Raw genomic sequence first — 72089 nt, forward strand, 5'->3', positions numbered from 1 at the left:
AAAGAGATGTGATTTATGTAAGAAAACTTTAGCCACTTTGCAAAGATTGTAGATTCATTTAAATCTAAATATCTTCAGAAAATTCACATAAGTGTTAGCTACTGTTTACAGGGCTCTGAGGTGCAGCTCCAAATAAATCAATCTACTTAAGGCATGGAGTGTTGTATTTAATTTTTTCTTTAAAAAAAAACAGGAAAAAATGTGAAATTAATAAACTGTTAAAATTTTTCATCTATGACCCCCAAATGCCCACAAAGCAAGTGACTATTTGCCATCTTCCTTCAAATTCCTATCCATATAAATTTGCAAATTTAACATGTGTAATCATACTATAGAAACAGCATTTTAACATAAAGTACATCTTTCATTTTTGGTGATATATTGTTTTCAATCTGTCATGTTGAATAGGTGCATAATATTTAAGTAGCTGGATGTACTTAATAACTCAACCCCATGGTGTGTGGGGGGGAGCAGATTCTTTATAATATTTGCTATTTAATGTGATATTGCACTAAACATCTTTGAAGAGCATAACTTGCCCACTTTCTGCCATGGAAGTAGAATTACTGGGTGAAGCAGCATGTTCATTTCTCCCTTTTTGGTAATGATATTTCAGTGTATTTTGGTCCTAACCAGGTATAGGAGATTGGCTCGATGACTTTGCCTTTGATACATACTATTTAAATTTCTGAAGTTGTGCTAGATGGATATGAGCAAAACACATACATTTTCTTGATAACTTAAAGTAGATGCTCCCAAATCCAGAATTATTGTTTCAAATCATGTTATTCAAAAGTTTGATTCTTTTTATTTAGCACATTGAGCAAAACCAAATCCTTTTCATCTTTAAGGTACTTCCAATACCTCAAGATTACTGTTAAGTCACTAACTGCCAATGATCTAAGACACCAGGTAGAAATGTAAAAGATATAGAAGATGTTTCTGAAGGTATACTGATTTATATTTTGACTTGTGCTTAATATGAACTTATGGTATGATTATTTTCCCCTTTCTGAGAGGAAACGAGGGGGTGCAAGCTCCTTGAGGGCTCTAGTGAATCAATGTTTTACTCTAGAAATTTTTTTCCTTTCCCAATTGGCATCTCAAAGATATTTCAAGTACTCACATTATCAGATATTAAGTACTTCAGCAAGAAATTATCTAAATTTCCCAATTTGCTCCTTAACGACTTCTTGCAGGCTCTTTTCAAATACCCCTGTAAGTGTAAATTGTCTTGTGCACATGACTAAATTTACTCAGGTAGTAGAAACACCTATGTGTGATTCCAGTGCTCCCAACACATGACAGATACGAATGTCAATTCATTACAGCACCCTGGTACATTTTTTGGAGGAAGTAACTGTTAGAAAAAAGAAAGACCAAAGATCTAATTAGAGATTAGAAATTATTTCTATAAATAATGATTAGGAGTAAAAAATAGGTGAATGATTTTGCATATTAATAACACTGCAACAAACATGCTTAAAAATTTCTCTATACTATAAGAACATTTTTTAAGGTGGACAAATAGAAGTGACATTGCTAGGTGGTGAGAAATGGTTATCTTCAATGTCTCATCATTGCCAAATTTCTTTCAAAATGGTTTTAATCATTTTCTTACATTGTCTAGATCCTTAGTGTTATTGGACTTCAGCTTTTGCCTAAGAGTTTTTCTCACTGCCTTACTGTTTTAATTTGCATCAACTAATCACTACTGGAATCAAGCATGTTTCCCCTCAATCTATTCAGTGGTGAATAGGGCTTCCGTTTCATGCCAGCCTTATAACTTTCAGAGAAATGAAACTACCTTGCCTCAGTCTCCATGGCCCTTCTCAAGAATCCTAGGAAAATCTTGGGCCTGTCTTTTCAGAATGAGGTCCAACCCAAACAATTCAGAGTCAACCTTCATAGTACAATAAGCCAAATCCACCAACCTGTCAATCCACAAACCTGTTATTCCACCATCACGGCCCTACTCCTCTAGGTTTAAGGTGCTATTTCTATTTTTCAGCAATGAAGACAACCCTAGAAAATAACATAATTATTTATTATCATGGTATATCTTAGTTATTATTTAGTACTTTATCCAACACTAGTTGAGATTATGAATAGGATGAGATGGGATTTTTAACTAGAAGAAAGTAAAAGACATTGTTTTTAACTAGTTTTTTTTTTTTTTTTTTTTTTGTGGGATTTGTTTCTGTTGCGCCGACACAGAAACTCCCTCTCCTGCCCATTTTTGGATTGGGTTGTGTGTGATTTTTTTGTTTTGTTTTGTTTTGATATGGAGCTGCAGGAGTTTTTATATTTTGGAGATTAATGCATTGTTGGATGCTTTGTTTGTAAATATATTCTCCCATTCTGTGGATTGTCTTTCCCCCTTTTTTTTTTAATAATTTTTTTTTATTTTCCCACTGTACAGCAAGGGAGGTCAGGTTATCCTTACATGTATACATTGCAATTACAGTTTTTCCCCCACCCTTTCTTCTGTTGCAACATGAGTATCTAGACAAAGTTCTCAATGCTACTCAGCAGGATCTCCTTGTAAATCTATTCTAAGTTGTGTCTGATAAGCCCAAGCTCCCGATCCCTCCCATTCCCTCCCCCTCCCATCAGGCAGCCACAAGTCTCTTCTCCAAGTCCATGATTTTCTTTTCTGAGGAGATGTTCATTTGTGCTGGATATTAGATTCCAGTTATAAGTGATATCATATGGTATTTGTCTTTGTCTTTCTGGCTTATTTCACTCAGTATGAGATTCTCTAGTTCCATCTATGTTGCTGCAAATGGCATGATGTCATTCTTTTTTTATGGCTGAGTAGTATTCCATTGTGTATATATACCACATCTTCTGAATCCAATCATCTGTCAATGGACATTTGGGTTGTTTCCATGTCCTGGCTATTGTGAATAGTGCTGCAATGAACATGCGGGTGCACATGTCTCTTTTAAGTAGAGTTTTGTCCGGATAGACGCCCAAGAGTGGGATTGCGGGGTCATATGGAAGTTCTATGTATAGATTTCTAAGTTATCTCCAAACTGTTCTCCATAGTGGCTGTACCAGGTTTTTAACTAGTTTTGATAAGAACTTTAGGATAGGAATTGTGTCTGATGATAATAGTAATATGATTAGCAGTTATTTATATAATGTCTACAATATATTAAGCACTATGCTAAACATTTTTATGTATTATATTCCATTTACTTTCACAAAAATACAGTGAGGTTGGAGTTCCCTTCATGGCGCAGTGGTTAACGAATCCGACTAGGAACCATGAGGTTGTGGGTTCGATCCCTGGCCTTGCTCAGTTGGTTAATGATCCGGCGCTGCCGTGAGCTGTGGTGTAGGTCACAGATGCGGCTCTGATCTGGCGTTGCTGTGGCTCTGGGGTAGGCTGGTTGCTACAGCTCCGATTAGACCCCAGCCTGGGAACCTCCATATGCCGTAGGAGTGGCCCTAGAAAAGGCAAAAAAAAAAAAAAAAAAAAAAATACAGTGAGGTAGACATGCTCTCCATTTAACAGTTGAGGAAACTGAATGTTTAAATTCACACAACAACTCCATAAGAAGAGGACAAAAACCAATTTTTAAAAATGGACAAAAGATTTAAATAAGGATTTTACTCAAGAGATAACTGGTGGCAAATAAACACATAAAGATGCTCAACATTATTAGTCATTAATGAAGTGCAAACACAAGCCATAATGAAATACCATTATAAGAGACAAGATTAAGATGGCAGAGTGGAAGGACTGGATCTCACCTTCTCTCATAAAAGCAACAAAATGACAACCAACTGCTGAATAACCTTCAACAAAATAGACTGGAAACTATCAAAAAAGATATACTACTTCAGAAAACAAAGAGGCCACACTGAGATGATAGGAGGGGTGATTATGCTATATAAGCAACCCTATACCTACCAGGTGGGTGGCCCACAGACTGGAAAGTAACTATATTGCAGAGGCTGATCCACAGGAGTGAGAGTTCCAGCTCCCTGTCAATTTCCCATGCTTGGGTATCTGGCATTGGGAGGAGGATTTGGCATTGAGGGCCAGCGAGGCAGGAGTTCCATGGGACGGGGGCAAAGGAAGACTCTACTCTTGAAAGGTACATACTGGCTTTCATGTGCACTGGGTCCCAGGGCAAAGCAGAGACTCCATAGGAATCTGAGTCAGACCTGCTTGCAGTTCTTAGACGATAACCTGGAAAAATAGGGGGTGACTCTATCTAGCTCATTGTGGAGGAAGAACATTGGAGGCAGAGGTCTCTGGAATAGTCATCAGCATGAACTCCTCTAGAGGTGGCAATTTTGGAAAAATCTGGCCCCACCCATCAGGGCTGAGAAGCTGCAGGCCAAACAACAAATCAGATGGGGACATAGCCCCAGTCATCAGCAAACAAGCTGCCTAAAGACCCCCTAGGCACACAGCCACCTGTAATCACACCCAGAGACAAAACCTCACCCAGCAGAGGGATAAGAATCAGTTCCACCTACCAGTGGGCAGGAATCAGTCCCTTGCATCAGGAAGCCTACAGCAAACCCCAGTACCAACTTCAGCCACAAGAGGGGAAGACAGCAGAAGCAAGAGAGGCTACAACCGTATTGCCTGCAAAAAAGAGACTACACCAAAAAATCTATACATAATGAAAAGGTAGAGAATTATGACTCAGATAAGGGAACAAGAAAAAAAATGACTCAGAAAAATAGGTAAGTGATCTGGAGATCACTAAACTCCATGAAAAAGACTTTAGATTAATGAAGGAAAGATGATTCAAGACCTTGGAAATAAACTGGAGGAAAAGATCGATAAATTACAAGAAACAATGAGCAAAGAAATGTAAGATTTAAAGATTAAGCAAGCAGAAATGCAAAATACAATAATTGAAATAAAAAATTCACTAGAAGGACCCCAAGCAGAATACAGGAGACAGAAGATAACAAATAAATGAGGTGGAAGACAGACTGTTGGAAATAACTTACATAGAAGAGAAAAGAGAAAAAAGATTGAAAAGAAATGAAGACAGTCTAAGAGAACTCTGCAACAATGTTAAACGTACCAACATCCATATTATAGGTATGCCAGAAGGAGAAGAGAAAGGGCCAGAGAAAATATCTGAAGAGATAATAGCCGAAAGCTTTCCTAACATGGAAAAGGAATCATTCGCTCAAACCTAGGAAGAACAGCAAGTATCATATAAAATAAACCAAGGAAGAACACCCCGAGACACATATTAATAAAACTGACCAAAATTAAAGACAAAAATATTGAAAGCAGCTAGGGAAAAGAAACAAATAACATACAAGGGAACTCCAATAAAGTTATTGTTGATTTTTTAACAGAAACTCTGCAGGCCAGAAGGGAGAGGCACAATATACTTAAAGTGATGAAAGGAAAAAAACCTCCAACCAAGATTACACTATTCAGAAAGGCTCTCGTTCAGATTTGAAGGACAAATCAAAAGCTTTACAGACAAGTTAAAGCTAAGAGAATTCATCACCACGAAACCAGCTTTATGACAAATACTAACAGAACTTCTCTAGGTGGAAAAGAAAAGACCTCAACTGGAAACAAAAATATTACAAATGACAAGGCTCACTGGTAAAGGCATGCATATAGTAAAGATAGGAAATCATCCATACATAAATATGCCACCAAAACCAGCAAAGTGAGAAGAGGAGGGTACAAAAACAGGATACTGGAGATGCATTTGCAATTAAGAGATGAACAACTTAAAACAATCTTGAATATATACTGACTCCTATATCAAAACTTTATGATAACTGCAAACCAAAAATCTACAATAGATACACATACAAATAAGAAAAATCAATCCAAACACAAATAGCAGATAGTCATCAAACCACAAGAGAAGAGAACATTAGAGGGATGAAAAAAAACCAACAAAAACAAATGCAAAACAACTAATAAAATGGCAATAATAATATACATAGCAATAATGACCTTAAATGTAAATGGACTAAATGCCCAAACCAAAAGACATAGACTACCTGAATGGATACAAAAACAAGACCCATATACATGCCACGTTCAAGAGAACCATTTCGGTTCTACCGACATATAACAAATTGAAAGTGAGAAGATAGAAGAAAATATTCCATGCAAAGTGAAATCAAAAGAAAGCTGGAATAGCAATACTCCCATTAGACAAAATAGACCTTAAAATAATGAATATTATAGGAGACAAAGATGGACATTACAGAATGATCAAAGGATCAATCCATGAAGAAGATATAACAATTGTAGCTATATATGCAAGCAACATAGGATCACTTCAATATATAAGGCAACTGATAAAACCTTAAAAGGAAAATTGACAATAACACAATAATAGGGGGTATTTAACACCCCCACTTACAGCAACAGACAGATCATCAAGACAGAAAATCAACAAGGGATGGACAACAAGCACATGAAAAAATGGTCAACATCACAGATTATTAGAGAAATGCAAATCAAAATTACCACAAGATACCATCTCACACCAGTCAGAATGGCCATCATTAATAAGTCCACAAATAACAAGTGCTGGAGGGGGAGTGGAGAAAAGTGAACCCTCCTGCACTGTTGGTGGGAAGGTAAGCTGGTACAACCACTATAGAGAACACTATGAAGGTACCTTAGAAATCTATATATACAACTACCATATGACCCAGCAATCCCACTCTTGTGCATATATCTGGACAAAACTTTCCTTGAAAAACACACATACACCTGCATGTTCATTACAGCACTATTCACAATAGCTAAGACATGGAAACACCCCAAGCATCCATCAACAGATGACTGAATTAGGAAGATGTGGTATATATACACAACGGAATACTATTCAGCCATATAAAAGAACAAAATAATGTCACTTGCAGCAACCTGGATGGAACTATAGACTCTCATACTGAGTAAACTAAGTCAGAAAGAGAAAGACAAAGACCATATGATATCACTTATAACTGGAAGCTAATATATGGCACAAATGAACCTTCCCACAGAAAAGAAAATCATGGACTTGGAGAATAGATTTGTGATTGCCAAGAGGGAGGGGGGTGGGAGTGGGGTGGATGGGGTGCTTGGGGTTAACAGATGAAGTCTACTGCCTTTGGAGTGCATTAACAATGAGATCCTGCTATGTAGCACTGGGAACTATGTCTGGTCACTTATGATGGAGCATGATAATGTGAGAAAAAAGAATGTATACATAAATGTATACATGTATACATTACACTGGGTCACCATGCTATACAGTAGAAAATTGACAGAACACTGTAAACCAGATATAATGGAAAAAATAAAAATCACTATACAAAAAAAAATCAACAAGGAAACACAGGACTTGAATGATGCATTAGACTAGATGGACTTAATAGATATTTATAGAACATTCCATCCAAAAGCAGCAGAATACACATTCTTCTCAAGCACACATGGAACATTCTCTAGGATAGATCCCATTCTGGGCCACAAATCAAGCCTCAGTAAATATAAGAAAATTGAAATCATATCAAGCATCTTCCGACCAGAATGCTATACAACTGGAAATCAACAAGAAAAAACCTGAAAAAAACCCCACAAACACATTGAGACTAAACAACATGCTACTAAACAACCAATGGATCACTGAAGTAATCTAAGAGGAAATTAAAAAACACCTACAAGCAAATGACACCAAAGACACAACAATCCAAAACATATGGGATGCAGCAAAAGCAGTTAGAGGGAAGTTTATAGCAAAACAAGTGTATCTCAGATAACAAGAAAAATCTTCACTAAACAACCTAACTTTATACCTAAAGCAACTAGAGAAAGACCATATAAAACCTAAGTTAGCAGAAGGAAAAAAAATATAAAGATCAGAGCAGAAATAAATGAAATAGAAATGAAGCAATTCATAGAAAAGATCAATGAAACTAAAAGCTGGTTCTTTGAAAAGATGAAAAAAAATTGACAAGCCCTTATCCAGACTCATCAAGAAAAAAAGAGAGGACTCTAATCAATAAAATTAGAAATGAAAAAAAAGTTACAAATGGACATCACAGAAATACAAAGGATCATAAGGGACTACTACAAGCAACTATATGCCAATAAAATGGACAACCTAGAACAAATGCACAAATTCTTAGAAAAGCATAATCTTCTAAGACTAAACCAAGATGAAATGGAAAAGATGAATGGACCAATCACAAGTACGAAAATTGAAACTGTGATTAAAAAACTTCCAACAAACAAAAGTCCAGGACAAGATGGCTTCACGGGCAATTTTTTTTCAAAAATTTGAAGAAGAGTTAACACCTATACTTCTGAAACTATTCCAAAAAGTTGCAGAGGAAGGAACACTCCCAAACTCATTCTATGAGTCCACCATCACCCTGACAACCAAAACCAGACCAAAAAAAAAAAAAAAAATTATACGCCAATATCACTGATGAAGACAGATGTAAAAATCCTCAACAAAACACTAGCAATACATTATAAGGAGTGTATACCATGATCAACTGGGATTTATCCCAGGGATGCAAGGACTTTTCAATAGCCACAATTCAACTGGTGTGATACATTACATTAACAAACTGAAGAATAAAAACCATATGATCCTCTTGACAGATGTAGGAAAAGCTTTTGACAAAATCTAATACCCACTTCTGATAAAAACCCTATAGAAAGTGGGCACAGAGGGAAGCTACCTCAACATAATAAAGGCAATATATGATGAACTCACAGCTAATATCATTTTCAATGGTGAAAAGCTGAAAGAATTCCTGCTAAGATCAGGAACAAGGCAAGGATGTCCACTCTCACCACTACTATTCCAAACATTAATTTTGGAAGTCCTAGCCATGTCAGTCAGAGAAGAAAAAAGAAATAAAAGGAATCCAAATTGGAAAGGAAGAAGTAAAACTATCTCTGTTTGCAGATGACATGATATTATACCTAGAAAATCCTAAAGATGCTACCAGAAAATTTTTAGAGCTATCAATGAATTTGATAAAATCGCAGGATACAAAATTAATACACAAAAATTAACTGCACTTTTATATACTAACAATGAAAGATCAGAAAGAGAAATCATGGAAACAATCCCATTTATCATTGCCTCAAAAAGAACCCTAGGAATAAACCTACCTAAAGACACTCAAGACCAGTACTCTGAAAACTATAAGACACTGATGAAAGAAATCAAAGGTGATACAAACAGATGGAAAGATATACCATGCTCTTGTACTGGAAGTCAATATTGTCAAAATAACTATACTACCAAAGGCAATCTACAAATTCAATGCAATCCTTATGAAATTACCAATGGTGTTTTTCACAGAAATATAACAGAATATTCTAAAGTTTGTTTGGAAGCACAAATGACCCAGAATAGACAAAGCCATATTTAGAAAGAAAAATGGAGCTGGAGGAATCAGAGTCCCTGGCTTCATACTATACTACAAAGCTACAGTATTCAAAACAGTATGGTACTGGCACAAAAACAGAAATATAGATCAATGGAACAGGATAGAAAGCCCATAATTAAACCCATGCACCTACAGTCAACTAATCTATGACACAAGAGGCAAGAATACACAATGGAGAAAGGATAGTCCCTTCAATAACCAGTGTTGGGAAAACTGGAGACCTACATGTAAAAAAATGAAATTAGGACACTCCTAATACCATGCACACACACACACACAATACTCAAAATGGATTAGGGACCTAAATATAAGACCAGATACGATAAAACTCTTAAAGGAAAACATCAACTGAACACTCTCTGACATAAACCACAGCAATATCTTCTCAGATATACCTCCTAGAGTAATGAAAATAAAAACAAAAATTTTTTAAATGGGACCTAATTAAACTTAAAAGTTTTTGCGCAGCAAAGAAAACCCTAAACAAAGCAAAAAGGCAACACACAGAATGGGAGAAAATATATGCAAATGAAGTGACTGACAAGTGATTAATCTCCAAATTTATAAACACCTCCTGTAGCTCAATACCAAAAAAACAAACCCCATCAAAAAATGGGCAGAAGATCTAAACAATTATCCACAGAAGACATACAGATGGCCAAAAAAATGCATGAAAAGATGTTCAACATCACTAATTATTAGAGAAATGTAAATCAAAACTACCATGAGGTACACCTTTCACCAGCCAGAATGGCCCTCATCAAAAAGTCTACAAACAATAAATGCTAGAGGGTATGGAGAAAAGGGAACCCTCTTACACTGCTGGCTGGAATGTAAATTGGTGCCGCCACTATGGAAAACAGTATTGGTTTCTGGAGACGCCTAAGAAAACTAAAATAGAATTAACTATTTGATTCAGCAATCCCACTCCTAGGCATCTATCTAGAGAAAACCATGACTCAAAAAGATACCCAATATAACCCAACGTTCACTGCAGCACTATATACAAGAGCCAAGACATGGAAACAACCTAAATGTCCATCAACAGAGGTGTGGAAAAAGATTTGGTATATATATGCCATGGAATATTACTCAGCCATAAAAAGGAATGAAATAATGGCATTTGCAGCAACGTGGATGGAACTAGAAATTATCATGCTAAGTGAAGTTAGTTGGACCGTGAGATACAAACATCATATGCTATCACTCACATATGGAATCTAAAACAAGGATACAATGAACTTATCTGCAGAACAGAAACTGACTCACATACTTTGAAAAACTTATGGTTACCAAAGGAAACAGGTTGTGAGGGGAGGGATGGGCTTGGGGTTTGGGATGGAAGTGTTGTAAAATTAGGTTGTGATGATGGTTGTACAACTATAGTATAAAATTCATTGAGTTTTTTTGTTTTGTTTTGTTTTTTTTGTTTTTTAAATTGAAACCTAGTCACCTAAAGGTAACATGACTTGCCTTAGTATTGTTTATGTGTTACTTACGGAGATGACACTGGGACTGTATTTATAATAATACCATCCATGTATCGTGAAACATAAGAAAGATAAATATCCTAGAGAAATAGAATAATGAATTTCCTGCTTCTTAAGTTGAAGGTTGTAATTTTCATTGCAATTTTGAAATGAAAAATTGGGTTTTTAAAATGTGTATCTTGTGACTAGTGCCATAGGTACTATGTGTCTTTGTCCAAGTTCCTTTGTAAATTTGAGAACCAAGTAAAAAACCTCAAATGTTTAAAAAAATAAAATAAAAAAGAAACACCATTACAAGTCTGCCAGAATGATTTAAATTAAAATGACTGATGATGCTCAAGGCTGACAAGAATATCTATCAACTAAATCTCATACATTGTGATAGGAAAATAATATGGTCCAACCATTGTGAAAACTCTTTGCAGTTTCTTTTGAAGTTAAACATACATGTACCATATGACCTAGCAATCCTACTCTTAGATATTTATCCAAGAGAAATGAAAATATACACCTGCTCAATGGACACAATATCTGTACACAAATATCTGTAGTGGCTTTATCCAAAATCATCAAAACTGGAAACAAATCAAAACCCCATCAACTGGTAAATAAATAAATAAATGAAATACTACTCAGCAATAAAAAGATACAAAGTACTCATACACGGAACAAGGATGAATCTGAAAAGTGTTACACTAAGTTAAAGAAGCCACACTCAAAGAGTTACAATTTGTATGATTTCATTTATGTGGCATTTTTAAAAAGGAAGAACTAGGACAAAATTTGGATTAATGGTTACCTGGGGATGGGAACCAGAATATGACATTGACTACAAAGAATCAACAAGGAACTTTCTAGGAAGACAGATATGTTCTTTACATTGTGATGGTGGTTACATGCCCATACTCTTGACAAAACTCATCAAACTGTACCCTTAAAAAGGGTAAATTTTATAATATATAATTTCTATTTTAATAAACTGACTTTTAAAAAAAGTTCTTGTGTGAGAACATTTTAATTCTTTTCTCAAATCTGGCTATTTCCAGTATCTTAGAACAGGGCCTGATACACAGGAGGCATTCATTAAATTACTATGGAGTTAATAAAGTAAAAGGTGATGCCTTGACCATGACAATAGCATATTTTGTCCATTCTCAAGTTTTCTTTAGAATTGTCCAGCCAGGATCACTCATGCCTGGCATCATTTCTGTAAGCTCACACTTACGCAAGCGATATTTCTGTGAAGCCGACCCATGAGTAATTTCTGAGTAGGTATTAAAACACCCTCAAGTCTACAAGTCTAATATATTAATAAATGTGCTGTTTTCAATAAGACATCTAAATTTGCATGCACGATCCTACTTGTTATGTTCAGTACTCGATTTTTTAATGTTTCTTGGACACTAGCCAGTACGTCTGAGTCCCTAGTTAGTTCATCTATTACTTTCTCACCACAATAGATTTGGTTCTCGGCCAAGAAATGGACTAATATTGCATACAAAACTCTATAATGCATTTCCTGATCTCTGATATTTCCTTTCTGAGTAAGAGGGGGGAACACACACACACACACACACACACACACACACACACACAAATCCTGTCTATACACAATCTAAGTTAGGTAAACATTTTTTATTGCCATTATTAAGATCAGATGCCGTCTATAATCCAAATGTTTGCCTGTCCATTTACATGATCCTCTCACCCTGAGGACTGGAAAGGACAATGAGTTGTAAAATCTGATAATGATCAAAGATGATGCCTCTGTGTGGAAAAAAAAAGTCAGATCGTAGGAGCCCTCATTTCCACAGGAAAAGCACATTTTCTGCATTTGATTTGGCACATTCTCAGTGTCTTAATTTCAATGATTCCAAAATGAGATGCTCTTGAAGATGGGAAAGGTTCTGTGAAGAGGAGACATTTTCCTCCCTCACCTTCGTTTCTCTTAAAACATAAGCACAGAACTAATAAATGCTATTAAAGATACATGTAGAAATGATTCTGATTTGTATCTGATGACTAACTAACCTATTATTGCACTTGTTGGGCAGAGATTAATGGGAAATTCTTAAAGAATAAAGACTCTAACAAGCCTTAGAAATATGTGTGGGCCCAGACTGTACCACGTGATCTCAGAAAGCTGAACCCTGGCTGTTAATATCCTTGACTAATGAACCAAGGCTACAGTCCGTGCTAGCAAAGTGTCAAGAAATAAGTAACCAGAGAGGTGACCTTTTAACATGCCTCTAAATGTAATTTTTAACAGAACAGTGTCAATAAGTTCAAAATCCCATATGCTTTTGATCTGATATGGAAGCGCAATACATCAATATCAGATGGCAAAAGGGAAGGAAGAAGAAAGCTGGAGAGAAAGGATAAAAAAGGATCTAAAAGAATAATCTACAAGTATGACACTAAATACCTTTCCTTTAAGAAGGGAAAAACATAAGAAATCTTGGTTCACTATTTTAATATTATCACCATCATGGATATATAAGTAATAGTAATAATAACAGTTGCAGAATATTACTATTAATATAATAATAGCTGTTATTATTGCTCAGATTTTGGATTGGATGACCTGGCAACCATTGCTCTCCCTCTTTCAGTTCCTAAATTTACCACGACTAGATTTTGTCAGAATGCAGACTAGTTTCCAGTAAATTTGAGATCTATTTCCAGCTCTGGCACTGTGTGACTGCTTACACTGCTTAAGTTCTATAGAACCTCAGTCTTTTCATCTATAAAATGGGGCCACTAATGGGTTCTTTGTTGGATCACTATGAAAATTAAATTGAAAAATTTGTATAAATCTTTTAGCATAAAGCCTGGTAAATGAGAACAGTTTTGAACATTAGCTATTATTGCAGTGACTGTTAATGTTAGCGTTGTTGTTGATATCCATTTAATGCTTATTTCCACCTTCTTCATTAAAGGGCCAAGTGATTAAATATAGTGTCATAATCTTCTTCGTGCTTTTCACAATGCCCAAAACAGCACCTTGGGTGGCTGAGGATGTGAAAAAAAAATGAGTGCGGTACATTTCATGTTTAGGCTTTGGTGATTATGTTTCTTTACAGCATCAAATACATAATTAATATGGTTAAAGATATAAAAAGAAAAAAGAATATGAAAACTATGTACTCTTGGGGAGATTTACTATGGTTTTTTCTTTCATTTTATCTCTTTAATCAGTGATCATGTCATTATTTAGGTGTATTCAAGTTTCAACAAACTTGAGTTTAAGATCATAAACATGATAAAAATGTGTTTAGGATATCTGTCTTAAAAATAGTCAGCCAAAGGAAGGTCATTCCTTTAGTAGCAAAATTTTGCTTTTCCAAATGGCTGATCCTAATTTTTGGAGTATTTTGGATTCCATAGTCTTTAACATTCACCCTACTAACAATTCACAACTCTTTTCTTTCAACTCTACCTGGACCAGGAAATATTGATGCGCGTCCTCCAGTGGAAGAGTTCTTAAGCTAGATCCTCATTCTCAAGGGGCTTATAGGTGGAGGGGCATTATAATACAGTACCGTAAGTACAAAGGCAGAGCAGCTAATTCTTCCTGAAAAGAAACAGAGTAGTGAACAGTGCTTTAGCAGTTTAGATTTGGAGCTGAGTATGAAAGCAGCCATTGATTAATTTATCCAGCATAGCATAAGTGGTCATACGGCACAGTAGTAAAGAGGAGGAACTCAAGAGACCAACTGCTAAGGTGCGTGGGTGAGGTCTGGCCTGTTCCAGCAACAGCAAGAAGGCCGGGCTATCTGGAGTCATGGAGCAAAGAAGGGAAAAGTAGGAGGCTTCTATCAATCACTGGATTTTACTCCGTGTGGATAAGGATCCATTACAGCACTTTTAGGAAAGGCTGTAGAGTAGTGACATGATCTGACATACATTTTAAAAGTTTGCTCTGGCTGGTGTATTGAAAACAGACTGCAGAAGACAAACCTGAAGTGGGAAGACTTGTTAGGCAAATTCTGTCATGATCCAGGACAGAAGTGATGGTGGCTAAGACCAGGATGCAGCAGTGAAGGTGCTGAGTAAAGTTTACATTCTGGACATATTTCGAAGGAAAGCTCACATCATTTCCTGAAGGACTGGATACGGAGTGTTAGATAAAGAGAGGATCCCAGAATGACTCCAAAATTGAATTTGTGAGCGCTGAAAGCAAGAGGCCAATGGAGTCCCACCGCCGGGACAAAGGAAGAAGCCTATGCCCAGACTCCGTGCTGTCAGGCCGGCAGCAGGGTTAGCTGTGCCGTCATTGAGCACAGACACAGGCTGCACGCGGTGGAAAAACTCCTCATGCTTGGGGCCAGGGCCCAGCTGCACATACAGCAGGCCTAGAGCGGCAGCGGCCAGGTCCTGTCCCTCGCCCTTCCTTTTCTCGAGGCACTTTTCCAAGGCATTGGCCAGTGTGAGGTGGCAACAAGTCAAGGAGCTGCCATGGTCAGGCATAGGCTCTCAAGCGCACCCTGCTGAGTCTCGGCACCCTGGTCTCTGAGGCAGTCCGCATACGAACTTCTCCCCTCAAGGTCTTCCGGCTAACGCTGCTCATCCACAGCATTCCCCCAAGGCTTTCCTCTGCTGCGGTGCTCTAAAGGCCAGTGCATTCACGGGCGGTGCTGCACTGCTGCTCTCTTTGGAACCAGAGTCAGCTCGGGAACCCCGCGGGTTCTGGGCTTCCGCACCGCTGGGCGCCTGAGTCTGGCGCGGGGCACGCTGGGAAGGGCGTGGGACGGAGCGCGGGGTCAGGGGGCGAGGGCTCCGGAACAACCAATCACCGGCCAGTTCCCTGAGCTGAGACTTGGGCAGACGCGAGCGACGCACCGCTCGGGGTCTTCGCGAGGTGTTTCGCCCTGCCGAGACCTGACCAAGAGTGGTGAACGATTAAGACTGGAGTGTGGCTGAAGCAAGATGATGTAAGGGAAAAACACTCTTTTGTCTCTCCTGTACCATCACACACCTTGACTGTAGTGCCTCACTTCTGATACCAGTTGTATGACCTCTCTCTCTCTCTCTCTCTCACACACACACACACACACACACACACACACACACATTTCGGAAGCCAATTGCAAATCCAGATTATCACCTATCCTTCTAAGTGGCTGTAGATTGCAGGTTCCCACACCTTTTTCCTGGAGTTCAATTAACCGGCTAGAGTGGCTGACAGAACTCAGGAAAACTATTTTTTAGTTTACTGGTTTGTCATAAAATGCTGTGATTCAGGAATAGGAAGATGGAAGAAGTGCATAAGGCAAGTGTGAGGAAAGGAGGGTGGAGCTTTCAGGCCCTCTCCAAGCAAGCCACTCTCCAAGCATCTCCAGGTTCACCAACCTGGAAGCTCTCTGAACCCCTACCTTCAGGGGTGGGGCTGAAAGTTCCAACCCTCAAACCATGTGGTCGGCCCCTCTGGCAGCTGACCTCCATTTAGGTTTTTTCAAACGTTAGTGTATTAACACAAACTCAGGTGTGGTTTAAAAGGTTTTGTTATGAATATCAAAAGATACCTTTATCAGTCATGTTACTTAAGGAATTACAAGGATCTTAGGAGCTCTGTGCCAGAAATGGAACAAAGACTAAATATATATCTATACATACATATAGTATCTTTTTATACATTATCTATATATCACAATATCACAGATGGAGAAAGAGCCGGATATGAGCCCAGAGAAGCAGAATTGAGCCGTATGCATATCATAATATACCCTCCATGCAGAGCTCAGCTACTTGGGCTTAATTCTACAGGCAGTGGGAAGTTGCTGAAGGTTTACACACAGGAGATAACCTGATTGTACTTACTGGTAGGCCAATGCCTTCTACCAGGATGGGATTTGAGGACAGCAGAGTGGTGGGAAGCTGCTGCAATGGAGGACTGAGTGCTCTTCATAGCTGAACTAAAGTAGGGGCAGCCAGGAAGCAAGACTATAGAGTATGAGAAAGGTTTTTCTAACATGACATTGATATACTCAGTAATATATTGGTTTGTAGGCTTGGAGAAAGGAAAACAAAATAAGGAACATGAGATAAAAAGGAGATTTAGGACATTAGAAAGCCCAACTATCTTAATTTTCCTGCTTTATTTTCCTTTTTTTGTTTTCCCCCATCTGATTCTTCTTCCTATTTTAGAAGTCTTGGAGTTTGAGGGATCACTCCTGATTCTTGGATTTTAGAGAAATCCTTCACCAAGCATGAAGAAGGTAAGATAACCTGTCTCCCAAAGAGGAATGAAAAAGGTCTTTCCATTTGGAATGTTTAACACATGGCCTAATTGTTAGGAGGTGAAGAAAGGGAGAATAGGAAAAAAAAAAAATAAGGAAACAAAACACTCTCCAGAGCTTCCTGAGAAGTGAGAGAAGAATTCTCAGTCTTCCACCAGAGGCCAAGACTTTTATCTCTTTTTGCTGAGTCCCCCTACTGCAGAATTTGCAGTCCAGAGTTTAACCTGTGACCATTCCAGATGGGTTTGTCTAGCCTGAGGCAGAAGGCAGTCCTGCTAGACACACTGAAACAAATTTTTAAAATCATAAGAGAGAAACTGGATTTGAGGGAGTCCGACAAGTCCTGGAGCTCCTGTGAATGAATGTTCTTAAATCTGGAAGCAGAGGAAGGGGGAGGAAAAAAAAGAGGGTTGGGGTAATTCCTTACTTTCCTTACCAAACCAGTAAATAGTTACAGAAAAGACTCAGCTACTTCTCATTCTTTTTAAAGTGTGAGTGATTAAGAGTTAATAAAATTAAGGACTACTTATCTTCAGTGCTACATTTTAATTTAAGTGAAGAAATTCTTAATAACAGGGGGTCTGTCAAGGCCCAAAGGAAACTCCCTTTTAGAGTAGAGTTTCAAGACTGTGAGCTATTTTATATGTATACTCTCAAAGAACATTTTGCAAGTAGACTAAGCAGTCTACATCATCTTTATCATCTTCCATTATCATAATCAATAATCACTGAGTTGTACGATTTTGAAGCTGTATGTTGCCTGTTTTGCAAGTAAGACTCACTATTATTGTGCCTATATTACTGATGAAGGAACTGAGTTTTAGAGTTTATGGTAAACAATGGGAGACCAGCATTTATTGAGAAGTACCAGCCACCAGGGAGTGAGCCAGAAATTTTCAAACCTCTAAGACTGATTTTATTTTGCCCATCTTACGCTAATGCTCAAGGGACTCAGTGACTTGCACAAAGTCATTCTGTTTGTAATGTAAATGCCCTAATTTTCCTTAATTTTAAGCAAATACAGTTTCTCCCAAGGTATATGGAGTGTGGAAGGCCCTTCCCAATAGATTTCATTGCTTTTCTTCCCTATGAGTTTAGAGAGGGAGTGAAAACTAGGTAAGTCTTTATCTATCCTTTTGACCTAAATTAATCATTGAAGTCTCATCACTTTTGTCAGCAAATGATCTAAAGATGGATATATGACTGATTCACTTCTGGCCTACAAGATATAGTTGGGAGCCTGCTGGGGAGGATGATACTCCTAGAATAAAAACACAAAGCTTCAAAGGGATGAGACCTTTGCCAGTCTTCTGTCTGGAAAGCAGAGGTAAGGCTTCGAGCTGCAGAAGCCATCTTATGGTTATAAAATAACAACCATAAGACACAAGTCCCAACACCAATAGACAGAAGATGACAGAGCATAAAGAGATACAATGCCTGTGCCCATTATGACAGTGTTGAGTCACTGCACTGAACTTGGACTACCTAAATCTGTTGCTAGGTTTTCTTTGCTTGCTTGCTTGTTTGCAGCGGAATACATTCCTAGCTGAGGCACAGGGCTCTTGGTCTTGCCTGTGGCTGTGGAACAGAGCAAAGGTTGTGTCCACCAAATGCAACTCATCACCTAGGATTTACTTGTACCAATCAATAATTTCCAGCCTTTTCTCTCAGAGTATTTCCTTGTTCTTGTTTAGAGTAATAGCTGAAAAGCAGTGGTGAAAAGCCACACCACTGGTGATACCTAATTGACAGTGCATTCAAGAGAAAAGGGAAACAAAAGTAAGCTGCCACCAGGAATTTCTGGCCAGATACTATGTACACAATGTTTAGATTAGATTGCTTCAACATTATGACAAAAACAATTAAACATGCTTTACCTTTAGCTGATTATGTACCCTGTACCTCATGCCATACTTAGCATTTTATATTCATTATCTGATTTGAATATCACTTAGGGTGATTATTATATCACTGTTTTAAAAGTAAAGAAATAAGGCTTAGAAAGAATAGCTGGTTCAGTCATAGATGTCCCATTTGAAGGTGACACAGTCATGATTTGAATACAGGTCTTTCTTACCATGAGGGTATCTGGTGTCTTTAAAACCAATCAGTTGAATGAAATGACTGTCAAACCAGTGGTTGGAAGTCTCATTTATTTACAGATTACCTGAATAAACTGTAAACACTGTTGAAAACCAAGTTCATCAATTTTTTTTTTATTGCAGTGGTTGATTCTCACTGGGTTGTCACACTTGAGGCTTTAGTAAGTGTTTCACTGCTGAAGCAAACTCTTACCCCCTCGATTTGGCTCAATTACTGCAAAAAAATTAGCTCGCTGAAAGAAAACATTTTCCTGTCCAAGAGCACAGTGCTTAGTTGTCTCACTGACATATCTTCCACATACACCTAAACATGTGGATAGCAACAGAAGTCTCAGTGCAATGTGTTGTCACTTGGTTGTCATTCCAAAAGCATCATAGGATTGTTAACCCTTGCTGTTAATGCTTTCAAGAAAAAATACACAACACACTTGAAAAATTACCTTGTGGGATGTTATATTTGTCAGATAATTGAGAATACCAGTAAAGGAATAAAAATATTTATGATATGTATTTGACTTTGAATTTGTATTTGAAAGTGTACAGATAAAAATATCACCAGTGAATGTTTTGGAAATAAAGGATTTCATCATTGCTATTTTTTTGCTACATGTGCTTAAGACTAAGCATTTTCTCCAGTGGAAATATTTTATAGTCTCTCTTTCCTTGTTACATTAATGTTTGATTATATATCCATCTGAGTGAGGTGGTAGAAGTTGGAAGCATGCTTATACACATAACTCAAAAGTGGTTTATTTATTGATTTTAGTACATAAGCATTTGCTAAATAACTCCCTCCTGCCCAAACAAGGCAATGCAATAGTTACTAAAAATCCTGGTCTCACATTCACAACTGCCTATTGAATATATTCCACACACTGTTCTTTTAACATGTTGCAAACTCAGCTATATTTCATTTCTAATTCCTAACTCCAAATCTCTTAGTTCCAGCCATGGTTAATCTTAACAGCTTTCACCATGTCACTCAATTAAAAAAATTCTCATAATTATCTTTCATACCTTGTTTGTTATCTATTATATCAAGACCCTAGTTTGTGGATATACATATGACCTTGTATAAATTTTTCAAAATTCCACCCTGCCACCCTTGACTATTACCTTTAGAGGTAATGTGACACTGAAGTTAAAAGTTTATAGTCTGAATATAAATGTGGCTTCAAAGTCTGCCTGACCCTGCACCTTAATATCTGTGTGATCGTCAGAAAATGATAACCTCACTGAGCTTATGTCCTCATCTGTAGAACAGGGATAACAATGTAATCTACTTTGTAGGGTTGTTGTGTTAGATGGTGCTTGGCACATGGTAATGTTCCCACACACATGATATTATTTGCAGCAGTAGCAGGAGGAGGGTAAGTGATGTATCAGTTTGGATAAATGAAAATTTGTTATCTCTTACAATAGGAAGAACAAGGATTAATTAACTCAGCAGTTCAACAGTGTCATAAAAAGCCCATATTCTTTCTTTTTGCTCTCCCACATGAACAGATTTTTTTCAACCTCACATCTGAGCATGAAAATATCCAGTAGAAGGAGCTGTCCAGCCCAGTACCTCTTTATAAAAGGAAAGGAACATCGAGTACCTAATGCTCTCAGCTCCACAAACACACCAGCAACTTCCATAATTCCAAGTCTTGTATTTGCTTCTCCCTTAACTTAGAATACTGCCCTCTCTATTCCTCTCCAGCTGGTTAAATCTTATTTGTTCTTCATCATACTTCTTACTATTATCTCTGTTCTGAAGCCACAGATTGAATTTTTCCCTCATTCCTTTGTAGAGCATCCAGGTGTCACAGTATCCCCAAAAAAGAGACTGAAGAATGCTCTCCTAGAGAAAATGAACTCAGAGAAAAGCAGCTATCATTGTAAGCTTTTATTATATGACTTCTTAAGATATGCTCATATGTTAAATATTATTATACATAGCTGATTATATTAATTTAATGTAAAATATTAAATATTTATTGAATGTAAATTCATATAAAGTGAGTATCAAATTAAATATTACATATGAGAATAAACCACCTACCTAATAAAGTTGTTATAAGGACTACATAAATTAACAGGTCCAAAGAATACAACTTAATGCTGAGAGAAAGAAAATTGGTAAATGTCATTTACCTTGACATCACTTTACAACCCCTACCTTCACTTGTGGATTATGAGACAAACATTTATTATTTACTATATGCCAGGCACTGCTAAGATCCCATGAACATGTAAAGCAGAACTGCAGTCCCGTGGAAGAGGTGGTGTAAGCTGGAATCAGTAGTCTGCTCCCCAAGGGTTGAGTCTATGCAACTATAGATGATTAAATTGCTGCATATATGTGACAGGAAAGAATAGCTTACATATACTTTTCTAGTTTTTACCATACTTAATTCGCTAACATGAGGTTAGTGCAGTGCTTGCTAGTGGATGTCGGTGATCTAAAGACACATGGGGCTCACTGTTGGATATAGTTTCCATTTTTATTAATGACTATAGATTTAAGGCTTTAGTGGTTACTAATTTCTTGAGGCCATATTAATTTATGAAGATAAATCTATCTATATATCTATATATATATATCGGTTACTAGACCACAGAAATATTTATCTTCAAATGTAAATCTGTTAAAATCTTGACACTCTCTAAATAAGTAAAGAGCCCCTGAATGGATAATTTGGTAACTTTAATAGAGTTTATTGAGCTTTTTAAAGACAGTTCTTATTTTTTAATACTATTTGATGATTAATGACACATTGATTAAGAATTAACAGCTATCTTGTTTATACAATTCATTCAAAGGGCTGTTAAGCCCCAAGCTATGACTTAAAAAATTATCTAGGCTCAGTTTAGCATTCATTACACTAAACATCTCAGCCAATGGCGGTCCAGAAAAGTAAATACCACTTCATCAACAAAACACAGAAATGCTAATTGACAGCTGGCAGGGTCCAATCAGATATCTCTACAGAAGAGTAACTGGCTACTTTTGTAGCATCTGTTACATTTTGCTAATAGACCCTGCTTCTTTTATTTGCTCCTCTGGAAAAGACAGCAGAAGAAGGTATAGTATATGAACCTGCAAAATAAAAGTAAATGCCCAGTGTGTGTGTATGTGGTCTTAGCTTGTGGGAAACAAAGGCCATGGTTATTTTTGATATTTATACTGAAAACTTTGAGGGAGAGGTATGAAATTTAATCAAGTATATAGGTCTAAATTTGGATGCCAGGTATTCAGATTTTAACAAATACAGCTAAAGTGGAGGACAGACGAATCAGAATAATTTGTCTGGAAGTAGTCACTACAAAATCCAGGCTATATTATTTTGCATTCATATATGAAGCTTTTTAGGAATTTAGTAATCTCACCCAAATATTCTTTTTTTTTTTTTTTTGGAAAGGCCAAAATATTCTTTATTTCTTTTCTATCCTTTAGTCTCTGATCAGTTCAGCTGATCATTAGAAATGCTTACATAGTGGAAAGCACAAGGGAGGAAAATATTTTTTTAGATTTGGGATTTCCTTTGTTCCACACCCATCCAGTTTCTATAGTTAGTCACAACCTTTCCATCCTCTCCCACCCCCTCCCCTACCCCCGCACACACAGAAAAAGTAGCAAAGGAGAGAGAACCGAATAAAGAACTAGACTGAGAGGGGAAAAGACCAGTCATTTAATATGTTTGCCTACATGGCATTCTACCTTTGAACCTTCCAAATGCAACTTCATACATTGTCTTTTGACATTATGCAGTTTGGAATCCTGAAAGCTCTCAGTTTAGACAACTAAATTATTGCTTGTCAATTTAGCTTGGGATGAAAGACAGGTGTTTTGTTTCACAGTAAAACTCCATTTAGAGCTTACACTGGCTCTAAATCCAATCCCAGCTGCTTGTTGTGGGCTGGCATTGAAGTGTATCACAGTAGGAATTATCAGTCGGGGCCCCAACAGTCAATCCACACAAGATCCTTCACCTTGGTTCCTCTGGATGGGCACGCCTAATGCTGTTTAAAAGCAATTGAGATAAAGACTCCTTTGAGCTCCAAGGGTTAGAGCTCTTGCTGATATTCCACTACCGCTTTGCCTCTCAACAAAAAACTAAGCTGAGCAAAGTTGAAAATCCCTATTGCTCTTCTTAGAAACCAATGGAATATTTTGTGGTTTTTTAGTAAATATTTGTTAGGACAGTGTTTTAATTTATTAAACAGTTTTCTATTTTCATATTTCCATTTCACTGAAATGATGTAGTGGATCTTAACATGGAATTTTCCATGTGTATATAGGCATTTGTTACTCTGATTTGAGGAGCGTAATATAAAACGCCCAGTAAAATGTCTAAAATTATCTCATTACAAGTTGAAAAATAAAGCCTTTCTGTGTTTCTAGTATCATCTATTCTAATCTACACAGTGATGAAAACCAGTTACTCATATCTATTACCAGGGTATAAGAGAACTCTCAGCAAGTCTAAGGAGACCAAGCCATAGTTCTAGAAAAGTTTCACATTGTTTGCCTTCTACTAGTGGAAAGTGACTAGTGGAGCTGTCATTTAACATGAGTGGGACTAGTGTCTACATAGATCTGATATTACTTACTGTTAATAAGTAATTTAGTGTATCTTTAAAGTAATGAATGTTTTAAGGTGGAAGAAGCCTTAGTTCAATATCTATCCCAACTCTACCACCACCATTTTAAAGATGATTGGTTAAGTAACTTGACTAAGAGCAAAGACTGAAGTAGGTCATGGCAAAGACAGGATTAGATCCAGATATTCTGATTAAAAAACAAGTTCTCATTCCACCATATTGTTTTGAATTGAATTTTTTGCAAATTATGCTTAGATCTTTTTATGATCAAGTCTTGGAATGTATTTATGGGAATGTATTTCAGGTAAGGTTTAATTTAGAGAATATTATAACTACATATTTATCATAGTTATTGTATAGACTCAGTTCAACTTTGAATGTAGTATTCTGTTTTTCCTGAAAATGCTTAGATTAGAATGGAAGTCAGTGAAAAAGTTCCACATGAGCTTCAATAAATTAATACATCTCTTTCATGGGTTTGTAAAATATCTCAAGGATAAAAGCACTATATGGGAGTTCTCTGGTGGCATAGTACGTTAAAGGTCTGATGTTGTCACTGCTATGGTACAGGTTCAATCCCTGGCCCAGGCACTTTGGTATGCTTCAGGTGAGGCCAAAAAAGGGAAAAGCCAAGCACTATCTTATCTATTATCAGTCTTTCAGGACCTAACATAATGCCTTGTCCATAAAAAGGCCCTATTGGATATCTGTTGAATTTCTAATTTAATGTGTTTGGTTCAGGTTCCTAATCTTGTATTATCTGTAATTGATTTGACTAGCTCTAAACTGTATTAATTTCTCTGGACTAAATTGGCTATTAACCAACTAAACTATTATTAGTCCCTCTTGGCCTTAATGTTCAGCTAGAAGTATGGTGATCAGAGAGGAGCATGACCTAACCAAATCTCTTTGAATTGGCTACACGATGTATATTGAGGGGAATATAATCAAGAAGAACAGTTAGGTTTTCTTGAACTCTCAAAATTTCCTGTATTAAAAAAGACAAAAATGTCTGACTTGTAGTCTTTTTTTTTTTTGGTCTTTTTGCCATTTCTTGGGCCGCTCCTGCGGCATATGGAGGTTCCCGGGCTAGGGGTCGAATCGGAGCTGTAGCTGCCAGCCTACGCCAGGGTCACAGCAACGCAGGATCCGAGCCGCGTCTTCGACCTACACCACAGCTCACGGCAACGCCGGAACCTTGACCCACTGAGCAAGGCCAGGGATCGAACCCGCAACCTCATGGTTCCTAGTCGGATTCGTTAACCACTGCGCCACAAAGGGAACTCCTGACTTGTAGTCTTTAAAATAAATGGCCAAGTATGTTTTTCATGTGTCAAGTGGAAATACCAATACCAGACTGTTGTGAAAAATCAACTGAGATTAGAAATGATGGTACTGGAGTTCCCGTCGTGGCGCAGTGGTTAACGAATCCGACTAGGAACCATGAGGTTGCGGGTTCAGTCCCTGCCCTTGCTCAGTGGGTTCACGATCCAGCGTTGCCGTGAGCTGTGGTGTAGGTTGCAGATGCAGCTCGGATCCCGCGTTGCTGTGGCTCTGGCATAGGCTGGTGGCTACAGCTCCGATTCAACCCCTAGCCTGGGAACCTCCATATGCCGCGGGAGCAGCCCAAGAAATAGCAACAACAACAACAACAACAACAAAGGACAAAGGCAAAAGACAAAAAAAAAAAAAAAAAAAAAAAAAGAAATGATGGTACTTTAAAAAAATGTCAAGGAGTTCCCATCGTGGCTCAGTGGTTAACGAATCCGACTAGGAACCATGAGGTTGCGGGTTCGATCCCTGGCCTCGCTCAGTGGGTTAAGGATCTGGTGTTGCTGTGAGCTGTGGTGTAGGTCCAAGACGTGGGTCAGATCCCATGGTGCTGTGGCTCTGGCGTAGGCCAGCGGTACAGCTCTGATTCGACCCCTAGCCTGGGAACCTCCATACGCCGCAGAAGCGGCCCTAAAACTACAGAAAAATAAGAAAATGTCAAAAGCGCTAGGTCAACATAATGACATTGGGAGTAGTAATATAACTATAACAAAGTAGTAACCCTGAAGTTTACTGCATTTTCAGGGGTTAAAGTAAGACTCTTGGGTCAATTCTTAAACAGAATTTTTCAGGTTCTAGGGCCAGTGACTCAAGACATAAAGCATGCAGTAATTGACAACCAAGGGTATCCCTACTGGCCTTTCGTTCTTACTCTGTCTATAAAAACAAACTTCATTCAAATGCAAGGTTGACAATGAAATGGAAGTTTCATCACATTGCCCTATTGTTGACCTCTAAGCTGACCTATAGATCCCTCCTCAGTCAAAATGTTAGAGGATTCACTGAATGCAGTTTTAAGCTGGTTTCAGCTGAGTTTTCTGAAGAGAAAGCCAGAGTATTGTATTTTCAGTGATTGTTGTTTTAATTCTGTGATTGAGGGCTCCTCTGGCATGATTAACATTGATGATTTCATCAATTTATCAGTCTACTGCCAAAATTTGTTTCATGTTTCATTTTCCAGGTGTCTCTAAATGCTTAGGAACAGGCTATCTACTTCTGATTGCAATGCAAAATATTCAAAGTATTGGGTCTGTTCTGCAAATGACCTCTAAGCCAATTTTAAAATGTATCTGGATAAAAACTAAGTGAAGAGGTTAGAACTAGAATTCAAATAAAGGTTGTGATATGGATGAATTTTTAGCCTGAGCTTTCTGGGGTTTTTTGGAGGACAAATCAATTAACTGTTCAAGGAATTAGCTCTTGGAAGGAATCAGCCAATCAGGTCTAAAAGTTGCATAGTGCGTTGTTAACAACATTGTTGTTTATAGTTTTTTTAAATCAAATAGTTTCTTTGGCTTTTTTTTTGAAAATCACACAAGAATAATGTAAAACAGTTTATTAAGCAGTTCAGTCAAAATTATCCCATGGAATTATATACATCAATTGACTCCTGGCTTTTTTACTATAAACATTTAAGTACCCATAGTTTTTTAGGTCCCTGAAACCACATACACCAAATAGTATTTAAAAGATTGAGTAAAGTTTACATACATTTGTACTGCTATTTTTCTGTTTATAAATGCAGCTTAAAGTTAATATAAAATGTATGATTTCATTATATATTTTCTAACGTATAACTGTTACGCAGAAGGGCCTGTGGCTTTTTTTAGCATTAAAGATACTGTTTTTGTTTAAAAATATTGTAAACAATAGCTTAAATTAAATGACGATATTTTTTCAGTCTTTAGTCATTATACCGTAAAGTAGGTACATGTCTGACTTCCTTCCGCAAGAAACTGTCTCCACCAAATAGTCACTTTGAAGACTTTCTAAACATAAACATAATTCTTTTCCTCTTTGACCTATAAGCCTTGACACATCTGAATTACCTCTTAATTATCTTTAGGAACTGTAGAGATTCATTAGGTATCCTGATCATGATTCTGGGATCATGTGGCACTTATGTTTGAATGGAAGATTCTATTAACTTAATGGTTGCTAAATTAATCAAAACAATGTTTTTATAATATAAAAATACACCCTTAAACTATTGCATTCACCAGTTCCCAGAACATGAAGTCCAAATTCATTCAAATAATATATAAAGTCCTTCACAATTTGGTCTCAATCTATCAGCACCTTATATACTAGAGTGGCTCTTGGTAAACTTTGTCCGCAAAGAGCGAGATAGTAAATATTTTAGCCTGTGTGGGTCATACAGACTCATGGCTACCATCTCCTGGGTGGAGTGAAGGCAACCGTGGTCAACATTAAATGAATGTCTTGCTGTGTTCCAGTAAAACTCCATTCATAGAAACTGAAATCTGGGAGTTCCCGTCATGGCACAGTGGTTAACGAATCTGAATAGGAACCATGAGATTGCGGGATCCATCCTTGGCCTTGCTCAGTGGGGTAAGGATCTGGCGTTGCCATGAGCTGTGGTGTAGGTTGCAGACTTGGCTCGGATCCAGCGTTGCTGTGGCTGAGGCGTAGGTCGGCGGCTACAGCTCCGATTCGACCCCTAGCCTGGGAACCTCCATGTGCCGCAGGAGTGGCCCTAGAATAGGCAAAAAGACAAAAAAAAAAAAAAAAAAAAAGAAAGAAAGAAAGAAAGAAAGAAACTGAAATCTGAATTTCACATAATTTTCACATGATACAAAATAGTCTTCTTTTTTATTTTTTTCAAGCATTTAAAAATTTTAAAAGCATACTTACCTTGTGACCTGTACAAATATATGGTGATCAGGATTTGGCTGGTGGACTGTAGTTTGCTGACCCTTACACCAGAACCTTGGTGGAGTTTGTACCTTTTTTGAACGTGACTTGAATTTCTGTGCTTCTATACCGCTTATGTAGTTTCTATATCCTATTTTTTTTCTTTTCTTCGCCTAACTAAACATTATTTTTTGTGAAACTGAGCTCAAATGACACTATCTCTGAGAAACCTTCCATGATTATAACTCACCCTTCCATTCCAAATCAAATTCTTATTCTACTGGCTGCCAATAGTACTTTACACCTTCCTGATATAGAAATCATGCAAAAAAACTGAGAAAGCATTTGCTGAGTATTTCTTGAATAAGTCAATTAATGAGTAAATCAATGATGGAGGCACAAATTAATAACTTGTACCAAAATTGTTTACTGAGTTGTTTCCATAGCCTGAACGTTAGCTCCACATGGGCAGCTAGTTGTATTCATCTTTCTGTCCCCAAGGCCTGAAAAGTGTTTGGCATGTGGTCATATATTTGTTGAATTAATGTTTTGAGGGAATATCTCAGAGAGACACCTATGGAGAATGGAGTTTATTCTTTATGGATATTCTTACGTTTCTGGGTTGAAATAGTTCTATCTGATTTTCTGCAAAACTGCCTTACCTAGACACCTAAAGCTAAGGGAGAAGTTACAAACATCCACTTTCCTGTCACTACTTGTAGACACATGCTTGTTTATGTTTGGCTAATTAAAATTAATCACCCTAGTTCTCCCTTCCCTTCAAGGGCATTGCTTCCCATTAACTTCAATGAAGCTTGTTTGACTTCAATGGAAGTTTTTACCTGCATAGGGACAGTGAGGAATCAGGACAAATATCTTTAAGGCTGTCATTTGTCACCATGAACAAAAGAAATAGAGATCCTTAGGCATGAGGCGACGTAGCACATTTCACGTGCCTCTCTTAATTCTATCTTTGCTGACAACCCGTGACTGCCACATAAAAGGAAGCATCAGAATTATAATTGAATGCTTCTGAAATATCAGAGACAGAACCTCTGAAAAGGAGGTTCACAAACTTATTCTTTGGCAAGGTTAGTGATTTGAGTACCTACAAACGGCCAGAACACTGTTGACAGCATTTCCAATGCAGAGCATATGCATTCACTTTGAGCCGGTGTTGAATAAGAAAGCCTGGTAGCTTAACTTTCTTCTACCAGCACAGGATTCTTTGACAACCCTCCACTATTCAGAACACTCCTGAGAAACAGAAAGTCAAAGAGGAAAAGAGGCATCTGAGCAACCACAGGGATATCATAGTATCCCTGCTCTACAACGTGGGCATTTTCTTCTTTGTATATTTATTTCATGCAGAGTATGGCAAAATAGGGGCTCCAGTGAGGTGCAAAATTCCACAGTTTTTAAGATTCTCTGGGTGTCAAAGAGTCAAGCTTATTGTTTCTAAAGACCACTAAGTTACTTAAGTGTCATAGGAACAGCATGGCATTCCTCCAGAGATGACTGTTCAAGAGTCCCTACCTTAATTATACCATATAGCAACTGCTTCAACTGTATTTTTATAACTTCGATTATATTTTTATAACATCTTTATAGGACTGTTTGCCGATACTTAAATTATAGAATACACACACACACACACACACACACACACACACACACCCCAAGTTCTAAGGCTTTGTACTCAGTTCCTTCTTGACATCTTTCTCTCTTGGGAATCAAGTAGAATTATTAGCAGAATAACCTGGGAAAAAATACACACAGATGATCACAGGGCAACCCCCATCCACTCAGGCAGAGATAAGGGTGTAAGGGAAAAAAAATGACATGTACTGAATTCCAAGTTCTCTAGCTGGGGCTTTATATGTGGTATCTCACTTAAGTTTCCTGAATTGTTGTTGAAGAAGTTGTTATTGTCTGAATTGATATTTGGAGTTTATAATTTAAAATTTTTAATTTTAATTATGAAAAGAACTGTTCTCTACATTTTATTCATCCTCTTCTTGTCCTGGTTAATTAGTTTCTCTCCTGGTTAATTAGCTTAAGATACACTCTGCAAAAGTCGTCTATTAAAGCATACATTACCTGGGTCAGATAAGCCACTACAATGCACTGAAACTTTGGCAGAAATCAAGTGGTCAGATTACGAAGCTGTTGCCTTTAGGAGAAAAAAGATAAATGGGACCCTGGGAGAAAGCTAGGTCTTATATATAGAAATCAGCAATCCTCCAGGTATGTTGGGTTTTAGCCTACATACTAAGATAGGGCATATATGCCATGTTTCATGGTGGTGGCCAGTTATGTGGTTAACACCAGTGTCGTGGTTAAGGTGTGTACCAAAATCAAGTTCCACCTGCTTTATGGTTCTGATGAGGATGAAGGGCACTGCAGTAAACATAAAACCCTTTTCTCTTTCTTTCCCATGATCCAACCAGAAGGTCCTTTGCCTTCTTTGGTTTAAGCATTCCAGTGGAGCAGTTGATAAGCAACATGTGGGCTTAAAGGCAGACATTCTACTGAAAAACAAAAGAATTGCAGTATCAGTCACCATAATCCATGCTAAAACGTGAATCTGGATTTGGATGGGAAGTTGAGCCAATCTTCAGTCAACAAAGGAGACATTGGCAGAGTTTTCCAGTTCCATTTCTCAGATCTAGAGAGAGGTATTCTCTGGAGAGTTTACTTTGTTTTTTTGTTTGTTTGTTTTAGCTTCTCCTGGGTGTTTATTTTTCCCCATAGCATAGCTTAGAAAACCTCCTCTTAACATCTTTGCCTCTTATGCCCATGTAAATGTAGTAGAATCCCCTGTACATGTGTTCACATATAATTTCTCTGTATGTTGATTATCTCGTATCCAGAATCAAATGTATTATTTTGTACAGTGTTTCCTAAACTTCTGTGGTGAAAAGTGTTCCCTAGGGTAATTGTTAAAAACACAGATTCCCTGGGCTCTTAGAGCCCAGGCCTACTAAGAGGGGCCTGGCAAGCTGTATATTTAACATATAGATGATTCTTAGCCCTGAGAGCCCATCACTACCATATTTGCTTCTCCTGTATTTCCTGCACAAGGCTGGGCACCTGGAAACAGGTGGACATTTTTGAGTGAATAAATCTCTTACTGTAGCACCAAATCTATTTGCCAGTCTATTCCTCCAGCCTCCATCAAGTTAGTCCTCAGGGTCTGCTGACCTTAACTCTGCAAGACTCTTGGATTCTCCTCTCCTATCCATTATTCTGCTCTCCTTATTGAGGTACTCTTTATTTCTTCCCTGAAGTAATTCCATAGCTCTTTAATTCATCTCTGTGGCTTCTCCCACTATCATCTCAAACCTAAAGTTCTACCAGAGGAATCTTTAGAAAACATAGATCACTCCGTTGCTTGAAAATCTTTCAATGAACTAACTTTCTGCCTCTAAACCTGGAATGGCATCTTTAATATCCAAAACCTAGTGTTAATGGGGCCCCAAAACTTACAGAAATATAGTTTGTACTCAGAGCTCTTCAAAATCTGGCTTCAATCTAAAGTTCCAGTCTTCGTCTGCATCTACTTCAGTGACCTCCAAAACCCCTGCATAAGCCCACACCCTACTTCCTGCATTTCCCTTAATAACTAGGCCATTTGAATGTCTCTCTCTTTTGCTAACTCTGTTGCCTCTGCTTCATAGACTTGTCCTTTTCCCTCCTTCTCCTTCCCTACCCAATAAGAAAATACCATACCAGCCACAGAGTGACTCCTTCAAGTTTTTGTTAGTCTTTCTCTGGTCATTTAGCAGATCTACCTGGGCCCAGATCAGGATCCTTTTGAGTCCTGCCCTATTTCTCTCCTTTGTGGTGCTATGACATTCCTTGCAATCATGAGGTCAACTGGATGCACCAGCAGCTCTGGTGCTTGAATCATTCTGATCTGTCCTGGGACCACATGGCCAGCCAGTTCCAGGAGAGGGGACTGGTGAGTGGATTTCTCCTGCTGGTCAGTGCAGTATTTCTTTTAGAATGTCATGTCAGAATGATATGACTCTAAAGTCATACCAGGAGGAGTTTAGGACTATAGGTTACTAACAGTCCTCTGTCAGCCTTTGGCTTGAGCCATGTATGTGACCAGTGTGTTAATTCTTATCCATCTGTCTTCTCACTAGCCACAGTACCACCTTCAGTCTGCAGTAACTGAGGGTGATGAGGGTATAAATGTCATTTTCCCATGTGCCAGCATTGTTGGCATTCAGAGGAGATGTTCCATCCCTTCCACAGGGTCTATGCTCTGTGCCAGGTGGTCACAGTTATCTCCTCTGAAAACTTCCAAGATCATTGCTCTACAATGCCAATAGGTCTTTCCCAATAATATGCTGATTGATTAGTTGGTATGTTCACATCATCCTACCCCAGGTAGGTTTAAATCAGGCTGATTCAAGGATGAACTTTTCTTATGCAAATGCAACCATTCTTACTGAATCCTCTGTCCCTGGTTTACGCTCCCTGCTGGTGGAGGTAGGTGGAATGCAGACAACATTAAGAGATCACATTCAAGGAATCCAGTGTCTATAGCCTAATTAGTTCTAGAGAAAGCATGGTTGGAGGATGTGTTGTGGAATGGGTACACTATAGACTTTTGAACTGTAAACCTAACATAATCAGAAAACAAGTTATTCTTCACATTTCCGTGCATACTCTAGGCAAGACTTACATCTGTGGTTGTCATCAGTGAAGCACCAAAACAGCTTTTGAGATAATTGTTGGAAACTAGTATTTATGGGCAGCACAGTAGATAATGAGGTGATGTAAAGATTGTTATAATCAGCATTAAAAAAAATGGTACAAGGGAACTGCAGAAGCCAGATCAATATTGTTTCAATAGATATGGATTCCAAAGACACATGACATTATAAGTAATAACAGCATTGCTATATTTTTCTCATTGTGGGAGTTGCGATTTTAGTCAAAAACAGTAAACATTAAAATTAATAAAGAAAAGAAAGGAAAATGATAAGAAGTATCCTGTCCCTGAACAGGAAGAAATGGTGCTTGGACACTGAAAGATTTTCATGTACATCGATTAAACGAGAAAAAATGCCTAAGTTTTCCTCTCTACCTGTTTTTCTAAATCTTTAATAATTGGCTTTTGAATTTTGGAATACTAGTTAAACGATTAAATAGAAAGAGTTTTTTTTTTTTTGGCCTGGGGTCCCACATGCCTTAGGGACTGTTTGGTCATGTACTATGCTAAGCAATTTATGTACAGCATCTATTTTCACATTTAGAAAACTCTATATGAGTCAGTTGTTATCTTACTTCATAGAAAATAAAATCTAGAGAAGTAAAGTAATTTGCCCATTCACATGGTTAGTAAATGACTGAATGGAGGTTCTAATTCAGGAGAACCCAATTCTGATGTGTACATCAACCTTAGAAAAGTTAGAAAAGGGTGTTCCCATTGTGGCTCAGCAGATTACAAACCCAACTAGTATTCATGAGGATGTGGTTTCAATCCCTGGTCTCACTCAGTAGTTTATAGATTTGGCATTGCTGTGAGCTGTGGTATAGGCCAGCAGCTGCAGCTCCAATTCAACCCTGGCCTGGAAACGTCCATATGCCGTAGGTGTGACCCTAAAAAGAAAAAATATATATATATAAGAAAAAAGAAAGAAAAGCTAGGTCAAAGCTATCCAGCCCAAGTTGTGAGGATTATTATCATCATGATCATAATTGCTATCATTAATGAAATATTTGTGGAATATTAGCCATGTGCCAGACATTGTTCTAAGCATTGAATGTGTATTACTCATTAAATAATTTTAACAACCACATGAGGTACACATCAGTAATATTCCCGTTGTACAAATGGAGAAACTGAAGGCCCAGAGTGGTTAGGTAACATGCTCAAAGATACTCAGCTATGGTTGTTAAAGCAGAGCATCACATAAGGCTGACTCTGGAGCCCAAGCAGATCAGAACCAAAGATTCTAGTTGCATTCCTTCAACCTATATTTCTGAACTAAATTGGTGCTTAGCAGACACAAAACATTGCAAACCATAATATAGGACTGGAAATGATCTATGACTTTATTCTCTGGTCTGGTGATTCTTTCCACTTATTTTCACAGGCCTTGGTACAATATGAGGGCTTAGCACTGTCAGTGCAGTGACACCTCTGATTCTTGCAGATGCAACCTTACTGGAGAGATTTATATGAATCCAAAGGGTGGGCTTTACAGCTGGTTGTAGTGGAGTCACAGGGGCAGAGCTCCTGAGTGAGTGCCATTGAGTGAGAACACCCCAAAAAGCAATGTATTTTAATTCAAGAATATAAAAATCATTCATTCACAAGGAGGTCATATGTATGACTAAATATATGTGTATATTAATATATGTGCCTGTTCCATTTCTTTTATATTGATTTTTTTTGCTTATTTTAGTTTTTGTTTTCCATGTATGAACAGGGAATTTTATAATTGAGGGTATATATTTAGCCGTAACACAGACACAAGGAATATATCAAATGTGATAACATTTGCTGTAGATACCTTGGCTTAGATACAGATACAACACAATGCCAAATATCTGCCTCAAATCAATAACAATAGTCAATTAGCCAAGCATGTGGAGCTATTTGGAAAAATTCAGGGAACTGACTGAAAATTCCAATTTTCATTTAGATGCCTACCACCACACTCCCTATCATTTGATGTTTTTCTTTCACTATTTAAAGCAACAAATATTTTACTCTTTCAAATACTCCTAGCAATAAGATACCTACAAAAAAGCTGCAATAAAAATGGATAATAATAGCTTAGAGAGTTACAAAAGATAATTTTTATCTTTTTTGGAAAAAAACAAAAAACAAACTTATTCCAAGCAAAAATTCTGATTCATTTACCTCTATCAACTCTTTGTTTCAGATTCCACTGATCATTTACAAATAGTGGAAAACCTCTTTAGCCCTTTCTATATTTCATCCCAGGTGACTGAACTCTTCATTTCGATTTCTAAATGGGCAGATAGATGTACTGTATTGAGAACACAAAGAAACAGGTTTATAACTTGGTACGTGATGGCACCCAGGTTCAAAACAGTACTGTGAGCCTTTGTTTCTGACTCATGCAGATAAACTCCAGCATTTTCTAGTACTATAACAATGCAGAATCTGAAGAAGGGGAAAGGAAGAAAAAAAGAAAAAGATGCAAGAAAGAGAAAGAAAGAAAATGAGTTAAAACAAAGCAAAACTCTTGGGATGGTTTAGGCTGCAGGGTATTTTCCCAGAGTTCTGTCCAAGAATAATCTAGTAAAAATGTGGACAGAGAACCACCGACCCCTGCTTTCCCCCGAACATATGCAGCTCTGATCAGTCTGGTATTTCAAGAAAAACAAGGTCTTGAACCCGAGTCCTCAGACACATAACAAAGCGCACTTCACAGCTGTGATGCACAGCGACGATCGGCTCCGAGGCCTGAGTGGGTCCCAAGACAATGCCTCCTTTATCACCCAGAGGACAAATATCTAGACAGCAATATTTTCTGCTTGAATGCTTCAAGCAGCTCGCGCAACTCCTTACTGAAAGGGAAAACTGAGCTCAGAGTGTTTGCTGAGTGATTATTTTAATTTACTACTTGATGTAAATCTAAATGAACTGACACCCGGCTCAAGATGGACAGAAAACAATCATCGCAAAGGGTAGGGTGCTGCAGGAATCAAAGAGGGGTGCAGGAGAGGGGCCGATGTTACACTAGCATTTGAGGTTTAGAGCAGGTTGAGCCAACTTTCATAGCGGCAATGTAATAGATGGGGGGCAGGCTCAGCGTTCCTTTCCTTCTCTCGATTACCATAATAAATTCGGTAATTTTGTGCTGTTTATTTATCAGGCGAGGATAACAAAGGAAGCAGAGGAAGTCTGCTCTGGAGGCACCGTGACAAAGCACCAGACAGAAAGCAGTCACGTGTGGGGAGACGAACAGAGACACCACTTCTCAGGCACCTGATTATTCTTTCTCAGTATTTAGAAGCAAAAATTATCCTTAAGAAAAACAACTGCAAGCACAACACCACCAGCTACACAGATGAGAAAATGGGGTAAGATGGGGATTGAGGAAAATCAAAGGGCAACTTGACAACTAAGTTTTAATTCCTTATACAAAGCTGTCTTTCCTTCATGTCAATTACTTGTCCAAACTTAGTGGTGGGGATAAAAGATTTTTTAAAAAAGAGCTGGTTGACGCTCTCCTTCCCCCTGTCACATACGGTCCTGGTTCCTTAGCATGGAAAGTTCTTCAGATATGATGAATATTTCTGAGAAACTAGATGGCAAAATCATAGCTGTGTCTGGTTAAGATGAACATCAGGTTTCTTTGTAGTGCTTGTAAGATATTATACAAAGCATCATTTCCCTCTCTCTTTCTCTCTTTCTCTCTCTCTGTAGCTCATGAAATACTGCATTAAACATTCACAGGACCAACATATAAATTCCTATTTCCAGGTTTGTCTCTTCTGTCTGAAAAAGACTTTCCTTTTAGCCATGTCTTCCTGGCATCCCCTTCAGAAAAGTAGCAGTGTTTGCTAATGAGCATAATCCTAGTTATTTGTAGCACTGTTATAAATGGCACAGGGTATGCATATAAATCCCCATGCATGATTTTGAAAATATGTCCAATATAGGAAAAATATATCACCCCTTGTGTTCCGCAGTCACAATATGGAACCAAATTACGATTTCTGTCTTTTTTACTTTTCCTTACCAGCCAGTTTAAGAGTGATATCTTTGCATAGATCTGAACATGGGTATATTCATATTAAGCTTTAAAATATTAAACATATATTATAAACTATGTAAATATATAATATATAGTGTTTACGTCTTTATCTGTTTAGTGCATGCAACAGTGATACACGTGCATCTGGGTACAGTTGAAAATTACGTATCTGAGTTACTGCTTTTCTAACTAGGAGCCCTTGAGTTCTCTGTAATGGCCTTGAACACTACCATGGGGACTGCCATATGTGCTGAGTAAGGAGAAACCAGCGGAGTGGGTCTGCCACCTGAACTTTTATCATTTTTATATGTTGAAGTTGTTGAAGTTTTGAGTAAGATTTTATTTCAGGGGAGGTAATGCAGTATTTACTTTTAAAAAGATTGTTTTTAAAGGGAAGAGAGAGTTTTCTTGAAAACCATTGCTCTAGGTTGTCCTTAAAAGACTATGTGAAAAGTAATGGAAAAAACAGTTACCGGTACAGATGCTGTCACTACGGGATGCCTAATGCCTTGTGACTTAGACACATACAAATAGCGTTTATGTTATAAAGCTAAAACATTTTCAACGTTGCCTGTTCCTTCTTTGTCAGTGACCATCTCTGTCTGTAGATGTAGGTACATACATGTAGTGTGGTTTTTACAAAAAGGTAGAATTGCTTTGAGTCCTCCATCATGTTTGTTTTAGTGCCTGTCTGATAAGTCACTTGTATATCACTTTATATACAGTATTAGCAGCTGGTAGATGAAGGGTGCACTTAGATGCTAAGCATACAGAGATGATTAGGATAAGATCCCAGAACTCAAGTCATGGGGTTAGTTTGATTGATGTTTGCTTTATTTGGAAAGCATAGTAGGGTAGGTAGCTTATGTCAGATAGATTGGGATTGGGCATGTAAGCCTTTTGTGTGTTCCAAAAATGTCACAAATGGTCCTCTGCCTCATTTATTGGGGGAATTCCATTTTAGGAATGAAATCTGAAGCACCTTGTTGTCAGTAAGTTTAAAGCCTACCTCTGTGACTGCAATACCATAACAAATTTGCCTGTGACATACATAATTACAAAATCTACCTACAAATTCTAACACACATATTAAAAAAAAGAGAGAGAGAGAGAGAGAAAGAGAGCTTAAACCTGAAAGCAGTCTTTTGCAGAAGAAATAGGGATTTTTTTTCCTGCCTTTTCAGTGCATGAGAAAGTTGACTCACAACCTGGTCTTTTAAAATACCTCTGACAGTGTCATGAAGAAGAATTATTCTCTTGACTTATAGTTTTATCTGACTGTGACTAATGGACAAGGAGTAGCAGAAAGAGAAAAGAACTGAGTTGATTGAATAATAGAGGAGAATGTATTTGACTGAATAATCAAAATAGGAATTTTCTTCTAGGTTATCATTCCTCACTCACATGAACTTGGACAAGCCCAAGCAGGGACTTTAATAGGCTTTTAAAATAACTCTTTCATAATATAGTAGACCATACAATACTGTTTAGATTATTTTATTTCCATAATAAACCCTCATTAAGTATATTTATCTAATGATATGACAGAACTGAAGGGAAAAGGAATATTAAAAAAATGTGCATGTGTTAAACATTAGCCCTTGCAGAAGATTTATAAATAAATTACAGATAATTTATAGAATCATGCCATATTTATAATTGCATGTTTAAAGCAATCTTCTTATGGTAATTGTATTGTATGGCCGACTCTAAGAAGGGGGAAATTATAAATTTATATTTCCTGAGTTTGCTGAGATGTGCTGTCTTTTATAGGTAAAATTGTATTGTGTAAAATTCAGAGTGGAAAATGAAGCTTCTATTTCAGTGTGACTCATACCCCATTACTAAATGTTCGGAAAGCTCAGCATAAAAAATTAAATGTTCACTATTTCTCAAAGAGGTCATTGCTTAAATTCCAAATTAATTTTCAAACAAGGTTGCTACAGAAGAATCAATAAACTTTGTATGACAAAGCAAAACTCTGCCCATGCCTTCAAGATAAGTGATAAACAGGTTCTCCTTTGAGAAGAATGAAGGACTTCAACTTCCCATGCAGCCTTCCAATGAGTGCTAGTTCCTTCTGAAATTATTTCAACACAAAAAATAAGATCAAGGCTGTAAAATACCCAAGGAACCAAGAAAGTCAAACCCACAGGTCCAAAATGCATCATTTGTTAAGATGTTTCTTCTTAACACTTTGATGTTAAGTGAATTAACCTGTCATTGTGGTGAGAGACTAAAACACATTCTGCTGTATACTTTAAAAAGTATAGTGTAACCTTATGGAGTAGGTGGAAGGACCTGTTAATTCGTACTTTTAGAGGAGAAAACTGATGGTTTGGAGATACTCCCAGATAAATCCATTTATTCAACAAATATTAGATTTAGTAATCATATACTCTAATCCAGGCGTGGTTCAAGGTGCTAGGAAAACATCTGTGAACAAAATAATGTCTCTGCCTTCAAGTTTACATTTTATCTTTAAAGACAGAATGGAGAATGGAAAAGGAAACCGTTTAAGGTACAGAGAAAAATAAAAAAAGTGTAGTAATGGAGAAAATAACAAGGGGCACCCTTTCAGCATATAGTCAGGGACATCCTCCCTAAGAAGAAGACATTTAACCAAGGATCTGGATGGAGTAACGAGCATGCAGAGATGTAGCCACAGAGCATTTTACACAGTGCAAGGCTCCTGAGTTGGGAAGAAAGCTGGTATGCCCTAGGATAGCAAGTTTAGCAAAAGAGAGTAAGAAAGGGAAAAAGAGATAGGGAAAGGGGTAGGAGAGGTAGGTTGCAGTTAGATCATATTGGCCTTCTAGATAAAAGTCAGAATAACAGACAGGTTATAAAAGATCATGCTATGGTAACAAAGAATCCCAAAATCTCAGAGGTTGAAGACAGCTGAGATTTCTTTCTTGCTCACACCATGTCTACCACAGTTAGATTGGAGGCTCTGCAGCATGTCAGTCTTGTCCTGACACCCAGGGGGATGCAAGGGCCACTGTCAGGAATATTGCTGGTCATAGTGGCAAGGGAAAACTCTCTGAAGGGTTTCCTATTAGCAGTTAATGTCCCAGAGTGGAAGGGACACATTGCTTCCTCAAACAACTCATTGGCCAGATCTAGTCAACATTCAGTGATGATGGAAGTAGGAAGGAGAAACATCAGTGGGCAGGAGCATAATTATTGTGCTACCAGGTGTCCAGTAAGCAGAAACCTGTACATATTTCACAAACACCATAGTAATGAATACTATGGTAAGAATGTTGGTTTTACTCTGGTGAGATGGGAAGCTATGAGAGGCTGATGAACTGTTTTTATAGGATTGCTTAGCCTTTGCATGAAGAATATAGAGTTAAGGTGGCAAGAGGAAAACAGAAAGACAATATTTAGGTTATAGCACTAATTTAGGTGAGATGTAATAATGGTCTAGGCTAGGGTGGTAGTGGTAGAAGTTGGATTGGGATGCCATATGGAGTAGAGTTATGTCTAAGTGAGTGAAAGAAGAACCTAGTGAAATATAATGGGAAGTGATAGAGTCTATGGCCAAACTGGGCAGAGTGTGTCCATAATGGCATTCAAATTTATTTCTAAGCCATTAGCATCAGCCAAATAAAACAATATTTTGCAGTTTCTTTAGCAAAATGTGCTTCCTAGTTAAATAAAACTAGTTTAAATAACAAATGAGTAAATAAAGCAAACAATTCAGTAGTCCAGGTCTGGAAGAATGTTGACACCTTGCAGGACATATAAACTTGTACTAACAAAGCACTCACTAGCTAGGTAAAAACTCAGCTTAATAAGGAAGTATCAGGATAATTTAACATTTATTCAAAACCCATTGTATAGTTTCCACCTTAAATACATTGAATCCAACTATATGAATCTTGTGATTTTAGGATCAAAACATAGAATGCTAGGCCTTTCCACCACTGAATAGAGGTTCTTTGATCATTTGATGCACAAAATTTGGCATGTAAAGAACTTACCTGGCATGCATAAATGGTGGTTCTTGTGTGCCCTTAGATCTGGGGTGGGCCTTTCGGAGTCTACAGGTCCAGCAGGGACTCCATTTAGATGTAAGCAGCCTAGGGACCACAACCTAGGCTGAGACATCATGGCTCTGCCTGATTCTTAAAGCAAGTTACAAATTTGACCTTTACTAATCATGGAAGGAGTTCAATATAGTCTTATGATTCCTGCTACTATTCTTGGATTCTTTTACTATTTTTACTATTATTACTCAAGCTCATCAGTGAGAGAGAATGCTCTCAGGAAAGTGATCCATCAGATGACATGGTTGGTTTCGTGTTTTTTCGCCCTCTCTCTCGTTACCAAGTTCTTACAATATTTCAGACATTGTGTTAGGTTCTAGAAACATAGCATTGATCAGAAAAACAGACCCCTGTCTTCCTGTGGAACTTTCTTTCTAGTTCAGAGAAGTGGGGTTAGCAATACTTTAGTGAATAAACAATATTCACTACCCTGGCAAGAACACTTTGACTGTCATCAAACTATTCACCACAAAAAATGAGTGTCAGAAACGGTAACATTGACTATATTTGACTGAAGTTAGAAGAGATCTTTTGTTTGGATACACTCTAGGTTATCAGAAGATATCAGGTGACTCACCACAGTCTTGTTACAACACCAGTCCTCCTCTTTTGAAATTCAAGGCAAATAACATTTTGTTTCCTGGGGCTTCTGTAGATACCCCAGGGCTCTCCACACCTCTTCCCTAGGACATATACTCTCTTCACATATATGGGAGTCAACTCAGGGGCTAACTAAGCAAGTAACATAAGTGAGTGATGTGCATTTGATAAAAGTGCATATGTGTGAATGTCTTGTGTTGAACATCTGCTAGGTGCCAGAGCAGACAGAAGAGGATTTGGTATCATCTGATTGTTTCATGAAGGATTTTGGGCACGATGTTTCTCAAACTGTTTTTTTTTTTTTTTAAGAACTGAAAATCTGGAATATTAATATAAATTTTACCACTTTAAGCCATTAGCTCATATGGGCCAAATTAAACATATCCATGAACCATATTTGAACTGTGGTTCCCCAATTTGTGGCGTCTGTCCATACCCCATAAATATTGGCACTTGTCAAATGATGAATTCCTATAGCATTCTTAATCCCAGTGAGGTTGTAAATTCCATGAAGGCAGGGTCACTTACCCTCAGCATCATCCAGCACAGTGCATCATATGGTGGGTGACTGGAAGGGGGTGTACAGTGAGCAGGGACTCAGAAACAGATAGCCTCATTTGAATCCTTGCTACCCCATTTACTAGCTGTGTGACTTTGGGCCATCTTCACAATTTATTTGTTCTGTACTTTCCTCAACTGTTCAATGGAGATGATATTAATTATATCTATCTCACAAGGTTATTTTGACAGTTAAATGAGTTCTTATTTATAAAGCACTTAAAATAATGCCTGGAACAAAGTAAGACCCATAAATATATGTCTTTTAAATGTAAGTTAAATTAACATATGTAATTAATATCTTTTTATATAGAATTGAAGGATCTACTTATATTCCATTTTCATTCAATGATAGAAACTCAATTAGAAAATGAATCATTTTTCCTTATTTAGATAAAGAGTCAAAGGTATAAATATGTGACCCAAAGTATTTCGGAAAGTATAAAACCTGACCATAAACTCCTAGGAGTTCCCATTGTGGCTCAGTGGAAACAAACCTGACTAGTATCCTTGAGGATGTGGATTCGATCCCTGGCCCCACTCAGTGGGTTAAGGATCTGGCATTGCTGTGAACTGCAGGGTAGGTTGCATATGTGGATCGGATCTGGCTGGCATTGCTGGGGCTGTGGCATAGTCCGGGAGCTGCAGCTCCAGTTCAACCCCTAGCCTGGGAACTTCCATATGCTGCAGGTATGACCATAAAAAGAAAAAAAAATTCTGAAAGAAAACTAACAAAGTTACATGAAATATATTTTGCTTTTTAATATGAAGCCACAGGTGTGAATGCTTCTAAACAGCTGATGAACATCTGGGCCACTTAGTTCAGTGGTTTTTAAGGTTTTCCATTATTTATTCGTTATGTGCTAACCCATTAAACCATTTAGTGATTCCTCATAAATTAAAACAAACTGATTAATTGCCTCGTGTTCTAATAAAATATATATTTTATTACAGAGGATTTTTATGCTCTTTTCCACATTTGAGTCAGCCTAGTATACAGGCTAGATGTAGATTTTCTGCATTTAGATAACTGGATACTGAGGTATAATTTAAGATGTGCTTCATATTATAAACAATGCTTTCTATTTGTTTCTATTACTTACAGAAGATTTATTTTCACCAATAGCGAAATAAGAAAAATGAATGCTTTTGCACTCTGGCACAGTGCTCAAGAAGAACTATAGTAGTAGATATTTAACTCTCACAATATTCCCATTTTTTTTCAATTTTACCACTGAGGAAACTAAGATTTAGAAATGTTAGATAATGGAAAAGCTGACCAATTTCACAAAACTAAGAAATCCCACAAATGGGATTTGAATCCTCCTGGGTATGGCCAAAAGGGAAATGTTTGGGAACCTGTTTAACTCCATAAATTGTAGTTTTGGATTAATATAGGTAAATAGAGGGCAACATCAAGCCTCAGTGCAATCAATCAGAAATATTTACATTGAGTATATAGTATATGCCAGGTGCTATTTCATTCTCTGACTCTTTTGTTATCTGTTTCTATGCGGTTGAAGTTAAGAGTGTTTTTTATCTGTAACACACATGGAGCATTACTTCTACATAGAAGGCAGTGGTTCTCAAAGTGTGGTCCCTGAACTAGCAGCATCAGCAGTGTCTGTGAAATTGGTGGGAATGCAGATTCTGGGCTCTATTCCAAACCTGCCGAATTGGAACCTCTGGGGTTGGGGCCCAGGAATCTGCATTTTAACAGGCCCCGAGGAGGATTCTGATGCAGGCTTAAGTTTGAGAACTTCCGATAGAGTGCCAGAGAGCCCCAGCTAAGAATGATAGAGGTTTGCAAAGAAATAGAAGGATCCCCCCACATAAGGCCTTTAAAGTATTAGGTGTAACTTCCATAGAGACCTGGACATCAGCAAACAACCTGCAAACTTAGAGAAATGAGAAAATTATGAAAAGAGACCTGATTATCTGAGAGTGAGTGGTTTTCCCTGGTGATATCACAGAGGTAAATAGTGTCTTACCAAAGTGGCAACCCTACCAGGGGCATTATTTGATTTTTCTTCAGAAAGCTTCTGGTTATGGGCATGCCACCTAAAGTGCAATCCCATCCTAATCTGAAAAGCATATATCCCCTGTCCCTTACCAGCCACCCTTCCCCAACTCACAAAGTAGTCATCTCTGAAAGCTATCACCCAGTCAGCCAAGTCTACCTGTGTAGTAGCTGCTTCAATGTATTCTTCTCTGCCTTGACTTCTCCTTTCCCTCCTGCCCTTCCTGAACCGTGGGGCTGAAACTATCAGAAACCATTCAGAATTATACTTTAGCAATCACTTCTAGTTTTTCAAAGCAGTCACCAGGTCTCTGAGCCTCTGATGTCTTGTCTGCTGAATGGATGGGTTTCCTCCCTGATCTCTTCCACATCTAAATTTGTCTGTTACCAAGGATCTGTGACAGCAGACAAACAGTGAGCTTCTGTGAACTGGGGGACTCTGGCTGATGTGATCAGTTTAGCCACTGACTTGACTAATGGCAAAAACCAAGGGTAGATAGGCCTCCAGTGAGCCTGCTATGTCCATGATCTAAGCTATAAACCAGATTCATTCCAAATATTTTCATGGTCACTGGGCTTCGGACAATCATTCCAAGAAGGGACAAAAGGGAAGAGCAAGAGAACATGAGATTGCTTTTTATTTGTCCATATTCTTACTTTGTACTTCCATGGTTTTATTTATATTCCAAACACAAAGAACGTCGTTTATTTGTATGTTTGGGGCAGACAGCTAGTTTTAAAAAATTAATCGCATCTTTTCTAGAGGAAGCAAGATGGTCAAGATGAACCACAGTGGCGCCTTGCAGCCTTAAGATGCCCGTTTTTAAAGCTTTATTTGGAATGTGGTGCATGATAATTGACAGACTTGACAAGCATTCTGGTTTCATGGGCTGCATGTCAGGATTCCTGCCCTATATTTCCATATCACCGAGCACTGCCAGTGTGTCCTTGAACTAATTTAAAATCTCCCTGGGTTTCAGGTTCCCCATCTTCATTGAAGGCCCCACATCATTTGCCTTGCACTTGAGAGATGTTCCTAAGAATGCGGTACACTGTCCTACTGCCTTGAGAGATTTCTTATCTCTTTATCCACAGTGTTGATACCTATTTGCTTATCGTTTAAGAGAGAGCAGCTCACATTGTATATCTCATCCCCCAAAATAACATGTGAATTGCATCAATCGGTGAAAAAAATTGACAACTAGTTGTTTTAGTGCCTGAAAGCCAGTTCCAGTTGATTCTTTTTTCAGTTTTTCCAACTTTCTTCTTTTCATACACTATAGGTAAGAAAACAGATTAAATTTGCTTAGGACTTTTTAAGGCCAGTATTTAAGGCTTTGAGGTTCTCTCTTGCCTCCCAAATTCTGTGAGTTTTAATTAATTCCCTGAAGGGGAGGAATGTACAGAATATCTGATAGTATTAGAGTCCAGTACCTCCAACAGATTTGTTGGATAAAGAATACCTTTAAAAATGACGTGTATTTTTAAAACAGAAATCCATTTAAAGTACTGCAGTAAGACAGAACAAAAGGCTCATCTTGCTATAAGTATAAAGAAGCAAAATGTAATTGATAAAGATAATCTGATGGTTCCAGGTTATTTTAAATAGTTATTAAAAAGAAAATGTCTGAATTCAAAAGAGGTTCATTTTTTTTTTTTTTTCCCGCTCAGAGATTTGGAAAGAAACATCCCCTATTTGTAATCTTGTCCATATTAATTTTTACCACCGTGGTCAAAGAGCCCCACCAGGCTGAAAGTTGTGAAGAATTTTCTTTCTTTATTTGGATTGATCATAGAGGAATTAGCTCCCTCGGTGAGGCAATGTGAAAAGAAGCTAGTTTGGGGAAATAAGCAACATTCACAGGAAAGAGGAAGTTTGAAGCAAACATATGGCTGAAATGCTCTAGTCGATTTCAGATCAAGCTGAGAGACTTGAGATCCTTTGGTTCAGGGATCCAGTTCACTGCACATTCCTACTGTGCCTGACTACTAATTGCATCCTATGTTTGTCAATCAAATATTTGCAATTAACAAAAATATTCCCTTAAGAGACATATAACACTGCTGGCAAAGGATCTGGTGCTTTGCTAAGTAGAACTAGCTGCACACAGAAAATTAAAAAAAAATATATATATATATGGTATTAAAAATATTCTGTTGCTGATGACACCACTAGACACTCCCAGTCAAAACATTAACAAGCAGAATAGGTGGCATGGGGGCTTTTCAAAGGGATTTTGTTCAAAGAACAGAAACTTTGATCTCTGTGTCTCTGACCCCTCCTCCACCTCTGATTCTTCCATCTACAAGTGCGTATAGTGGTTTAATTTAACTCTGTGCATAATTTGCCTAAGGATAAAAGTTGATCCAGATTTTTTTAACTCCAGTTTTACAAATGCTCTACTTTCTCGCTCCCCCCTCCTCCCCACACACAGATTTCAAGAGGGAAGGCTGGAGAGGAAGGTGACTGGAATATTAAGAACTGTGTGATATTCGAGGAAACACTAATTTGTAAATTGGTAGAAATGCCAGTAATTTGTTGGGAATTGAAGACCTTCTGTATTCAAGAGTGAAGCTTGGCAGCTGTGCACTGTTGTTTTATAAATCAATATTACATCTGAAGGTGCTGTTTGAATGTTTGTGTCATTGGGGCTTGTCTCCAGCATAGTTCTGTGATAAGAAATGTTCAAACAAAACAAACACAGTCCCTTCCCGGTCCTTTAGGATAAAGTCCAAACATAATTCCACAACAGGGATATAACATTCAAATCAACTAAAGAACTTCTGTAATTATATAAAACCCCTCAACCACAGAAATGCGATTGAATTGGAGATGCTTTGCAGAATTCCCCAATACAAGACCATGTGGCTGTCAGATTAACAAAAGTCAAGAGGAGGTGAGACAATGCTCACCACTGCAAAAGGAGCTTCATGCATAATGAACGGAATATGCATGCCTGTTTAGGAAATTAAGGTGAATCCAAGGTGACTTAAGGTCACATGAGGAGTCACAACGGTCACTAACTGGAAAAGTGAGCATTAAAAATTAGTCATTTGGTTTAAATAAATTCATCTCAATCTTTATTAGGTACCATATAGGCTTAATCAAAAATAATTGCTTGAGTGAATTTTTCGGTGTCATCTGGTTATTATCGGGCTCTGAGCTTCTGTGATTCTGTGGTGTGATTCTGGTTGCTGCCGGAGAGTTCAAGCTGAGCTGCTTTTTGATTGTTGTCAATTCTCCCTACCGTTTAAATACAGCCCACTTGCACAGTTAACGACTGGGGTGAGCCATGGAGAGGGGGGGTGTTTAGAACAAATAGATTAATTCATTTTTATAGATAAAACCTGATACATGATCAGCAGGGGGAAAATGACATGTTATTGTCATCTTACTTACCCAAGAACTATCAGTCTCATTCAGACTATGGAGAAAACAGGCCATACCAGGGATTCTAAAAGACCAGAACCAAATAAATAAATAAATAAGACCAGAAGCAAACCACGGATGGAGCTGAATGCCTCAACTGTTCTGGTCCAGTGGTTTCCAAACTTTTCTTTTTATCACATCTGCCATCAGTAAAATATTTTTGAGTATACGCTTCCAATATGTCTACAACCAAATGACTAATTTGCGAAACACCCTTGGTTTGAGAGAGAGATGGAAGGTGATGCAGATGAGTGTGTGTGAAAAATCCTAGGGGAATCTTAGTGGTGGGGAAAGAAAGGAAAAATAACTTGACTTGGGCAGAGAACCCTGGCTCTGCCATTTGCGAATTGTGCAACTTTGAAGCTCAAGTTTGAGGGACTAGGTAGAATTCACTGTGTCCTTTAACTCAACAACTTTTCTGTAAAATAGGGATAATAAAGCCTAGTTTTCAGTCATTTGAGCATCAAGAATAATTTATATAAAGCAGTGCACGAGTGTTTTGTAGCAGTTGCTCAATAAACAGTGGTCACTACTACTATAATAGAGCTGGAGGAGATGACAAATTTTAGGCTTTGCCAAGAATATCCATTCTGTCTTCAAGTGAAAAGAATAATAATTTTGGTAATCAGGAGAACATTTTTCTTTTAGAATTTAAAGTCTTCTCATTGCAATTGTCATATTTAATCCTCACAATGAATTTGAAAGATAGCCAGGACAACTGTAAGCGCCCCCATTTTAAAGGTCTAGAATGCTTGATGAATCATGGTCCTATAGCAGTGAATCTGGGAATTGAACTCAGGACTCCTGATTTCTGGACCAGAGGTGGGGAGGAAGCAGACATATTTGGTACATACTACTTTTTATCAAATAATACAACCAAATAGCTGTGTGTTTATATATACACATATATATGTATATACACAGACACACATATATTGATTTAAAGAATTTTTTTCATCTTTGCAATTGGCTCTGTTTAGTCCAGCCTTTCCTCTATCTCTCTTCTCTCCATCATCTGGCAAATTCTTTGATAAAATAATTACTAGCACAACATGATGAATTGAAGAAATGGATAAAGCATCTGTTACATGTGTTCTCACTAAAACTTTGCTTTGGCTGTTATTTTGAGACATAATAAGCAGTAAATATCTCTATCTTTCATTAAACATGTTTTTGTTTCCTTTCCATCAACTTAAAAGTTGAATGATGGTTACCAAAAAAAATAAAAAAGAATTAAATTTTAAAAGGGGAAGGGGAAAAAAACCCAAAGACATAAAATCAAACTAAAAGCAAGTTTCACATCTACCAAACGCCACCTTTAGCTCTCCTATCTAACAAATTATGCTGCAAAAAATGCAGGGCATTTAAGAAATATTGACTGATATCCTTGCTGTTTCCAGACAGGACAGAAAGACTGCTGTATGTTGTCTTGATTCTGGTGTCTGCACTGGGTTGAATAGTGTTCCCCAAAACTCATGTCCACTAGAACCTCAGAATATGACCTTGTTTGGAAATAGGGTCTTTGTAGGTATAATTAGTTAACGTGAGATATTCTGGATCAGAGTGTGCCCTAAGTGCAATATGACTGGTGTCCTTATAAGAAGAGGAGAGAACACCCAGATCCAGAGACACACACAGAGAATACAACCATGTGAAGATGGAGGTGGGAATGATGTAGATACAAGACAAGGAATGCTAAGGGTTTCCAGCAACTATGAGAAGCTAGAAAATGCAAAAAAGCGTTCTTCCCTAGAGACTTTGGAGGAAGCTATTCCTGCTTACCCCTTGATTTAGGACTTCTGGCCCCTAGAACTCTGAGATAATAAACTTTTGTTGTTTTAGCCATTTAGTTTGTCATAATCTGTTACTACAGACCCAAGTAACTTATGTGCTTAACTGTACTATATTAAAGTTGTTGAAATAAATCATGAGTACTAGCTTTGTGTCTCTTCTTAGTGGTTATATTCATTCCTTAAGAAAACTGTCCCCATGCAGTTTGATAAGAACCATATTAGCATGCAACCAAGAGCTGGGGTCATTTCTATTTTTGCTTTCATATAGAAAATATGAACTAACCTCAAATAACTTGAATTGATTGACACCCCCCACAATTAAAAAAAATTAATTAATTAACAGTTTTGTTTCAAAATGAGAAATTATGAAATACCAGTTTTCAACAGTAACTACAACTTTTGGATTTTAGATTTGTGTGCTAATATTTTTGTACAGTGATTGAAATAGAATTTTATGGCCCAGTCTCGTTGGCTAAATGTTAACTTGTACTCACAAATCTCAGAGTTTTTCATTTTAGGATGAAAAACTGATTTAGGGTTCTTGCAAGAATTTCTCTACTTACACCTCCTAAGTTTGAACCTAGGTCTGACCAAGTTTTGTTCCCAAATTGAACCCCTGTTATAAGTTCTTAAACACATGCCTCTGTAATATCCATAACTTTCTCCCCACTTTTGAGTGCAAATGCTTGAGGTGAAGGGGAAGAATCTAAAGCTAGCTTCAGTTTAAGATATATAAGTATATATGCACATACATACACACACACACACACACACACACACACACACACACACATACATACATATATATAGACATAGAGCTATTTTTTAAAAGTAAACCATTTTCTGTAGAACAGATCCTGAAAATCTTCATGCCTTCTAACACTCTTCATGTAGCATCTTAGTTCACAATGAAGCCTCTTTCCTGACATCCTTTTCTAACGTGGTGATAAAGTCTTGTGTACGAAGCTACAGTTTTGCTCTCTTTGCTCTTAGATTGTTTGCCAGAAAGCCAGATTTACCAACTTTAATTCCGTAGTCCTTAGAATTTGCTGAAGGTCTTCTCCAGCCCACTCTGAATGCACTATTCCTAAAGATTAAGCAGGGAGTGAAAAGAGTTAACATAGCTATCATCTTTTGAATGTTTACTATTTGCCAGACACTATCTAAGCTCTCTAGGTATTTATCTCATTTATTTCTCATCTTAGAGCAAGGAATTAGCATCTCCCTTTACAGATGAGACAGCTGAGGCTCAGAGAGGTAAAGTGACTTGGCAAACAGGAGCTCAAAACTGAGTGGCTGGGGTAGAATTAGGAATTGGCTTTTTCTGAAACTCGTAGGCTGTCAGTTTTTCTGTTTTGCTTCCTGTGTGCAGCTACAGAATCCCAGAAGGTGATTAATGGATTAACTAGAGAAAATTTTAAATAGTCAAAAATTAAAATACCACATGCAAATATAGGCATACCTCATTTTACTGCACTTTTGCTTTATTGTGCTTCGAAGATATTGTGGTTTTTACAATTTTGTGGCAACCCTGCATCGAGCAAGGCTATTGGTCCCATTTTTCCAATGACATTTGCTCACTTCATGACTGTGTCACATTTTGTAATTCTTGTAATATTTCAAACTTTTTTCCATTACTATTATGTTTGCTATGGTGATTTGTGATCAGTGATCTTTGATGTTACTGCTACGACTTGCTGAAGGCTCAGATGATAGTATTTTTTAGCAATAATTTTTTTAAAATTAAGGTATGTACCATGTTTTGTGTAATGCTTTTACACACTTAATACACTACAATATAGTGTGAACATAACTTTTTGTGCACCAGGAAACCAAAAAAATTGATATGATTCACTTTATTGTGATATTTGTTTTGTTGTGGTGGTCTGGAACCAAACTTGCAATGTCTCCAAGGTATGCCAGTATTGCATAGGTGATAAATTGGATGGTTTGATGTATTTTAAAGTTTTTAACAGGAAATTTAAAGTTATTTTATCTAATTAAAATGTTAGATAATAATCTTAATATTTCCAGTTTGACCTTGTCAATTTTTTTCAATTTTGATGTTAAACTGTTAAAACTGTTAAAATTAACCACAGATTTGAGATAATTTCTGAGATCTATTTATATCTAAACTTCTATGATTCTATATGCAGGTACTTGGGAATTTATGGTTATTCTTATAATTTGGATAGACATTATTACTATAGGATATTTGATACAACTTTCAGCATTATACATTAGGTTACTTTCTGGATCAGGAGCCTGATGTCCAGTTGATCATAGACATAGACATGACCACAAATACAACATTTAATCAATCATAATTAATATTCTTCACAATATGAAACTTTTAAAATAATATCTAAATTAATTGAAAACAGTAGAGTCAAGTTAAATCATATTAATTTCATCTCAGTCATATAGTTAGCCTGAGTAGATACTCTGCATGCTGAAAGCTGGGGAATCCTTGGAAACCTTTGGGTAATGGCTGCTTGGGGCCAGGGGCCAGACCTAAAGAGAGGTTGACAGGCTGGGGGAACATCAAAAGTCCATGGTTAGGAAAGCTAGCCCAGTGTGCTGATGCGCATTTGGAAATCCACTGACCAAGACATACCAGTGCTCCCTGACAGCCGTGTTTGGTCAGAGGAAACATGCTGAATATATTTGGCAGTGTATAGTATATATGATAGATGTGAGTCAGATGCTTCACAGTCCGGGATGTCTTTAAAGGCAAAAATATGCGAAAAATATCAGTCTTGCAAAGAGCTTTAGATCTACTGAGAATCCTATCTGAAGATCAACTGAGGCCACTAGAGTAGTAAAGAGTCCTGGGGCTAGCCTTTGGCATGATATCTCAGTTATCCCTGGCTGCAGTGATAATGTGTAACAACCCCAAGACCTTCACGGCATGGAGTGATATTTCTGTAGCTTACTATGTGTGAGACCTGGATAGGGCATGGCAGATTTTATTGCATTCATCTGTGGATCTGCAGAGATCCATGAGTCAGCTAGATAGTTCTTCTGACTTTGGATGAGCTTCCTCACATGTCCAGGGGAAGGCTGGCTGTTGACTAGTCTAGGATCTCCTCAGCATGAATGTCTGGAGCTTCATGATTGTGTTTCATATGTCTCTCATCCTCCAGCAGAATGGCAGATATGTTCTCCTGTTGATGATAGAGGGAAAGAATAAGCAAGTCCAATGTTAATAAGCTTTTTCTTATATTTTTTTCTAGGAGTTTTTATGGTATCAAGACTTACGTTCAAGTCTATAATCCATTTCAAGCTAATTTCAGGGAGTGGTTTAAGAAAAGAGTCCAGTTTCATTATTTTATACGTGGATATCCAATTTTCCCAACACCATTTATTGAAGTCTGTCCTTTCCCCTTTGTCCGTTCTTGGAGTCCCTGTCAAAAATGAATTGACTGTACCTGCATGGGTTTATTTCTGGGCTCTCTATTCTATGTGCCCTTTTAAACAGCAGTACCATACTATTTTGATCACTGTCACTTTGTGATATACTTTGATGTCAGAAAATGTGATGCCTCCAGCTTTGGTCCTTTTTTTCAGAATTGTTCTATTTGGAAACTTATGTGGTTCCATATGAATTTTAGAATAATTTTTTTTTCTATTTCTGTGAAAATTCTGTTGGATTTTTTTGATACAGAGTGCATTGAATCTGGATTATCACTTTAGGTAGTATGGACGTTTTTATAATATTAATTCTTCCAATCCATGGGACATTTTCCCCATTATTTGTGTCTTTCTCAATTTCTTTTATCAATGTCTTATAGTTTTCAGTGTGTAGGTCTTATACCTCCTTAGCTAAATTTTGATTTCTTGGATACAACAAAAGCACAGCAACTAAAGCTAAAATAAGTGACTATATCAAGAAAAAGAAAAAAATCAATAAATTGATAAAGCAACCTACTGAATAGGAGAAAATACCTGCAAACCATTAATCTACTAAGAAGTTAATATCCAAACATATAATGACTTCATACAACTCAATAGCAAAAAAGCAAATAATCAAATTAAAAATGGGCAAAGAAACGGAATAGACATTTTCCCAAAGAAGACATACAAATGGCCAATAGTTACATAAAAGGAGCTAACCATTAGAGAAATGCAAACAAAACCATCTTACCTCACACTTACTAGGATGGCTATTGTCAAAAAGATGAGAGAGAACACATTTTTGTGAGCATGTGGAGAAAAGGAAACCCTTATATACTATTGGTGGGGATGTACATTGGTACAACCATTATGGAAAAGAGAACAGAAGTTCCTCCAAAAATTTAAAATACAACTAACGTATGATTCAGAAATTCCAACTCCTGGAATTGGAATTGCATATATGCAAGGAATTGAAAAAAAAAAAAAAGAAATCAAAGAGATATATATACTTCCATTATTCACAATACCCAAGATATATAATAGAATATTATAAAGGCATAACAAGAAGAAAATCCTACCTTTGGTGGGAACATGAATGAGCCTGGAGGGCATTATTGTAAATGAAATAAGCCAGACAGAAAGACAAATGCTGTGTGGTATCACTTATATTGTGGAATCTAAAAAAAAAATTTTTTTAAGCCAATTTCATACAGCAATAGAACAGTGGTTACATAGAAATAGAGGGAAGACAGAATGGGGAGTTCTAGGTCAAAGGGCACAAACTTCGAATTGCGGGAAGAATAAGTTCTGAGGGTCTAATGTACAGCATGGTGACTATTGTTACTAATATAGTACTCTCTACTTGAAAGTTGCTAAGAGTATATCTCAGGCATTCTCACCTCACACATAAGAGTTAAATTAAGTATGTGAGATGATGGATGTGTGTATTATTTTGATTTTGGTAATAATATCATAATGTATATGCATATCAAATCATCATATTGATGTATGTACAATTATAATTTTTAAATTATTCCTCACTAAATTGAGGGAAGAAAGAATGAGCAAGTCCAATTCCACAAGCTTTCTTAAACCTCTGTTTGCTTTTTATTTGTGATTATCCCTTTGGACAAAGAAGTCATATGGCCGGAGTCAGGCAGTGTTGGAGACTACACCAAGGTCACATAGAAAGGTCATGGGTGCAGGGATGAGTAAATTATGAAGTAATTAATCAGCCATTGGAAGTTTTTCACAAGCAGAAGCACTTTAAGGAACTCAGTCTTGGTATTACTCATTTTAGAATCTCAAACCCTGTAATGCAGGCTTAATAAGTGCCCCTCTATCCACAAATGAATGAATAAATGAATGAATGAACAACAGCCCTACTCTGAAGTAGGCTGGGCCACCTTACTACTTTTTGGAGGAAAATCTTCTTACTTTAATCAATAAACACAAGGAAGAATAACCATGTTCTATTCCTAGCCAGATTTTTTCTTTGAGAAAAGTCCCTATTCTTAATAAGAAGCATGATTCCTGAGCACTATTTATTTAGAATAAGATGGAAACACCCCTAACAAAACAGTACAGGAATTTTCAGGGGAAGATAGCAGATCAAATTATGTTGAACCCAGTGTCTAGCCTCAGCCTGATGCTTCACCAGATTAGCTCTGCCGCTGTCAGGCAATTATATGGGACTCATAACACATCTTCAGTTCTGTGCTCATTTTCATAATAAACCTCTGGTTTCATTTCTCTAGCACTGTTTTCTCTAAGATTTACCATTTAAGAATAACAAACACTAAATAGAACAAGTATTTCTGCTGAGTTAAAGCTCAGCCACTCAGCTCACATTTTCATGGTTCTATCTCAGTGTCTATAGCTTCCCACCTAAAATCTATATTTCTTTCCAACAGTAGTTATAGCATCTGTCTGGCTCTAGCCTAATCCTATATTTTTTAGCAGCACGGAAGGAAGGTGGGAATAGAAGTAGTCCATAAATTTGGCTAGAAATTTGTCTTTCAGTACGTTGTCTCTGTAGAAACAAAAAGAGTATTTTGAGCCTGCTGCAAAACACAGTTATGATGGTTTGAAAAGAAGCCACAAAGTCGTGTTCTACTTGGAGATACATGCCATAGAGCTAATGAAAGAAATCTGAAGTTTTGACCTTTTAAAAAAAAGTATTATTATATTAACATCTTTCCAAGAACGAGGTGGCTTAGGTCACGCTAATCTTAGAGCTTCAGCACCAGAGAAGAGATGGAAACCCCTCTTCCCTGCCAAGTTGTGCTTAAAGTTCTGATCCTTGGGAGTCAGCAGTCGTGTGTGATAAATAGCAATCAGCTGCTTTACTCTGGGCCCTGTAGCCTGCCCATGGGCTCTAATGCCGCCCACAGAGCTGCTTTGGAGGCAAATGATGCATTTTTAAATAGCACATTAATATTAAAAAGAGTTCAGTGAGCAGATCAAGGACAAAGCCATTCATTCCTTCATAGGAATTTAAGCCTCATGTAAAACACATGTCGCTTCCTCATATGTGTCAAGTTGCCCTGGCCTCTTAGAACACAGATTCCACCCACATGCATGGAGAGTCACACATGCGGTAACATGGAATGGTGTGACCTTGCCTTGAAAACAAAGACGGGTGTCTGGCAGTGAGTGAACAATGTTGGAGAGAATATCCATAGAAAGAAAATATTTATTTTGTTTAAGTAAATACATTAGCACTTTTCCTCATAGGCCATTTTGTCATCATAAACACGGCTTCTGTTGCTTTAATTTCACTGCTTCTTTTCTCCTAGATAAGTGGAGGGGAAAAAAAGGATCTGTACATTTCCTTCAACCTCCTTTCCATCTTCCTTTACAATCTTCTCAGAATCTGTTCTTCCTTGACTATGGTTCAGAAACATAAGGTGGTCTCTAGCTTCAGTCTCAACTTTTGATGTCTTAGGTAAAATCCCTCAGAATCTATAAAATGTCCCTAGTGCCCTTGAGTTGGGTGGCACTGGCCTATCAAAGAGTGATGGTTTTCTGCCAATAGGCAGTGTATCTCATCCCTTTGTGTTTTTTGATGGAATAAATATGAAAAGAAAGTTACATGTATAAGTCTTGTATATTTTAAAAAATCTATGCAAGCTAGATATAAGATATAAATAGCTATTACCAGGTATCCTCTCTCTGTTGATTCAGGGAATATGGGAAGGAAAGGTAAGTAAGGGGATCAGATACAGAGAGAGGCTGCAACAGGTGAGGTTGTCCAAAAGGAGATCCAGAACAAAGTTTGGTTGTAAGGCATTTGTTAGGAATCAAAGAAGTGTGGAGGAGGGGAAGCAGGGTTGGGCAGAGAAAGAAGTCTTAACTATTGTACAGATCTAACAAATCCATGGCCCTCCAGGAATGAACTCTGGAAAGGAACTTGCTGTCTCTGTCTCTACTCTGGGCCAAAATGGCCAGGTCTTGGTGCCCTCACCTCACTCAGTCACTCACGTGAGTTGCCACCAGAGGGGCAGGACATCCAGTGATGTCAGCTGAGCAGGTGCTGAAGGAGCCCAGAGGCAGAGGCAGTCTGCCTACTGCACTCCCTGGGTGGTCAGTAAGTCCTTCCTTAAAGGGCCACCTGGGCAGCTCCTCTCTAGACACAGGAGCATGCACATATAGAATAAAGACCACCTGAGGACACAATAAAGAGGCAGCCATAGACAAGCCAAGAAGAGAGACCTCAGAAGAAAACACCTGCCAACACCTTCATCTTGGACTTCCAGCCTCCAGAACTGTGGGAAAATAGATTTCTGTTAGTCAAGGCACCTAGTCTGTGGATTTTGTTTTCATAGCCTTAGAATACCAATACAGTCTTCTTCCTCCAGGGTGGTATGATATAGATAGTGTGTTACAGTGAAAGCTGACCCACAGACCAGTGAAACATTTATCAGCAAGTAGGCAAAAGAACATAATGTGTGTTATAAGCTGAAGAAATATGGGCTCCTTTAAATTGTTGCTTGAAAGGATGATGAGAAGTAGATGAGACATCTCTTGGTTGCCAGGATTCAGCTGTATTTCTAGTTGGATGCAAACAACAAAAATCATCCAGTCAGATACTGTTGTACAGACTGGTTTCGAATTCTAAGCTTGGTGCCCCATTGCAGTGGTTGAAAGCATTAGAATTGGCTAGAGTCTACACTCTGTTCATGAAAGAGTAAAAGTTCTGTAAAGTGTGGAGTTTGCATCGTGGCTCAATGGTTAACGAATCCGACTAGGAACCATGAGGTTGTGGGTTCGATCCCTGCCCTTGATCAGTGGGTTAAGGATCCAGCGTTGCCGTGAGCTGTGGTGTAGGTTGCAGACATGGCTCAGATCCCGCCTTGCTGTGGCTCTGGTGTAGGCCAGCGGCTGCAGCTCCGATTCGACCCCTAGCCTGGGAACCTCCATGTGCGGCGGGAGCGGCCCAAGAAATGGCAAAAAGACAAAAAAAAAAAAAGTTCTGTAAAGTGTTTCTAGGCAATTCATGTATCTTGAACACAATTTTTAACATTATTATGCTGACTAATTGTACTTATGGAGTGATTAAAGATAAAGTTACTGATGTATAGCCATTTTTAGACATGAGTTTCTAATTTGAATATTTCAAATTTTAACTCGGCATCTGATTTTGTCATAAAAATGTTAACAAATAGTACTGAAGACATAGAGTAAAACTGACAGATCCACATATAACATGTTATATAGCTTATGATGAAATACAATTTATTTAATTTTTTAAAAAATATTTAAAAATTGACATATTTTCAAACTGAGAGAAATATTACAATAGTAATACAAAAAACTCCTATATACCCATACTCCTGAATGTGATATTGTCTTTCCTCTCCATCTCTTTGTCTCTGTCTCTCTCTTCCTACCCCCTGAAATACTTCATAATGTATTTCTGAAAATAAGACATTTTCTGTGTAACCACAACAAAATAATGGAAATTGATGTTAACAACTGATGATTCTTAATCCCATCATTCCTTAGAAAGTTGTTAGTTGGCTTTCTTTTATTGCAAGGGAGAGCTTTCCAATCCTCCCTATATATCTGTAAACTTAGGGATTCTTATTCTATACAGTAAGTTGTATTATCTTACTGTCTTTATTTATTTTGATATTCAAATTAATCCCAAAGTTGGCCCATCCAAGTCCCCTTCAGAATAGTTCCTTTGTTCTTTTAACATGTCCTCATCATACTTTCATCAATATTTTTCCTTTTTACAGAGGGTATTCTAGACTCATCTTACAAATAGACACACACACACTCACAAACATATATGTATGCATTTCCACATCTATATGTTGATGAATATTAAATTTCAAACAATAAAATTGGCCACTCTCCTGGAGCAACAAAGGCAGAGTCCTAAATGTTCTCTAAAGCCTGATAAATCCCAACCAGCCTTTTCTCAGTTGTTACCATCATGTCACTTTTATCTTTGCATATGAAAAGCTCCTGTTTCTCTATTCTTTCTTTACAAGTCTTGTAGTACCATTTGTGCCCAATATTAACAGAAAAACTAATTAGTCCTCAAATGTTCCTTTCAAGTGGTTGGTGTAGATGGGAAGGAAGTGGTTTTTTTCTCTCAAATGTTAGAATCCTTCTAATAAAACAAGTGAAAGATGAGTTGTAAGGGTAGCAGTTGTGTAAGTGTCCAGAGAAAAATTGAACATTCACCTTCTGATGTTATTATCTGATATACTTTATCATCTGGTTTACACATAATGAAATGGAGAGGCTAACTTGTTCAAAGTTCCTCTGCTAGCTAGTAAGTATATCTCAAACTCAAACTCAGTGCATTGATATTTTGACCCAGCAATGCTCAACACATGTGATCAATTCGAGAGATTGCCAAGAACTATTTAGAGGGTCCATAAGATAAAAACTGTTATTATGATAAGATTTTTTTTTTGCCTTTTCACTCTCATTCTCTAATAATTGCACAGTGGAATTTCCATAGACTACATGAGGAGTGATGGTGATGTCATCACTGATGATAAATTGATGTGAGTTTTAATAGAGAGATAGTCCATGTTCATGGATAGGAAGACTCAGTATTTTCAAGATGTTAATTTTTCCCAACTTGATCTATAGATCTAGAGCCATCACAATTAAAATCTCAGCAAGTTATTTTGTGAATAGACAAATTGATTCTGAAGTTTATTTGGAGGGCAAGGGAGCCAGAATAGCCAGCTCAATATTAAAGGAGAACAAAATTGGAGAATCAGCATTACCCTCAAGACTTACTATAAAGCCATAGTAATCCAGACAGTGTGATATTGGTGAAAGAATAGATAAATAGATTAATGGTACAGAACGATTGCCCAGAAATAGACTAATATAAATAGAGTCTATTAAACTTTGGCAAAGGAGCAAAGTCAGTACAATGGAGCAATGATTGTCTTTTCTACAAATGATATTGGACCAATTGGACATCTATATGCAAAAAAATAAATATAGACACAGATCTTAGGTCCTTCACAAAAATTAACTCAAAATGGATCACAGACCTAAATGTAAACTATAAAACTGTAAGACTCCAAGAAGATAACATAGGAGAAAACCTGAATGACTTTGGATATAACAGCTACTTCTTAGATACCAAAGACACAATCCATTAAAAATAAGTGATGTTGGATTTCATTAAATTTAACAACCTCTGCTCTGAAAAAGACAGTATCAAGATAGTGAGGGTAAAAAGCCATAGTTTGAGAAAAATATTTGTAAAAGACACATCCAATAAAGGACTGTTATCCAAAATACACAAAGAACTCTTAAAACTCAATAAGAGCCTGTTTAAAAAATGGGCTAAACACCTCAGCAAAGAAGATGTTCAGATGGAAAATAAGCATTTGCAAAGATGTTCTAAGTTGTCATCAGGGAAATGCAAATTAAAACTATAGTGGGATAATATCACTCTATTAGAGTAACCAAAATCTGAAACACTAACACACCAAGTGCTGATGAAGATGTAGTGCAACAGGAACGCTCACTCATTGCTGGTGGGAGTGCAAAATGTAAGATTGTCAGGTTTTTTTTAAAAAACAAAAACAGAGTTCCTGTTGGGCACAGCAGAAGTGAACCTGACTAGTATCCATGAGGATGCAGGTTCAATCCTTCGCCTTGCTCAGTGGATCGGGGATCCAGCTTTGCCATGAGTGGTGGTGTAGGTCACAGATGTGGCTCAGATCCTGTTGGTGTGGCTGTGGTGTAAGCAGGCAGTTGTAGCTCCAATTTTACCCCTAGCCTGGTAACTTCCATGTACTGTGGGTATGGCACTAAAAAGACAAAAAAAAAGTGAAAAACCAAATTTTAACCATATGATCTAGCAGTTATGCTCCTTGGCATTTACTCAAGGAAATTGAAAACATGTCCACACAAAAACATGCACATAGACGTTTATAGCAGCTTTATTCATAATTGCCAAAACTTGGAAGCGACCAAGATGTCCATCAGTAGGTGAATGGATAAACTACAGTACATCCAGACAGTCAAATGTTATTCAGGGCTAAAAAGAAATGAGCTATCCAGTCATGAAAATATATAGAGGAAACTTAGGTGCTTATAACTGAGTGAAAGAAGCCTATCTGAAAAGGCTACACATTGTCTGATTCCAGCTGTATAACATTCTGGAGAATAAAGGGGGTGGAGGGGTGATTAGATGGAACATGAGGCTCTTCATTATACATTTGTCCAAACCCATAGAATGTACAACACCAAGAGTGAACCCTAAGGTAAACCGTGGACTCTGGGTGATTTCAATATGTCAATGTTAATTACTGTAACAAATGTACCACTCTGGTGGGAGATGTTTATAATGGGGGAGGTGATGCATATGTGAGAGCAGCGGGAAATGCCTTTTCTCCTAATTTTGCTGTGAACCTAAAACCACTCTAAAAAATAGTTTACTTTAAAAAGTGTGAGTTTTCTCTTTTTTTCTCTCTTTACTCTGTTCTCTTCCTAACCATCTTTGTTTAGACTAGTTATAGCGTTGGTGAACCTTAATGTAATCCAAGATATCATCATTTTGAAATCTAGAAATTAATTTTCTTGGGAAATCTCTTTCTGATTTTCTGAAAATACAATAAGGTCTTGTTTTGCAATAATATACACTTAAAGTTCCCTGTTCTACTTATTGATAAATATGAAGATACATAAATATAGCTGTGGATATGTACATATATACATGCCTGCATATACATTTGTGCGTGTATATGTAAATCACACAAACAATAGTTCTGTGAGGTCCTCAGTAATTTTTAAGAATGTAAAGGAGTCCTGAGACCAAAATTTTTAATAACCACGGCTCCAGGCAGTATCTTTTTAGGACACAAACAGCAACTTTATTTCCAACTTTGTATTTTCTTCCCTTTACCTCTGCCCAAATCAAAAAGCTAAGCTTTGATTTAGGATTAAATTGTTCTGGAATGAAAGTAGGACTCTGAGGAGAAAAAAAAAATCAAAGGGAAAGAAGAACAATATCTAGGGGTAGAATCAACATGATGAAGGGAAGGCTAGTTAAACTAGTACTAGTCTGCTAGTAATAGACTGTGTAGCTATGTGATACACTTCCTCTTGCTTCAAGCTGCTAGTTCTCACTTCCTTATGTTCAGGACAGGGAAGCACCCTCACCCATAGGATTGCCATGCTACTGGAAGGGTAATCCAGTGCTCAATACCTCCTCACCTGTTTTGCCAGGAGGCAGATGAGCCTTTCTTACTCCTATTGTGTGATCAAATGGTGTTCATAAGCCAAGAAACTCTGCAGGTGTTTCAACAAAGTGGCAGCATTTGTAAGATGGCACTGCAAGGTGTTAGGAGGCAGCTAAATGGCCAACTGCATGCAGTGTAACTGTCTGATAATGAGCAGAAGAGAAGAGGTTTTGCCTTCAGCCAGACTTTGTGAATCTTAGCTTTGGGACCAATATCCTGAAGTATCATCCTGTCCATCGAAGCTCAGTGCATTTTAGACAGTAAAGGGCCCAACACTAACCCACTGTTTTGAATTAAGTTTATGAGATGCAGACAAATCAAGTTAAGTTCCCTTTCATCTTCCTTTGAATTAAGCACTTTCTCTCTCTTCCCCCCCTCCCGCCCCAGTTCATATTAAGAGAGAATGTACTTGGCCTAAAGTCATTTCCCCAAGTACCAAACATTTGCAAATACTTTTAGACATAGGCAAAAGACAAATCACAGTGGTTTTAGCTCAGCTGCATCTGCTATCACCATAGCTGTGAAGCAAATACACCACCAGTGGCTGTCCAACTTTTCAAATAATAGGTGATTTTGCATATTTTCTTCCTTTCTTCCCATTCCAAAATATTCAATAAATAGAAAAGTTCTCTTTACTTGACCATGTTCAATATCCAGCCTTGGCTTCCAAAACTGCTGGTGAGTTGGGGCACAAGTCGCAGAGTGGCTGCAGAATTCCTAGGAACATTGAATTCAAGGTGGTCTGAATGACCAGCACATGCCAGCCTGGGCTGGAAGCCAGAGTCAGTTCAGTTCCATCTCACCACTTCTCTTCAAGCTCCAGACTTATCCTGTGTCCTGGAATATTTACTTCCCCAAACAGGCCACATCCATATAATCATATTTCTGGAAATACACGGAGTGGTAAGAAGGGTTCATGAAGGGAATTGGCTGATGGATGAGACAAAAGTGTTTTAAAGTCTATCCTTTGAGTTAAATGCTAATGTCATTTTAGCCAATTCATCTGTATAAGTTTATTGTATTTGTGAAATACCAAGATTTTCATTCATTTCTGTCCTCTGTACTTATAGGACCCTGCCTTCAGGGCTGAAGTTGAAAAGGTATTTATATTTGGTGAGAATGGCCCCAGAGGCTCTGCTAAATCCCTAGAAGCTGCTTCAGAGTGAAAGATCTGTGACTGGTAATGCCCAGGCTCAGTTCCTATTTATTCCATCTTCTCCCCGTTGAGCAGTGTTCAAAGCCCACGTAAGTCAAACATATTTTAGAAACCCTCACAAGCTTCATCTGAGCTTGGTATTGCAAACGAGGGGTAATTCCAGTTATCACATACCTGGTAGCTCATAGACATGCAAGCCATGACAGATTACAGACTTAGGAGTGAAATATTTTTAAAGGCTTCAGATGTTCATCACCAGTGTCTTCTATTAAAGGGGTGAGTGGGGTTGAGGATGCTTATTTTCATCTTTAAGTATCAACTTCTCTTCTTCATCAGTGCTAGGAAACACCTTGTCATTTCTCATTTCTTGATGAACTAACCACAGCAAATGAGTCTACCGTATTTGTTAGGGTAAAATCTTTAAGAGTAGGAAGTATAGCTAGGAGGAGTAGTAGTAATTGTACTAGAAACATTTATTGGCAGAAACTGCCAGAAGCTATTCCCAGCCCCTTTCCCTTACTAATGCTCACTCTAAAGGTGAGGAAGCCAGGCATTTCCCTTCCCTAGTCTTCTGTGCAATGAGGGGCTGCCCATGACCCATGAAGAAAGTCTTCTGGGAAGTTAGCCCCTAGAGAAACTTTTCTTCCTTCATAGAAAGGACAATGGACAATGAGACTTATGTGAAACTTTCCCCTTCTGCTGCCTTAAATGTTAAGATGCTGGCCCAAAGTAGAGCAGCTACACTGTGACCATGAAGGAAAAAATCAAGGAAATGACGGCATAAACAAATACAACCTGGTCCAGCCACAAAAACAATGCCAGTTACTGCAAAACTCTGCCTCCATCATTACCTGAGAAAATCAAATTTCGTCTCATGTATCTGGTGGCCATCCTGAGCTTAGCTTTCTTATCTGTGATATGGGGGTACGTACTTTGCAGGGGTGACTGGAAATTCTCCCTTTTAAGTCTGAGAATCCCATTGTAAACTATAAAATTCTACATGAATGTAGGAAAGGCATTTGTTTGCAGAGGGTGGTAGATTGGATCACTCATATTTTTAAATCCCTATTCATATATGTTAATTGTGTGTCTAATATTCACTGAGTAATCCTCTAGTTTTTGAAAGTGCACAAAGGACTCAGTCCTTAAGGAGTTTACAATTTATTAAGTGACTCCTTCATGAAGTCATCCAATTCCTGATAGGACACCACAGAGAATAAAACAAAGAATTATTAAACTATTAATTGCTAAATTACAAGATACTAAGTGCTAGTTCTACATAAATTTGAATAATAATCTTTAAGATATATTAAGTGCTTACTGTGTTCCAAGCATTCTTCTAAATATTTTACATGAACTGAGTAATTGAATCCTAGGATAACCCTGTGAATAAATATATTACCTTCCCCGTTTTTCTCTTTGTAAAAGTGAAGTGCAGTGGAGTTACAGGCGTTGACTAAATTCGCAGATGTTAAGTGGCAGAGCTAGGGTTGAATCCAGGCACTGTGGCTCAGATCCACTGCTCTCCTGGAAAGATGGAAATATCAGACCACTTGTTTATAACCTCTGCTCTGTGGCTTCCCTAGTTTTGTGACCTAGGACGCAGTATTTATAAGCCTGTTATCTTGGAGATGAAAAGAATAGATACTAATTGGGCTGTTTTGAAGATTAAATCAATAGTGTATATAAAGCACCTTGTGAAGTAACTGATCCCCTAATAGAGCCTTGTAAACGGGTTCTACTACTGAACTCATTGGAGGGTTTGGAAGCCTCAACACCCCTTCCATTATGGGCAAGGAGAGGAAGATATCCCTCGAAAATGTGTTAGAGCTCTTGGAATTCAAGTTCCACTCAGAAAATTGTCAAATATTTTTAGAAAAATTATATTTCCTGGTCATTGTTTCAAAATTGCCAAGGTAAAAGTCCTGCCAACTCTCGTAAGACATTTCTTGGAGTTCCCATTGCAGCTCAGTGGTTAACGAATCCGACTAGGAACCATGAGATTGCAGGTTCAATCCCTGGCCTTGCTCAGTGGATTAAGGATCTGGCATTTCCATGAGCTGTGGTGGAGGTCACAGATGCGGCTTGGATCTGGCATTTCTATGGCTCTGGCGTAGGCCGGCGGCTATAGCTCTGATTAGACCCCTAGTCTGGGAACCTCCATATGCTGTGGGTACAGCCCTAGAAAAAGCAAAAAGACAGCATTTCTTGAAAAAATAAAAAAAACAAAAACAAAACAGCTTATCTTTGTGTGAGTGATTGTTAGGAAAACTAGTGAGGAAATTAGTCACGGTTCATACTGGTAGAGAGGCAGAATAGAATGGTAGTTTTAATCCATTTGTTTCATAAATATTTACTTAGTACTCACCATGTGCCATACTTGCTCTAGATGCTGTTACCCCACCCTCCACCCACCCCATGGTTTATTAAGGTCCTAGTTTATCAAGGTTCTCCTTTTAGACTGTAAATAAGGGTCCTGCCACACCGAAGTATATTATTTTTCTCCTAAAGTAGAGAATACTAGGGTAGGTATGTGGTGGAAAGAGAGAGGTGTGAATTTCATTAATTTATTTCTTTAAACTAGATAACTATAAAATTTTGAGAAAGAGAAAGAGAGAAAGGGGAGAGAGGATGGGGGAGAAGGAGAGAAGATGAATAGATTTGGTATAAATTAATGAGTTTTTGAGCAGAAGCCTGAGATGTTTCTCAAAAACAGGTATAGATGGATCATAATATTTTATGACTCAGAACATCTAAAGGGAACCAAAAGGAGAGTGTGTTTGGGGGAGACATCCCAAAAATGACGAGGAGAGCTACTATAGGGAAATTGAAAGTATTTGAATAAACTATTTGCCTCATAATGTAAGTATGGGTTACCAGTCAGGAACGTGAGGTCTGAGGATAACCCAGTGCTATACCACCATGAAAAGACAAGTTTCCTTGGACCACATGGCCAGACATTCTCCTGTAGAAGTGTGGCCTTAAACCAATCATTGTCCATAGAGGGACAGGAAAAGCGTGGCTGGAACCAATGCATGTGGTTCTCATTTGTATTCAATCAATGCATGTCTTCTGCCTTCCTGTGGTTAATGGGGAGGGGCTCTGTTAGAGCTGCCTTCTCTTAATCATCACATTGGGGGAGCTTCAATTATTTATATGGTAATCAACTCTGAGTGGAGAGCAACTCCATTTAATAAATGAATAGGGACTAAAATGGACCTCATGGCAACAAGTCATAGTGCCAGTTTAATAGAGGCCAACTGTGGGTTCTCCACCTCCACCTCCAGGAAGAGAGAAGTTGTGACATAATTAATTGCAGCCTCTTTTCCTCAGAGGCCCTCTCCTTTCAGTGTGAGCCCCGACACATCTCCTGGTCTAATCTCTGACCTGAAGGACAAATTCTTGGGCTGTTCCTTATGCCTCCACTAAAGTTCTCTCTGCCCTCTTTGTTCTTGCAGTCCAATCACACTCCTTGATTCAGGTTGTATAGTCAAACATTCAGGATGCTGTTGCTCTAGTCTGTTTAAATCTTTTTTATCCTAAATCTGTCAACAAATGTATAGCCAAACCTTGCAAATTGGTGTCACCCATACAAATGTAATATGCATTTATGCATTCTTTTTTTTTTTTTTTGCAACATGGAAACCCTTAATAGACATGTTGGGGAGACAGAACCAAGAACACAGCCTGTTTCTCAGCACTGAATTTGACACTTAGACTGTATTAAACAAAATACTATGGATAGTCAACAAGGAATGAGCCGACTTAATGATAAAACTGTTTCCAACACACTTCTTCTTTTCCCCATGGAATACCACTGAAAGTTGTGACAAATCTAGATTTAGAAAAATCTGTTCTTCTGACTTAGGTATTTAAGCAGCGGTTCACTGTTCATTCATTAAGCTCTTACTATGTATCAGACCCTTGCCTATGACGCAAGATTAATACCTAGTAGCATAGAAATGCTATCAAAAATTCAAATATCTCTCATCTGTCACCACTTGTTTTTAGTGAACCTGTGAAGTCTTCAATGTTAATAGCTTTTTTGTTGTTATTACTCACAAGATGGAAATGTTTAACAGATTTATTTTGCTGTATACCTGAAATTAATGCTACTTTGGAAGTCAAATATAGTCCAATAAATTTTTTTAAGAATTCTGAGCATTTTACAAAATGGATATGAAGCTTACTAACATGTTTCCAGGATGCATGTTTTCCATTTTTTTTCAGAACATTTACGTATTTACTATTTTCTTGTACCATTCCCATTCCCATTTTTCACAAAATTCTCCAAAGAATAATGAGAGTTCCGCAATCACTTTATGTGTGTTTCTTGTATGTTTCCTTAGTTCATTCAAAACCAGACACCTGAGAACCTCAGTTTATTGGCAGGTGATATCATAAATAACAGTACAGAAATACCACTTGCCTATATGCCTATATGCTATATCACTTCTAAAAATGTTTTGGACAGATTTTCTTAACCACTGTGTCTGTCATTTGCTGATTTACAAGACCTTCCAGAAATTGTTCTGTTCTTAACTTGTTCGTATTATTCGTACTATTTCTCAATTCTCACTTCCCTCTTAGTCACACTGTCCATTTTTATTTCTAGGCTTCTGCTGTTGCTATTTTCCCTCAGTGAAGTGTACCCAAACCCCTCTTTCTCTCTATTTAAATACTAACCCTTACTTAACTTTTTTTTTTCTCCTTCAGGAAGTTATCATTTGCTATGAACATCCCACATTGATCTATCTCTTCCAATACTGATTAGTCACTCACCGTGTGGTTCAACAATTTTCTAATTGTTTCATCTATGTAAGGCTTATTTTATCCGCTACATGCTAAATGCCTCAAAATGTCTTTGTTTTGCCCCCTGTGCCTGTGAGAGGTTGAGTACATGTTCTACTTGGTATAATAGCTTAATTGATGTATAATCAAGTACCAAATTTAAGCCATTAAATGGAAAGAAAATTTGAAAAATGTAGCTTATTAGGATTCCTGAATGTTTTATAGACAATTTCTCGTAGGTCACATCTTCCAGTGTTCTATTGCGATTGTCATTTTCATCAGTATTTTACATCACATTTGACAGAGCCATTTCCATAACCCATGGTATCTCTTTTCTGTTCTGCAATATGAAAACTCCCCTTGGGACATCTAACGAACCCTTTAATTCTAAAAGACATATCCAGGCAGAAGGATAAGTTCTCTAAGCCCCAATAATTATCTCAAAAATCAATGCATTCTTTGAAATGCAAACAGACAAAGGTAATAGAAACATTTTTCATTGGGTATTCAAGACAACTAAATTCACTGAAATAAAGAAAAAAACACATGTGTATGTAGTCTCGTGTATGTTTGGTCAATAAGCTATTAATATAGAAAAGACATTGAGCCTCCATGAACCATGTAGATTGGAGTCTGATAGCTACAAACATATCTAGTTAAAATATCCTAAGTCATTCAGAATGTCTCACCATGGAGAGCTTGAGGTGACCTTGAATGAGAGCTCTAGACTTGTGCTCCCTGCACAATGCCGTGTCATAGGTGATGATTTGAGGTGGCAGGAAAAAGAAAACTATATTGTGCAGGTGGTTGAAAAAAAAATCACTGAGTAGCCTTAGAGATGGAATAATTTGAATTTAGATATTGCAAACCTTTAAAGGCTGAAAAGTTCTGTGACAGTCATGACTGAAGCAGAAATTTCTAGAGAACATTTTAACCTTCAAATGCTTTTCTAATCTAGTCTGCTTCTTTACTGAACTTCTCCTGCAGCCTTAGGTGAGATCCCTACAGACTTACATGTGACATCCTTACATACAGACAGAAACATTTTTCTTTCCTAGTCAACTGATGGACAATGGATTGATGTTCAAATATTAGACCTAATCTTTTGATCTCTCTGATATATTATTCTGGCTTTTGTTTGTTTATTTGTTTGTTTGATGGGTTAGTTGGGAGGCTATTTAAGAACAAGATTAGGCTGGCCTTTTATGATGAGCATTGATGAATTTGACTTTATTTCAGGTCTAATTTGAAACTCTTGTCAGTTTTAACACTATCAATCTTTTCTTCCCCTCTTCCCAGTGTGTTTTACAACATTCTTTCTAAACATATGTTTAACCTTCCACCAATGGAAATTAAGAGTTAATAGTTTTTACATTATAGAATGAAAATTAGATGAGGGCTCCAAATAACAAAATCCAGTGGACAGGCCTGACATTCATTCTCTTGGCAGAGGAGATTTCCTAATGCATCCACATTAAAAGAAAACAATGGAATGGGGCCAGATGATATAATATGGAAATTTACACTCTTATGTGGAAACTAGAGATAGGGAAGTATTAGCCAAAGGTCGCTAAAGTCACCCATACTTAGAGACACAGGTTAGACTTAAGGCAGGGATATGTGGGTGGGTGGGCATGTGGTCTGAGATGAGAATAGGGTCAGGAAAGTGGGAAAGGAACTTACAGAGTGCCAACTGTCATGCTAAATACTCAGTCAGTTCTCATAGTTACCAAGTTCATTGCCTCTCAAATGATTATGTTTTAGTTAATCCATTCTAACACTTCTACTGGTACAAAAGACTTTGTATGCCAACAAACCAGTTCCAAGTTTTTTTTTTTTTTCTTTTCTTTGGTTTTGCATGATAGCAAACTTGAAACCAAGATGTGAGGTACATCTTATGTATCCCCCACATTACAGATGAGGAAACAAAAGCTCAGAGAGTTTCATCAATTTTCTCAAGGCAGAAATAACTAGTGAGTTTATTAATAGTCCAGTCAAGGGTCTAACCTAGTGTTTATCAGACTAAAAACCATTCTCTCTAGTATACTGTGGTGACTCTAAAAGTAAATGTTAAGAAAAGACAAAAGAAAAGTAGAAAGAAAAAAATGAAGGGAAAATCCTTAAAAAATGAATCTCTACAGAAGGAACAAAAATAAAAAGGCAGGGAGAGTGTGTCTAGACGCAGAGAAAAATTGGATAAGGAAATTTGTGTTAAAGTCTCAAGTAAGGCTTATTTCTAAATAAGCAAAATAGTGTGACTGGGTCACCTTGCTGTACAGCATAAAATTGACAGAACACTATAAATCAGCTATAATGAAAAAATAGAAATCATTATAAAAAAATAAAGGGATAGTAAGAGCTTTGGAAAAAATAAGCAAAATAAAAGATATAAATTTCTCATTTAGAAAAATACATGCAGTTATCTAAATTTAATAGAAGAATAAACATGCTATTTTTCTAAAGAAGATGAGTCTCGGGTCTGTCTTGATTTAATTCACTTTGACATTATAGGCATAGTCTATATTTATACATAGATCTGATTTGCCTCCATATGGTTTTTTAAAAATCACATTAAACTCCAGAAAATTGCTACACTTTGGATCTTTAGGCTGAGTTTTACTGATACTTCCACTTTTTAGCCATTTTTTTCCGTATCAAAAATACGCTGCAACAGCCTTAAGATACGATACCTGCATTTTTTGCCTTCTAGAACCCTGCACAATAAGCCTTTCAAGTCCTTAAGGAGTTTCAATGATATTTCAGGGATTTTGTTATTATTCAGGTACAGCTCTGGAAAATACTTTTAAACACAGTCCACAAACCTCCATGAAGGCTATCATGCTTGAAATAAAAAACTCAAAAAATTAGCCTCTAAATGAATTAGACTTACCTGAAGTCCAGAAATCCTCCCTGGGGTGATGTCTGAGCCTTTACTCAAGAAATGTCTAAGCCCTTTGTTGGTGTGCATGGGGAAAACCTCAGGAATTTTCCCCCATGGATTTAATGTCCCCAGATTTAAAATGTAAGTATTAGAAGCTGAGCCCTGGACCATCTCCCTTCATTTCTTGACATCTTTATGACAATGTATGGTGCAGTACCTCACTTTGCTGCAATTACTGAACAGACAGCACTGTAGGCAATGCAAGTTTCTCTTAAGTGCAGCAATCCATTCTGAAGAGATGTACAAACATAAACTCTCAGTCGTAGCTGGCTTCTATGAAACCTGAGAATTATCTGTGAATTTTCACTCTCTCCTTTTTAATCACTCTGTTAGCTCACCTCTAGAACCCAGTGGCCTAATTTACTAATTAATAACTATTATTACTTAGTGGAATTGAAAACTGAAATTACTGCCTGCCTTAAACATAATAAAAATTGGCAATCCATTCAGAGTTTTTGAGGGGCTGCTTCATTCATTGAACAATCCTGGCAGCTGGGTAGATGTCATTGTCTGCTTGCTCTGTGGCACTCTTTTCCAGATGGGATGGAAGCAAGGCTGGAGGTTGTTTCTGTGACACATTTAGACTAGAAGAGAAATGGTAGTTGCAATATATGCCTATAGAATCTTTAAACCAATTATTACATGATTTAAAGACATCCGTCTTCTTTATTTGCACTTGGTTCTCCTAACACTAGCTTCCCTTCATACCTCAATAAGTGATTTCTGATCTCAATTTCTTTCTTCCTTTGTTATATGAAAAACAGCATTTAAAGAGAAATTGATAATGTAATTTCATTGTGTCTCAATATAACCAAATCAGTGACCAGGTTAAATCCAGGGGAAATTAGGCAGAAATTATTACCATCAGCAGTTTTTCCTTTTATAGATGCCCTCACAGTTGGCCAAGTCCAATCTGTTTAGCCATGTTAGTCCTTCAAAGCTACCTTCTTTTTTCTACTACCATTTCCAGTAGAGATATAGATATAATTTCTCATTTTCTTTATCTAGATCTTTCAATAGTCATTACAGTATGTTTGTATAGTAAGGAATATTTGTTCAGTCTGAAGCCTAGTGTCTACACATGACTGGTACCAGTGGAGATGCTGAGGTTACAGACCTACAGAAATCCTATTCCCATTTTCAAGGAGCCAGTAATTAGCAGGGAAACCAACATAGGGAGCCACATGAGAAGCACTATGTAAACATATCTTCAAGGTGCACAAACAACTTCTGAAGTACAGTGCCCTTAAGATTAAGTCTGGAATGTGTGTAAATACAAAGAGAAAAGATCAGTGCCCCTCAAACTGCATAATCTG

General features: G+C 37.6%; 1 long non-coding RNA gene across 1 annotated transcript; it reads left to right on the plus strand.

The window, feature by feature from the left end:
- LOC110260011 lies at window positions 15740-49379 on the plus strand. Its single transcript, XR_002342711.1, has 5 exons — window positions 15740-15844; window positions 17058-17128; window positions 21048-21134; window positions 35916-36123; window positions 46469-49379. It is a non-coding gene; the product is annotated as an uncharacterized LOC110260011 (long non-coding RNA).

The sequence above is a fragment of the Sus scrofa genome, chromosome 3 (genome assembly GCF_000003025.6).
Source record: "Sus scrofa isolate TJ Tabasco breed Duroc chromosome 3, Sscrofa11.1, whole genome shotgun sequence".
Taxonomy (NCBI): domain Eukaryota; kingdom Metazoa; phylum Chordata; class Mammalia; order Artiodactyla; family Suidae; genus Sus; species Sus scrofa.